Source organism: Acomys minous (genome assembly GCF_964271855.1).
Source record: "Acomys minous genome assembly, chromosome: 15".
Classification (NCBI taxonomy): domain Eukaryota; kingdom Metazoa; phylum Chordata; class Mammalia; order Rodentia; family Muridae; genus Acomys; species Acomys minous.
The window spans coordinates 76,696,815-76,757,762 of record NC_140497.1 but is presented as its reverse complement, the minus strand read 5'-3'; the positions used below and the strand labels follow the sequence as shown (position 1 = coordinate 76,757,762).

The window sequence follows — 60,948 nt, the reverse complement described above, 5'->3', positions numbered from 1 at the left end:
TCATGGGAGTGAGAATTCTCCTTGGATTACTACAATCAAGGCTCCATTGGTCGTCTTTCTTGGCTCTATTTTGTTTTCCCTGTCAAGTTTATGCCATGGAAATTATTTAAAGTTTGCCTGCATCTTCAAGGACTGAGAAAATCATTGAATCCCCTAGTCACCTACAGCTCTGACTTTCTGAACTCATGTTCCCTTATAACTTTTCTGATTATTGGGGAGCAGAAACAGAGTGGTCAGTTCCATACCCATTAATATTTAGTTTGCCGAGTTCTCCTTCATGTAGACATAAATTGTACCTGTCCCCGACTTAGACTAAGTCACATCCATATTATGAAGCCATGACAGATGTACCCACACATATATTTTGAGCCATTTCTTGTTTCTTGGTAACCTGATCATTGCTGTTAAAGCAATAAGAGGAGGAAAGTCACCAGCAAGTTTAAATGGACATTCGTATCTAAATTTTTCTTTTAATTAATTAAAAAAAGAGAGAGAACAAAGTACGAGCTCTGCATAGACCAAAGAAACACTAAAGGGCTGTATACAGATACATGTTTAAGTAGCTTGCCCTTGCTCCACTTCTCAACACCATAGGCTCAAGTCTCCTTTAACTTTGTAAGAGTTTACTACCCCCTGTGGATCCTGCAGAGCCAAAGTCTCTGCATGGTGATTAACAGATTCCGTGCAGTGCTGGGCCTGAATCCAATAATTCTCTTCTTGAAAATTGCTGAGCCTTCATGCATCGGCACAGCACAGAACAGAACCTGTCACTGGGGCTTGGTCCTTATTACAGCCCAAAGGCTTCAGGAGATTGCTTACATGGCTGGAGCATCTTCCTTGAGGATACTAATTAGTATTTCCCCAGGGCTTCGGATTTGTGGATACACAGGGCAGTCAGCAGCAGCTAACTGTGTGGGGAGTGTATCTAAGCAATTCCACCAAGTCAAATGACAACAGCTTGAAGCAGCATTAGCCCTGTTACATGAAGAGAAGTACTCTCCGCCCAGTGACACCGTGGACTGGCACCACTCAATAAATTAACCACAGCATCCTTGAAAGCTGAGCATCGGTTCTAAGCTGTTAATTTTAGCAAGGTGTTTTGACAGGGTGTTTTGAGAGCGTGAAAGAACACATTCAAAGTACACTTTCTTGAGCTAAATTATAAAGAGAAAATTCTTCCTAGTTACCATCCTGGAAATCCATTAAGTCCTACAATTATTAAATAAATCTTCTGACAGTGTCTTCTCGGCTCTCTCTCTCTTCCTCTCTCTCTCTCTTCCTCCCCCCCCTCTCTCTCTCCCTTTCTCTCCCTCTCTCTCTCTGCCACATGTATACAGGTGCCTTGGGAAGCCAGAAGAAGGTGTCAGATACCTTGGAGCTGAAGTTCCATGCATTTGTGAAGTGCCTGATGTGGGTTTTGGAGGCTGAACCCACATCTTCTGGAAGGGCGGTAAAAGTTCTCAGCCACAGAGCCATCTTTCCAGCCCAATGTACAAACTTTTTGATAGAAGAGAACAGAAGATCTCTAAAGCAACAAAGCGGAGAAACGGTACATGTCTATCAACCTACATTATTTTTTAATGAAGTAGAATTGGAATGCCAAACAAGAAACTATTGGACACGGAAGAAAAATAATCCGCTTAATTTTAAACATTCCTTCAGAGACCTCTTATTTAATAAAGAAAAGTTTAAACTAAAATGTATTCAAATTTAGACATTATGATTCACATTCCCCTTTGATTCTTGACTTCATGGGTGTTTGAAAGTTTTCAACACAACTGCTTACATTCCTGTAAGCTCTCAGAAATCGACTATCCCCACTAATAATTCATATGGGGCACTCTGTTTCTGGGACAAGTGAAAATTCTTGTACTTAATGCTGTTCCCTGGCCATATGCTTCATGCAATGAAGCACGTAGCAACCAAGCCAATGCAGCAACCCTGCACTTTTCTTTGTAACCTTTACATTTGCCACTGTACCTACATGGTCCACAGAAGTAGGCCGTGAGATCAGGAATCAGACTTTGCACTCTACCAGGCAAATTTATGCAGATAGATTTGCTGATGTCGCATTTTACAGGTGAGCAAGTTAGAATAATATGTGATTAAAAAAATCAATAAACGCCAAATATCAATTTAATTGACATCTTTATGTGACACCTATTACTTTCTTGCACGACCAGTTGCTTGTTTATTAGATGTCACCGGATGAGCTGAGGGTACAGGGCTAACATAAAAAACAAAAAACCACACAACTTATGTCTTACAACATTTTCCTCTTTACTTTTCAAAATATTTCATTTAGAAATTAAACAGTTTTCAAGAACACTATGAATTCATAAGTAGAAATAGTCCTTGTCCTTTTTTCAACTCTCATTTCCAGAAACTCCAAAATTTGTCTCTTATCAAAGATGAAATAGACTTGGCTCCACTTTGAACAGAAACTGTTGTTTTACAAAAAATAAACTTTTCAACTGTGAATTTTGCATATACTTAATTTTCAGCATTTGAAATGAACAGACGAAAATTTACCAGCAGATTTCTCCTCCACATGCAATGATTTTAACTGTTTCACCTCTTTCATACTTTTTGAATTTTTATTCCAATTATAAAGTCCTTATGCTTTAATTTACTCTCAATAACTTTTGAATTTTTGTTTGAAGTATGATTATGTCTTATGGTTTAGGTGACCATATGTTACTGTTTTCTAGGACACTCTCAAATTAAATCTAATGTCCAGGCATTTATCCAGCATAGCACTTCTTCCTTAATTGTACCTTTTTAAAGTATTGTCACTAGCAGATACATAAAATAAAGTAGGATGACTTTTAGAACCACCAGATTTTTATATTTCTTGCCATGATTTCACCTAGTTTGTGCAAGAAGCATTATGGTTAAATGTGGAAAGTAATCCATAGGAACCAGTCTCTTCCCCATATTTTCTACATACATTGTAACATATATCATCCTGAGGCCAAAGAGAGTTTGAGTTGAAATGCCAATGGCTAATTAACATCTCTGGTCTTGAGCAATAGTGGAGAAATAGTGTCACAACTGTTCACATTGGGTCCCATCCAAGTGTGGCAGATGCCATAGCCTAAAAGATGAAAGAAAGTCATCAGGTCACTAGTGGTTGAACTCAGAGCAAAGATGCAGGTAAGTTAGGTGTGAAACCAGCCTTTCTCGCTCACACTAACAGCATTTCAAGTGCATACTAGCCACATCTGACAAATGGCTACCGTATTAAACTGTGGGATCACATGATTTTCCTATAATTGCCAAATCTCTAGTGAGGGTATCTCATGCATTCCACCTAATATATAAAGTATTGATTGATGGAACTGAATGGAGATAGAGAAATGAAATAGTAGTGGGGTGATATAGTGTTCTGCTTTTAACTATTGAAAAATTATACAGGAAGACTATCAATAAAGGACAGACTTAAAAGTCTAGGATAGAAAGGAAAGGAGTTCATGAGACTCCATGCCTAGCTGAGGAGCTATGGCGCATTGATAGCTTCTAGATGAGGGAGAGGTTATTGGTTTTCAGAGTGTGGCCCCGTTCTCTGTTCATTGACTCCACACCCAGTACAATATGAGTAGGACAAACTGGACTCAATGGTTTAAGAGAGAAAGAAAGAAAGAAAGAAAAGAAATTGAGAGAGAGAGAGAGAGAGAGAGAGAGAGAGAGAGAGAGAAGACACAAAGTGGAGGAGGGGAGAAGGTGCAGTGTATCTGAGAGGAGCTATGGAGAAAAATGGAGGTCAATATAGTCAAAGTATATTTATGAAATTCTCAAATTAATTAAATATTTTACTGTGGCCCTGAGCAACACTATAAGTAGTATACAACAGACATTCATTGTCTCCAAATAGATTGTCTTCAACAACTTATTAGGAAGAAAACAAATAGGCCAACTGAAAAATGGGCAAACTAGTATTAATTAATAATTATCAATTTGTTTATTTCTATAAATAAATAAGACAAATGACAAAACATTATGAAGACAAATGTTCAACATCATTCATCATTCTAGAAATGCAAACGACAAACACAATGATATGTCCTTTCACATTTGTTGGAATACCTTTCATCAATATGACAAAAGGTAACAAGTGCTGATTAAGTGTGGACAAGAAGAAATTGTTATACATTGTTAATGGAATGTAAATTAATATAATCATTATGGAAAAAGTATGGAGGATCCTTAAACATTAAACTGATCTAGAAATCCCTTTCAGGTATCTTCAAAGGCTACAAAGTTAATGTATTGAGAAAACAAATGTACTTCTGTGTTTACTGTGTTATTCACAATAACCAAGACACAAATTCAAGTTAGGAGTCTATCAGCAAATGAACAGATAAAGAAAATGTATCACATAAATGCAGTAGAATGTTAATCATCCATTAGAAAGAACTATGCTACTTGGGACAACATGGGTCAACCTAAAAGATTTGTAAAATAAAATAAGATAGGCACGGCATGACATGATTCCACTTGTATGTGGAGTCTACAAAGGTTGAACTGATAAAGGCAGAGGCAAGAGTCTGGAGAAATTGGGAAGATGTGAGTTAAAGGATGTAAGCTTTAAACTACATAAGATCAACACATCTATTATATAGCATGCTGTCGGTCAATTTAATAATGTATTGTATACTTAAAGATAGTTAATGGTGTAGATTTCTACCTCTTCTCACCACAAAATTAAGTACATGAGACAATGAATTTTATTTAATCACTGAACATTTAATCACTGGCTAAGACAATGGCTGACATAATGAGATTATAATAAACACTGGCATTTTGCTTTGTTTTTGATTTTCAGCATAATCTGTAATCCATGGAGGTATTGAACTCATAGGCTTCCCGCCTCCACCTCCTGAGTACTTGCTTTTATCTTTAGCTAAAATACCTAATCTTTTGTCCAAGAGGTATGGCAGCATTATAACTACCTATTTTATAAAACATCCTGGTCAAAAGCAACCCTAGGAAGAAAGGGGTTATTTGGTTTGTCCTTCTAGGTCACAATCCATCATGGAAATAATTATGGCAGGAACTCAAGGCAGGAACCATGGGAGAAATGCTGCCTGCTGGTTTGCTCTTTAGCTCCCTTCCTCCCTCAAGCTTGGCCAGCTTTTTTACATAGGCCTGGGCCAACTAACTTCCTAGGAATTGTACCACCTACCGTAGACTGGGCCCTCCAACATCAAGTAGCAATCAAGACAATGTCTTGTGGACATGTCAATAGGCCAATTTGATCTAGGTAATTCCTTTAATTAGTATTTTCCTCTTAGATAATTTTAGGCTATGTCAGGATGACAAATTAAAGCTAATAAGTACACTACCTCAGATATTTAATCTTAGGAATACTAAATAATGCCAAAAAATAATACCTCTGAGATATTAGCAACATCTTTAGATCTTTTTCATGAATCCTGCCTCCTCAATATGTGAATCAGAGGACTGAACGCCAATCCTCCCTGTGCACTGAAGGTAAGTGCTCATCCACTTACCTACATTTCAAACCCTTCTAAACTTCTTGGGGGTAATAACAGCTTATAAGGGCTCTCTTGCAGTTTTTCACACTTACTATTTGATATCACAATTTACAATGTCTTGTTCTTCAATCTTGTAAAAATTAAAACAAAACAAAATCTTTCCCTTAATGTTTTACATGCCGCGAAGTCATCCATTTTCTAGAGCCTAACATGAGCTTCAGTTGGAATGTGTGTGTGTGTGTGTCCTCTGAGAAAAATCACATAATTGAATCCCATTCAATTTGGAATAAAATAATAGGTATTCTAATAAAGAAGAGAGTAACATTCAATGTAGAATGTAATAATACACTGAAAAGAAGTGATGAATGTCTGAAAAGGTGCCAAACCCAAAAATCTTGCCTTGAGTAAAGAAGTAGAGAATTTGTAAACACAGAAGTCGTCGACATTACTCCATACTGCTTTGTAAATTGTAAAACGCCTGTGATGAAGTTGTGCCAAAAGCAAGCATTTCAAAGTAACAGTTTACATTGTGTCTCTCCATGCATTCACTGTATTTACGGTATCATGCAAGTAAGTATCCCAGAAATACCAGTGGGCTACAGTTTCCCAGCTGTACATCTCTCCATGTGAACATAGCTTATATTTCCCAACTGTACATCTCTCTGTGGGGCCATAGCTTATATTTCTTTTCTGACAAATTATTTGAAGAAATCATCAGAGAAAGACGAATATTAAAGAGAGGTGAATGAGAGAACACCACTTATTTTCATGGAACTGAATATTTTCCTTTTCAGAAAAAAGAAAAACTAAGTTAGTTTCTATCTTCCATTAAGAAAGCAGTATTCGCCGGGCGTGGTGGCGCACGCCTTTAATCCCAGCACTCGGGAGGCAGAGGTAGGCGGATCGCTGTGAGTTCGAGGCCAGCCTGGTCTACAAAGTGAGTCCAGGACAGCCAAGGCTACACAGAGAGACCCTGTCTCGAAAAACCAAAAAAAAAAAAAGAAAGCAGTATTCTAAGCACTTGTTTAGAAATGTTTTGAGGAAATACTAGCATCAGGTTGGATTAATAAACAAATTCCAAATGATATATAGAGCTAGTAAAACATTTTTTGTGTCTTAATCTCAGGTTTTTAATGTTTCTTTGGGGAGGGAGACTGAGCCTCAGGTCTAGCTGCTAGCACCATTCTGAAGTGTAAATCTGACCAAGTCACCAGAACAGCTCTAAACCTCTCATCAGTCAAGTGTTGCTTGAGAATAATCATGCTCCCTATCCTAGCTTACTTCTATTGCTGTGAAAACCTGACCATAACTTATGGAGGAAAAGGCTTATGTGACTTATAAGTCCCAATCACAACATGTCACTGAAGGAAGTCATGGCACCAAGTTGAAGAGAAGCAGTGTCAGGAATCATGGAGGAACACTGCTCACCGTGGCTTATTCAGATCACTTTCCTACAGAACCTGGACCACCTGGCCAATGAGGGCACCATTGACAGTGGCCTGGATCTTCCATAACAATCATTAATTAAGAAAATGCCCCATAATTATGCCCATAGGAAAACTCCTCAATTGAGATTTCCTCCTTCCAGATATGTCTAGGTTTGTGTCAAGTTGATAAAAGCTAACCAGCCCTCCTCCACCAACATTTTTATAAAGCAATAAGGGATTTTGGCTTGAAATAGTTAAATGAAGAGTAAGAAATGTAGAGAGTAGAGTTAGAGATAACATATCACATTTCCAGAACTCAGAGAAAGGCCCCGGAGCCAGAGCAAAGCCTGACACTCAATAAACTTGGCAGGTTAGTTCAATAAATGACTATTGAGGTTTTTTTTTTAATGGCAGGGTGAAGTGGGGCACACCTATAATCCCAGCACTCGAGCAGCAGAGGCAGGTGGATCTCTATGAGTTTGAGGCCAGCCTGGTCTACAAAGTGAGTCCAGGACAGCCAAGGCTACACAGAGAAACCCTGTCTTGAAAAACCAAAACCAAACCAAAACAAAACAAGACAAAAAGATTTTTTAGAAGAAAACAAAACTATTTCTATGTTCTGGTGTCTGGTGACAGTGGGAAAATTACTTAAGTAATATAGAGTTAAAAGTCGGCTGTCATCCAAAAAGGAATTTGTTATGCTTGGCATTTAACTTAAATAGATACACAACTGTGCATTTTATTTTTTGTTAACTATGATTCATGTAACCAAGAGGCAAATTATGAAAAATTGAGACAGATAAAACAAGACCAGAGTTAACTTTCAGAAGGACTAGAATCAGTTACAAATGGGTATTTTGAAAACAAACAAACAAAGAATTCTGGTGTCCCTTGTTCTGAGAAAAGGATGAAAATACAAGGGGAGAAGGGAGCCAGGACAGGGGTTCAGAGAGAGCCAAATGGAAATTGTCTCAGTCAATTGAGCAGCAATCTATAATGGCTAGATAGAATATGCACAGAGCAAAGTACGCATCTGATGACAATTCAGTCACAGTCTCTCTAGAGGTGACCACCTGAGCAGACAACAGCAGTTGGATAGAAATGTAAAATGGTAGCAGATCCTGCCTGGGAGAGTCAGCTCTCTAGGAACTATTGATCAGACAGGAGCCAAGAGACTGAAGAAAGAGGATTCACAACAATTAGGCCACTGAATGAGTCCTAAGATAGCTACTCATGCTGGAAGAGCAGAGGCAAAATTTACTGCCCAATGAATTGGAGCTGACCAGTGTGCTACCTTTTCAGTGCAGGGCAGTGTCAACAAGAGAAACAAGAACCACAGGATGCTCGTAAGAATGCTGGGTCAGGCTGGGCGTGGTGGCGCACGTCTTTAATCCCAGCACTCGGGAGGCAGAGGCAGGTGGATCACTGTGAGTTCGAGGCCAGCCTGGTCCACAAAATGAGTCCAGGACAGCCAAGGCTACACAGAAAAACCCTATCTCAGAAAAAAAAAAAGAATGCTGGGTCATTGGTTATCACAGAGTCTCTTTCAAAAATTTTCAGAGATCAGAGTTTTAAACAGAAGGTTGGCTACTGTCATGAGTAAGATGAGACTGGAAGAGAGGAGTAATCCTAAATGTCCTCACAAAGATAGGAGGGGGAAAAACAAGAATGTTTTAATTCTAAGTTACAATTTTTTTGCTCAATATTATTCTAAGGAATGCATTTGTTCAAAGCTGCTAACACACATACCCAAAAGCATATACTAATCAATAGCATCAACTGACCCCACATGTCATAGGAATGCATTCTTATTCATCCAGTGAACATTTACTGGACATCTTCAGAGATGTACTTTACCCTGATGATGAAAAACATGAACTTGGGACTCCAGTAGCCTAGCTAGTGATGTGAGATCCACAGTTTGCCAACTGTATGATCCTGAACAAACCACATAACATCTCTGCACCACAGCCTTCTACTGGACAAAATGGTCATCAATCACAACACTTGCCTCAGAAGGTTACTGTAAGTCATATACATTGTATGACACTAGTACCAAGGATGCCAGGCACATAGTAAGCACTATCACACTGCTTATCACTATGGCTAAGTGTCTAACATATGTTTTCAAGAAATATCTGTTGAGTTCTTTTTGGGATAGATGTCACAGGCAGAATTGTCTAAAAACAAACACTGAGATATTGTTTGATGGATAACACATTTAGCATGCTCATCTTGCCTGTAGAGAAGATGAAGTGATATGACTAAGCAGGAAGTACAAGGTACAAACCATGCTTAACAAAGCTTTTAGCCAATTCCCGAGAATTTTCTCAACATGAGCAGAAATGGTTAAGCTTTTATCTCCAAGTACAGATAGACATTAAGTGAGTGTTGTGGTTTGAATGAGTATGTCCCCCAAAGGATATGTTTGAATACTTGGTCTCCATTTGATGGAACTGTTTGGGAAGGACTGGGGGTGCTGGCCTCAAATAGAGAATTCTTAGGTATCTAGGATTTTCCTGAAGATCATGAAGGAATGGGGAAAGTTTTGTTTCCAGACCACAGGCCCTTTGCTACTGTTTACCCTTCCTATGCAAAATATAAGTCACCTGTGAGAACTCCAGGCCCAGAACCAAGTAAGGTGACCTTTCTGTCCTTAAAACACACACAGTTGCTCAACATACATGTAAGTTACACACATGCTCTAGGTGGCACTTAGGCAGGCATCCCTGGAATACATTGGAGAGTAGAGAAATAGAGCCCAAGGCAAGCAAGCTAGCAAGCGACTTCTCTGTGCTCTTGACTGGGGATGTGATGTGACTAGCCATTTGCAGTTCCTTCTTTGATTTGCCCACTGTGATGGCTTGTAATCTAGAGCTGTAAGCTAACATAAGCCCCTTTCTGCTCCCCTAAGTTATAAAGATGGGCTGAGCAGAGGAGTGAACAAGGCTGTGTTTCCAACACTGTAAGTCACTAAATACCAGCTGAAGGAATACTACCAGCTAGAGTTAAGACCATTTATGTTTCTCTTTCTGATTTGTATTCGTGAGTATCAAAATGAAAATTATTTTAAACACAGTTGTAAATGTCCTTGATACTTTGTGTAACAGGCATTGCTCAAGATGAGAATGGCTTTCTTTGTCCTGTATTTTTTTTCCTGGCTTGTGAATATATGAGGTTATGAAACTACTAAATATGTGAACTTAAGAAATTATTTCATAAATCCAGGTCCAGAATTCCTTGCTCGTGACTTCTTTCCATATTTCATAGAGCTGTATTATAATTGCCAATTTTCTTTATTCAATTAGGCACCGTTTCTGCTGCCATTCATCCATGCTTTCCCATTCTGTCACTTTCTTGCCTCTTTGTTGAAAATAGCATGCATTTCATCTCATTATTTTAGACTCTTGAAAAAAATTTAAAAATACCCTTTTTAAAAGATAATGCTAGGCAAGAGGCCTGTGGGGTTAGAGGCCAGGAAATTTACTCAGGAATACAACTGTGGGAGCTGAGGCTGTAGAACATGAACCATATTTACACTAAAGTTCGCTCAGAGCATAACTACAAATCATAGCTCTTGAATTAAACAGGATGTCAAAATATTTAAGTTAGTGCTTTAAATATCTGGCAAAACAGTATGAGAATAATCTTTGTTTCACATGAACTCTTTCAGTTCTTAGTGTTTACTGCTCTCCTGCACTGAAATTGTACCATGAACCAGCTAGTGAGCTAGAGAACTTGAGCACATGCCTTTCAAGGGCAAGTCAGTGACTGCCTTGCCCTTGTGAATGCTGGCACATACTTCTGTAGTTTGTAAATAAGAGCAAAATGGCATCTGGAAGTCTATGCTTTCAGACATCACTTTTATAGTTTGTAAAATAGCAATTAGATCTTAAATTCTTGAATAACTCTTTGCATAATAAATAATATATAAACGCCGACTCTTATACATATGCTGTGCTACATAATTACAGGGCAATCAAAAGCATAGTGGTCGAAACAAAAAATAAAAAGAGAAAGTGACGATTTAGACCATGGAGATCTGTTATATAATGATGTGGTTGTTGGAATAAGAACGAGCCGCTTAGGCTGGTACACTTGAATGAATAATCATCAGGGAGTGGCATTGCTTGAGGAGGATTAGAAGGATTAGAAAGATTAGGAGTGTGACCTTGCTGGAATAGGTCTGACCTTGTTGGAGGAAGTGCGTCACTCTGGGTAGGCTTTGAGATTTAGAAAGCCCAAGCTAGGCACAGTTATCTCTATGGATCAGGATGTAGCTCTTAGCTCCTTCTCTAGCACCTTACCTGCCTAGCACCATGCTCCCTGCCATGAGCATAATGGGCTGTGTGTGAAGCTGCAAGCAAGCCCTCCCCTCCCCCTCCCCCCATTAAGCTTTTCTTTATAAGGATTACTGTGGTCATGGCATCTCTTCACAGCAATAGAACAATGACTAAAACAGATGTGATGCTTGAGCTGATGCTAAACATCAAACCCTCCCTTAGGTAGAGGAAAGGTGGAGGAAAGATGCAATCAGCTGGGTACCAGTATCTACAGAACTCCACAGAACAAAGCCTACTACTTACTTCTGAACACAGTGATGTGAAGACTTGAAACGTGACTACACTGCTAGAGCACCATACCAGAAAGGAAGAAAGCCTCCACATAGAGAATGTTTATGGCATTCAAAGAAGCTTAGTTTTGTGCATAGTTGAGCAAGGAGGAGCTTGGGAGAAGATTAAGCAGAAGAGATGCGTAAAGAGATGCTGTGGCACAGATTAAGAAGGTGTCAACTATAAGCTGAGGGGACTTCAGGAGGAGCCTATAATTGTGGTACACTTTGGAGATGGTGAAAGTTTTAAACCAGGGCAGACAAAAGGTTCACTGAAGGAGCCCATGTACTAGAAAATGTGGAACTTTTGAGAATGGAAATTCACCAGAGTGAGAGATTTATTGAATTTGAAGTATAGAAAAGAAGAAGAAGAAGAAGAAGAAGAAGAAGAAGAAGAAGAAGAAGAAGAAGAAGAAGAAGAAGAAGAAGAAGAAGAAAGAATGACTCCCAGCAGTCTGGTTGATTGATTGTAACCCAATTAATTCACCAAAAAGTAATGAGAAAGCAGGTTGACAAAACAATGAACTTGTTTTGATATATTGAATTTAAAAGGTAGCCATGCCCACGTGAATTAAACACTGGACACTTTGATATACAATTTTTGGTCTGTGGATAGATGATAATATTAGGTTTATGAGCATATGTATATCAGCTTAAAACCTTGGAACTGAAGAAAACCACTAAACATGGTATGGCATGAGCAGTGATACACACAGGTCAGGACCTAAAACATGGAAAGATGAAGAAACTCCCTGGAAGGAGACAGAAAGCTGAGAGGTCAGAAGGTAGTAGAGTTTTAGAATCCAGGGTAGGGAAGTTCCAAAGATGAGTGATTAAATCTGGATACAACAGAGATTAGAGAATACAAACACTGGAAAATACAGCTGGATGTGGGAATTGGGATGCCACTGATGACCTTTGTGAGAGAATTTTTAGAAGACTAGTTAAAGGCGAACTACAAAGTGCAATGCATTAAAAATGAACAATTAGAGGTGTAAAAACCACAAGATAGGAAGAACAGACTAGTCAGGGAAAGAGAGAGGAAAGACTGAATAGAAAAGAGAGTCCACAAGGAGTGGCAGTGGGTCAGGTTTGGAGACTACTTTGTTCTTAATTTTGGTTGACAGAAGCTTTTGGTTTTGGACTAATATTTTTGAAATAGCTAAGTGATATTAAACACGCATTGAGCACTATGTTATGTGTTCATATGCCTGCTTTTATTCAGTGTTTACAACAGTTTCATGAATGATTACTTTTGCAAAGGTGGACACTGAGGTTAGTAAAAGTTAAGAGAAACTGCTAATGGTCACAGTGTTAGCAAATGCTGCGAGGACATTTACAATGTCTTTACAAAGAGGACTGAAGACTGAATAGATGAGAGCACATGATGGTGAAGACCTGAGTGAGACAGGATAAGGCAAATTATGCAGGTGAGATGCATGACCTTAAAATATTCTCAATAGAATGTTAGAGCATCATCCCTAGTTTGGGTAAAATAAGAATGCTGCACTAAGAGGAATGTGATGACATCTACAGGAGATGTTAAATGAACAGAAAGATAGAGAACAGGACAGGCTCCATTGAAAGGAGAAGGTTGCCCTGCTAACCATTAGCCAAAATGGGTACATTTTACCACCAGGGCTGAGCATCATGAGTTCAAGATCTTTTCTATAATGAGCCTAAGGTCTCCTTTGCAACTAGTCAACTCCTGCCTGGTAGTGCAGAAACAGCTAGAGACAATGTGCTCACTAATAAACTTGGCAATGCTCCGTTAAAGCTTTGTTTGTAGACACTGAGAAATACAATTCCATAACATTTTTCTGTATCATGGTATAGTCTTATTTTGATTTTTTTTCAACCATTAAAATTATGTTAAAAGAAATGAGCTTCATTATACTACAATTTGCCAACATCTGGGTTGGTTTAGAAGTCGGGCTGCAATTTTTATTTACAGAAGAGTAGGACTTCACTTATTCCTGCAGTAGAAATATCATTGTGCTGTCTAGTTTTATGTTATTTTGACACAAGCTAGAGTCATCTAAGATGACGGAACCCCAATTGATAAAATTCCCCAATAAGATCAGGCTGTAGGAATTTTCTTATCGATTGACATGGGAGGGACCAGCCCATTATAGGTAGAGATACCCCTCAACTGATGCCCTTTGGGTCTTTACAGAAAGCCGAGTAAGCAAGCTATGAGGAACAAGCCAATAAGTGGCACTCTTCCATGGCCCATGCATTAGCTGCTGTCTCTAGGTTCCTGCCTGGCTTGAGTTCTTGTATTTACCATCCTCACTGATGTACTGTTACCTGAAAATGACAGCACAATAAACCTCCCCCCCCCAAATTTCTATTAGTCATGGTGCTTCATCACAGCAGTAAAACTCTAAGGCAATCATAGAAGAATAAAAATATTGATAAGCCAGATTCTGGCTATTACAAATAAACTTCTGTGAAGATAGTTGAGCAAATTACCCTTGTTGTATGGTGAAGCACCTTTTCAGCATATGCCCAGGAATGGTATAGCTGGGTCTTGGGGTAGAACTATTCCCAATAATCTGAGAAAGCCCTAAATTGATTTCTAAAGTAGTTGTACAAGTTTGCACTCCCACCAGTAATGGAGTAGTGTTCCCCTTTCTCCACATCCTTACTGGCATGTGCTGTCATTTGAGTTTTAAAATCTCGGTCAGAAGGAGAAATAGAATAGACAGCAGAAGTAGTTGAAGAGAGGGAACAAGGTAGGAGAAGAAACACAGAGAGAAATGAAGGTATAGATCAGACCTGGGGAAAGCAGAGACAGGAGGACAGAAAGCCTTCAGAGAGAAGAGAAACTGTGGAAGAAACATCTCCAAGACAAGCTGGAGACCTAGGACAGTATAGGCTTCTGAGAGTATGTGGGGGTAACTATAGCTGAGACTCCCAATAATAAGGGTCATGGGGACTGAAGAGGACACCCTCTATATAGAAAGGACTTCTAGTGGAGGGAGGGGAACATCAACCCAACCACAAAAACTTGGATTCAAAATTTGCCCTGCCTGTAAGATGTGCAGGGAAAACAGCAGAGCAGTGATTGAGGGAATGTCCAATAAATAAATGCTTGGCCCAACCTGAGACCCACCCCATGGGAAAAAGCCAACATCTGACACTAGTAACCCTTCTATGCTCACCGACAGGAGCTTAGCATAGCTGTCCTCTGAGAGGCTACACCCAGAAGCAGCAGATCCAAACAGATGAGGGGGCTCATTGCCACACAGCTGGGTGAAGTGTAGGGAATATTGTGGAAAAACAGGGGGATAGACAGGACATGTTTGGGGTATGAGCAATTAAGTAGAGATGTCCGGGGTCAGACATGGTGGTGAAGGCCTTTAATCTCAGCATTTGGGAAGCAAAGGCAAGCAGACTGCTGTAAGTTCAAGGTCAACCCAGTCTACAAAGTGAGTCTAGGATAGCCAAGGCTACACAGAGAAACTCTGTCTTGAAAAAAAACCAAACAAACAAAAAAATAAACAAAACCCCCCAAAACAACAACAAAAGTACAGATGTCCACAAAGACCAGATATACCTAAATCCTTGAGCTTCCATTAATTCCCTCCACTTTCAAGCCCCTCTTGCAAATATACTTTTTAAAATACTGAAACATATTTTTATCATAATTGTTATGATCTGTCTTAGTTAGGCTTTCTACTGCTGTGAAAAGAGACACCGTGACCACAGCAACTCTTACTGAAAAAAAAATTTAATTGGGGCTGGCTTACAGTTTCAGAAATTTAGTCCACTATTGTCATGGCCAGAAGCGTGATGGCGCACAGGCAGAGATGGTGCTGGTGAGGGAGCTGAAAGTTCCACATCTGGATCTGTAGGCAGTGGGAAGGAGACACTAGGCCTTGCTTGAGTGTCTGAAATCACAAAGCTTCCTCTCAGTGACACACTGCCTCCCAACAAGGCCACATCTCCCTAGGAACCTATGGGGGCCATTTTTATTAAAATCTCCACATGGCTATTGTTAACTAACTTGTCAAATAATTTTTGTTTTAAGGTTTGTTGTAGGACACCACCGTATACTGTCAATAAAGTACAAAATCACACACCATTGAGACAAAATACCTGACATGATTAGAGGAAGAAAGACATGTTTGGGTCCCTCATTTCTGAAGTTTTACCCCATGACCAATATGACTTGTTGCAGGGGGATCTGTGAAGTAGTAGAACAGCTTGGTGGAAAGGCTGAAGAAGGTTGCTCTCTTATTGGCAGCCCAGAGAAAGGCAGGAAGAGCAAACCAGAGAATAAATAGACTGGATCCAGGGACAAGACAGAATGTCCTTCAACTAGACCCTACACACTAATTTTTTATCAACTCCCTATAGCCCACAGACTACAAACACATCAAAAAAATAAAGTGGAGCACAACAGAGAAGGATACACAGCATTGACTTTTGTTTCCTACATATGCATAAATGTAGAGATATATGCACATATGTAAGTACACACACACAAACACGCATCCGCGCGCGCGCGCACACACACACACACACACACACACACAAGGGTGGGGGAATGGCCCCACCAGATGAGCCAGTAGGCAAGCCTATGGGATATTTTCTTAATTGACTGCTGTGGAAAGGTCCAGCCTATTGTGAGCTGTGCTATCTCTGGGCAGTTGGTGCTGGGTGGTATAAAAAGTGGTCCACGCCGGCCCTGGGAAACTGTGTTGATAGCCATGATTAGGGCTGCAACTGGAATCCATGTTGATGTCCATGATTCTTGCTTCTGCCTGTTGTTATGGGTTGTGGGCAAGGAAGCTTTTTGTTTTTGCAGTGGTATCGGTGACGACAGAATCATAATGGAGAATGACAGACATTGAAGGCATCTGTGGCAAACTCCTCTACCCCCCACATAAGAAACAGTCAAGACAGGAAGCTATTGAAGAGAGTCCCAAAAAATTATGATAAAGATACTAAACTGTAGGTCTTCACAATTGATGGCTTCTGCGCATGGGGGTGGAGGGCTAAGCTATCTTTAAGGAGCTAGCCACTAGGAGTTTGACCGTGCTCCAGTGAGTATATGAGCAACACAAATTAGACTTGGTGTATTTTTATTTCTTTTGGAGGGAAGGCACAAGAGTGGGAGGAAGGATCTGGGAGGAATAGAAAGCAAGTGTGATGGAGTACACTGCATGAAATAATTAATAAAAATATAATGTTGGGGTGGGGAGAAAGCTAACATGAGAAATCTAGTGTTGCTCCATGACTTCTGCCTGCTTCAGTTCCTGCCCCTGGGTTCCTGCCTTGGGTTCCTGTCTTGACTTCCCTCAGTGATGGAAATAAATCTTTTTGTCCCCAACTTACTTTTCATCACCGTGTTTATATCAAGCAATAGAAACTATAACTAAGACAATTTGTGTTTACCCTGAAGAAGTTTAGTGGAATAAGAATATTAGAGGTTAGCTTTGTATAGTCTTTGTTACTTGGACATATATCCAGATGAAAGGAGAGATTTGTAGGGTTTGGTATAGGAGAGGTGAGGGACAAGACAACAGAATCAAAGGAAAAAAGCAAGAGGAAAATATCTCCTCAAGTCACTTAGGATTAGTCTTAGCTCTTTGTTCCAATTTAATAAACATTACAATTTGCTATTAGTTTACCTTTATCAGTCACTCAGTTTTATGTGGTTTACTTACTTGAATCTCACAAGGATAAGGGTTATATCTGCATAGTTTAAAATTTTTATTCTAGAAGTTAGCCCAGTAACTATTAATTTAATTGACATTAATGTTCTGGCTAACTTTATATCAGCTTGACACAGGCTGGTGTCATTTGGAATTCACACCTGAGAAAAATGCCTTCATAAGACAGGTATTTAAATTTTGCCAGGTTCTCCTCTCTGAAATTAAACTTACATTCTTATATCAGTTATTTTTCTGCCACTGTAATAATGAACACCATGTACAGAAACGACTTAAGGTACAGTGTTTATTTCAGCTTTATGGTTCCATAGCACTGGTGTCTATAATGGCGGCTACCATGGCAGGGGACAGGTACATTTCCTTGGGGCTGGCCAATCACATTTCCTTGTCACAACAGGAGAGGGACGGAGGGAGGGAGGGAGAGGAGAGGAGAGGAGAGGAGAGGAGAGGAGAGGAGAGAGAGATAGAGAGAGACAGAGACAGAGACAGAGAGAGAGACAGAGAGAGAGACAGAGACAGACAGAGAGAGAGAGAGAGAGAGAGAGAGAGAGAGAGAGAGAGAGAGAGAGAGAGAGTCACACACAGGGTATAAACTCTCAAAGCCTATCTCCATTGACATACTTCCTCCAGCAAGACTCCATGCTCTAAAACTTCTAAAATCCCTCCAAACAGCACACCAACTGGAAACCAAATGCTCAACTATCTCAGCCTATGGGGGAAATTTCTTATTAAAGGTTTTCTAAGCTGAATGAACTTTGGTGAAAGGATGGCTTGAAGGGTAGCTTGCCCATGGTTTGAATTAACTGTGGTAATACCTTCAGAAAATTTCTAAGAATACAAGGGAATTTCAAGAAACTTTGTTACTAAATGCAACTGATTGTCTAGAATGAATCACACATATTCCAAAACATTCAACATGACAAAGGGACATGCTACCCCAGAAGCAACTAAAATTCTATAAAATATGCTATTTACACTTGGGGAAATATGCTTTTCAGAAACTTACAGAGATGAATCTAAGAGCTTTGGAAGACCAACAAAAACTGTGTGTCTAACAAGAATGATGACCTCTGGACCAGTTCCTTACTGTGTACCTGAGAGTGTACGGGCGACTGCACAATGATGAAGATGTCAAAGACCCACTCTGTTTTCAGCTAAACTTGATTTTTAAAAAACTTACAGTTGGGTGGGCTACTTATTAAATGGCTCTCTCTGACTTCCATGTTGTTAGTTATAGGTGACCCAGGGAGGCAGGTGACCAAGTCAGGAAGCCTTCATGGGGCTTGTAGCCAATCAGAGATGGTATATACTGAACAATTATTTTTTAAATGATGACTGTTAAGGATGGGACATTATACAGTTGCTAAGAAACCGTGCCATGGATAAAAGCCATGAAGAAGGAAAATGGACTCAAATTCAGTTGGAAAGGAAAAGGGGAGGAGGAGGAGTCCATATCAAAGCAGGTCATCATGTGACCCAAGGCAGTGGAGGACAGGAAGTGGCTTACAGCTGTTCTTCTGGAGACAGCTGACTCAGCGGTCAGCACTCTGGGAGAACTGCACTTTGCTCTTCCTAAGAGGCACTCCTAAAGGAAGACACAGTCTTCCACAGTCTCCACTCTATCTCCTACTTCAAATGACCAGGAATGAAGGAAAGAGGACTGGAGCGAGTAGGCAGAGTAAACACCTGAGTCAAGAGTAAAGCTCTTCCAGAGGTCCTGAGTTCAATTCCCAGCAACCACATGGTGGTTCATAACCATCTATAATGAGATCTGGTGCCCTCTTCTGGCTTGCAGGGATACATGCAAGCAAAACATTGTATACATAATAAATAAATAAATCTTAAAAAAAAAAAAAGACTAAATCTCACCTTCCATCCTCCCCCTTTCCCCTCTGCCAAGGAACGTATGCATATGTGACTAACAAAACATCCTCCAAGAGTCTGCCCCCCCCAAAATAGGCCTCTCCTTGTGCAGTCACAACCTGCCTTCCTTGTCTAATTCATATACTACATTCCTGCATAATTCCACTTCTTTAAGTAAACACCAAACTGATTGCTTCTTAAACATTATTTCACTTTCATTAAGTTAAAGAGAAGATGAAGTGTTACTTGACAACACTCTTAAATTCTTCATATTTTGAATAAAATATGTTCATCCCAAGATTACATCAACTTTACTCACGGTGGATGGAAGATTAACCAGAGGAACAGTTTGACCTACAGAAGACGATAAATCTAGTTAAAATCAAAGCTGAAACTAAAGTCCATATTGCTGTTCCAATGGCACTTCCGTTAACACAGATAATTTTATGTTATCTTTATATTGCCTCCCTTCGGAAAAATCACAAAATGGCTGAGTAAAGACCAACAACCAACAAGGAACTAAAAAGGATCTACTAGTATATGACAAGTTTAACTTTCTAACATACGGGGGCTTAGGTCTTCATGTTAAAAATAACAGTGTGGGTTAGTCAGATTTGCAGATATGGTGGGCACAACTCAGATACTAGGCAGTGCAGGGTTACTATAGGCCAGTGGCTCTCATCCATTGTGTCACGATCCTTTGGGAATCAGCCAACCCTTTCACAGGGGTGGCATGGCAGATATCCTGAATGTCAGACATTTACATTACAGTTCGTAATAGTATGAAAATTGCAACAAATAGTTTTATGGTCGGGGTTCACCACAAGAAGAACTGTATTAAAGAGCAGTAGCATCAGCAAGGTTGATAACCACTGCTATATTAGTTTAAGCATCCTTGTAATGGTGACTCTGTGACAGAGAACACTGTGGGGGCGTTTTCCAAGTTTATTTTGGCCTCCATTATCTGTGGCTTCTTTAGTTAGTGGGCATGTGTAAACAGCACATGCACACGAGAAAGCGGGAAGGGTCTTTCCTATCACATTGCTTTATCACATGTGATCTCCCAGGAGTTATGCACAGGCTTTTAGTACCAAAGTCATCAGAAAAAATTCTCTGTAGGGACACTTAATCCATGACAGGTAAATTCAACTGCCCATCAAAGGAAGGCAGCAAACACTGGCTCTCCCCTGGCAGCACTCTGCCAGCTGGGCAGCAACATGTCACAGGGGTCTTGCATTTCTCATTTCTTCTGTAAGAAATATTGTCAAATCTCTAGGTCCTCATCCAAGTATGAAGTTATAGGGTAACATGGCAGATTCACAAAAGTGATCCATTCCATCCACTGGAGAGAGGCTACTTCACTCAGTCGACAATGAACCACAGCTTGACTTTAAAATGGACCACTTTTTTCTCCTGTGCTCCCCCAACCCCTCTCTCTGAAGCATTTCAAACTTGGATGTTTTTTTGTTCTCCAAAAGATAGATAAATACGATGGGGGTGGGCAAGAGTGAGCATCTTCCACATTCTGCATTTCTCAGAGTGAGTATCCAATGCGACTTGCCTTGATAACTAAATTTATTATTAACTGTGTATTTCATGATGTTAGTGACAATATGTTAATGTGATTTTTCACGTCCTCCTGTGGCGAACAGATGGCTCCTTTTACTTTACTTTCCACATCAAGTGTGATTATTTCTTGGTGCCAAAAGCCACCTGCCGCTCTTCGGTCTCCAGTCTAATTTTTTATGTTGGTAAAACACAGCAGGACTTGTTATCTGTTGGATGGCATCTTAATAAAAGGAGACATGCCAACATATTGACATCATGTTCAAGGGGAAATTTCAGCCCCTTCAAACCCTTAACCCCTCTCCCCACCCCCTTCAAAAAATGAAGGATGAAAACAAACAAACAAACAAACAAACAAACACAATGCAAAGATCCCCCGAGTTTCAAGATGTGTGATTACAATTGTTGGGCCAAGAGCCAGGGCGCTGAATTGGGCTCCCTTTGTTCATAAACCCCAGCACCTCATTCGGGCCTCTGATCTTTCATCCTGTGTAATAATTAGCTGTAACATATTCCAAAGTCAAATGGAAGCAGGAATACATTAACATTGAGATCAGTGTCAGGGCAATTTTCACTGGGAAAATGACATAGAACACGCACATGCACGTAAGAAGATACACTCAAAAATTCCAAGATATTCAGAAAATTCCTCTTAGATCTGAGAATGTTAAACCCATATCTTTGCCTATCATGACTGCTTACCTAGAATGCCAGGGCTTCCGTATGTGAATTGAAGTGACTCCCATGGTCCACACTTAACAGAGGGAACAGTAATAACACACAGTAGCTTCCTTTAAATTTTCCATTCTTCATTAGAACAAAGAGGGAGCGTGTGTGAGGTGATTTGTGGTCCAAGAAGAGGTCTTCCGGGCGATTGGATGGCATGGCTCTCAACAGCTGGTCCAGCACATTTGGGAACAGCATGTGGAAAAATGCATCAGTGTTTTGAAGATTGCCAACTGTGATGATGCATCAGTTAAGACACAGTCTGAAATAGTCAGATGGTCTAGCCACAAACAATGTGAACAAATGCCCTTATCATCAGACCACACACTTAAATCAAGACTAAGAGGAATCCCAACTTTTAGTAAATTCTAACCTGTCACACTGAGTCCTACTTTTGTGAAAATAAGGAGTGGTATACATGGGTATCTGAATGGTGGCAAAGAGCCAAGCAGTTAAAACAGACAACTGTTTTTTTTTCCCTGAAATTCAAAAATTTATAAAAAGCAAAAAAAAAATGCCTACAACAAAAGGACAAGTATCTTAATAAAAATTATTTAAAGCTGATACTTTCATTGGGATGAAAAGCTGTAACTTGATTATTCTACACTGACTCTCTCAGTGACTTTGTGCCTTTCCTTTGTCCAAGCACAGGAAGCTGTGTGGAATGGATTTCCATGAACTGTGTTTTGCTGCTCCATCAGCTCTTTAGTTGCACAATACTTTTCCAGCTGCTATAGTATTAAGGTTAATTGTCCTTCAAAGGTCCATGGCTTAAAATGGAGCCTAAAACATGGTACTATGGGAAGATGTAGATCTTTAGGAGGTAGAGCCTGGTGGGAGGTGCTTAGGGCATTTCCTGACATAATGATGGGAGGTGTTACATTATTTGGCCAAGGAGGACAGTTCTGTCATTCACTCTCACAGTTGCTATCCAGAAATCCTATAAGAGCCAAAGCAATGGATGCACCCAACCATTCACTGGACTCTCTTAAAACTTAGCCTATATAATTTCTTTTTTGAAAGTCACTGGTCTCAGATATTTTGTTACAGTAATGGAATGGCACCACATCTTATTATGCACATTAGCAAGCATACAAAAAACTGAGAGAGCTTCATCACCACACTGCTGTACGCAGTACCATGTAGATCCAACAATCAACATTCTCTAATTATATTAATTTCTCTACATCTTTTCATCTAGTCATTATTCAATCTGCCTTAATATGTAGATTACAAAACTTCTAACCAGTTTCATCCAGAAACTAAAATCTGAATTGTCTTGATTCAAAAGGTGGAGATCATCAGCAGTGCATGATGAGAAAGGCAGGTGGACAGTGGGGGTGCCAACTATACATTGACGTTTGGCTTTTATGCTTGGCCACTACCCACTCCTACGATGTCTTCAGTAAGAGGCCAACCACACACGTTGCTCATCTTCTTTAGCAGAGCTTAGTATATGTCATCAACATCACCTACATCTATGCCATGATTTCCATGATGCTCAGTGCACAATTAAAAGTTCATATTGAGGTCCCCTGAAGACCATCTTCTTACAGATAGGTGTCACATTGGGCTCCATGGAGGAGGAAAGTCTAGTGAGTGCAAAAGCTACACTTGGCCTTGGATGACAGCATTCCAAAATAGAACTGTGGGTGTCAGGATGGCTGAGCCATTTAAAGCTGAGAGCAATGGGATTCGTTGAGGGTAAAGGGCTAGGTGCTTTTCCAGAGGCACCAGGTGCTGTGTTGGAACTGTCTCGTGTTGCTCTGAGCTACCAGCAATGCCGTCCACTCATCCTGGTATTCTCCACAATGATGACATGTTTTCCTTGACTAAATTAAAGTCCATATTTTCAGAGTAAACAACAGAAAACAAAAACAAGAAAAAGGATTAAAGGTACTTCAAATGATTTGCACTGTGTTTACTGGCTCCATGACCTTTCAAATTAGCAAATCTCCTAAACCATGGGAAAAATAGCTGTACAACGAGAGAAATTAGCTATGATAATAATAAAAAAAAAAGCTTGAGAGACAAGGGATAGAATAACTAAGAAAACAAAAAGTGCTTAATTGTGAACCCATGGTGCCTAATGAAATTGATGATCAAGGTAGACAGCCCATTGATAATGGGTAAGAATATTGGCTTGTTAGAATGATGGCCAGCTTACTGGCATGGAGCTGGGCATGTGAGAGTGCTAAATGTCTCCTTTACGTGTGGACTCATAAAGATCTAGTAATTGTACCTTGAGAAACAGAAAAGTGGAATAAGATTAGCTAAAAGACACTGGATTGTAAACTGATGCACACCTTTAATTATAACACTCAGGGAAGCAGAGGCAGGTGGATCTCTGTGAGTTAGAGGCCAGCCTGGACTACAAAGAGAAACCCTGGAGAGAGAGGGAGGGTGAGGGCTTCCAAATAAAAAAATCAAGACTACTCAAGGAAGAGAAGCAGAAAGACAGCAATGCAGATGATGTAGAAAGCAGATCGCCCCACATGGAGACAACTTAACACACCAGCTGAAGAGGGGCAGATAATTCATGAGACTGGCAGGCTGGGAGACCTTGGTGCTGAAATGGACTGTTGCTGAAGGACAGATGATCAGGGCTGCAATTATGGAGGACCATCACATCAGTGCTGAGTGGACCTTCATAAGGACATTTGGTCTGTTAAGATTGTGGGATTGATAATTGTTCCTATTGTAAAATTTAAACTGTGTACAATTTTTTTTTTAGCTTAAACAGAAAGGGGGACCAATGTAGAGGAATTTTAATTCAGAACATAGCTGTTCTGGCAGGAGATCACATCCAAAGTCCTTCTAGGTCTACGTGATCTGGATGGAATACAAGCATGCCTTCAATCCAGGAGACAGAGGCAAACAGAGTTCAAGGCCAGCCTCGTATAGAGCAAGTATAAGGTAAAGAAAAGCTTAGATCCAGGTGTTGTGATAGATGCCTTTAATCCCAAACAAAGGTAAAGTTAGTTTGTAGAAGGAAGCTCCCATGTTTGAAAGTGATGTCTAATTAAGTAGCAGAAAGGTGACAAATCAGAGAAGACTTGACAGAATAGGATACACCCAACTCTCAGGAGAAGAGAGAGGAAAGGGAGACTACTTAAGAGTCAGTTTTAAAGAGGAGGCAGTTTTACCAGGACAGTAATAGAGAGATGGGTTGCAGAGAGAGAACTCAGGTAAAGACGGAAAGGCCAGAAAATGAGAAGAAGCCAGAAGATTAGAGCAGATTGCTGAGTTAGTTTGAGGCCAAGCAGAGCAATTCTGGGCCGAGAGAAGCCAGATTAAATAAGTCAGCTGGGAGAAGAGTTTGAGCCAGAACATCTGAGTTGAACCAGCCGGCACAGAGCTCAGAAAGAACAAGGAAGGGCGAACTCATTAAGCAGTAAGTCTCAGAGGCCTAGGTTAGATTGTTTGGAGGCTAGAAGCTTCCAGGACTAGGGCCTAGGTTAGCAGATAGAGGCAGTGAGCCTCCCAGATAACAACTGAGCCAGGAGAATAAAATTACTTTTACACTCAATAGTAAAATTAGTAAACTAACTTTAAAAGTTATATTAGACTGATTTTATTCACATTAAGTTGGGCACATACAGTGTCAACTCTTGGCTTTTGTTTTGATTTATATGATCAGACAAACCTGGCCAGAAGCTGACTGATAAAAATGAGTGGTTTTTTTTTTAATCATTTTAAACTATGTTGGGAAGATGTTCTTAACTGAGAAACTCTTGCGTGAAGTTATTAATTATTCAGTGTAACACAGATAAGAATATAATGATGGGACATAAAGGTCTTCATGGCACCCAGACACCCAATCAAATGAGCGGCTTTTGTACAGAAGACCTACGTTAAGCGTGCCTGAGCTCCTCAGCAGGCTGCTGTCCCCCAGGCTCTGTCTCAGCCTGTCTGTGATAACCTAACGGAAGCGGGTATTTGTGAAGTGCACCTGCTCTACTTTCACCAACCTCTTCGTGTGGCCGCGGTGAAGCTACTTCTACATTTTTTTTTTTTTACAGAATAATTTTACTCTGCACAAAATTTAATTTACCTTCTTACACCTTTGTCCTTCGACTTGAAATGCAGTGCAGGCCCAACAGTAAAGTTACAATATTAAATTTATTTTTTTAATATTTTATTAATTTATTTGAGATGGCTCAGCCGTTAAAGGCTAGGCTCACAAACCTAAACAATATTAAATTTAAAAGGCTCATCTCAAATTAGGAACCCAAGGAGTTCCCCGGAGCTAATAGGTAAGTCAGACAATTTTCTGTGGCTCAGAGAAGCAAATCAGGAGTCTTCCTTGCAGAAGTTGCCAGGTACTACAAGTTGGGATTTCATTCACATTAATTTTTTTTCTGTCCCTCCCTCTGTCTTCTGTTGACAAGCTTAATCAAGGTAATTTACCAACAAATGTATATTTCTAAGGACTCCCAAAATGAATCTTCAAAACTGCCCTTTTAGGGATAACATGCAGCATTTTATAATGTATGCTAAACTATTATATAAAATACATACAAATAAATTACCTTGACTTTCTTATTATAAACCAAGCAAGAACCATACTTAGTGGTGTTTACTACTTCATTTAACAAATATTTTTGAGTTCCTGGGATTCTGGTCAAGCTGTAAATAAAAGATTAAATATAATAGCCCCAGTTCCATGCCCTTTATGAATTTACAATGTAGGGAGTAGGGAAGTTGGTGAGGAAAAAGAAATAATTAAAATAAATTGCTCTCTAAAATAGGGTAGGCACTGGAAGATATGCATTAAACACAAGTCAGTTTAATTATTATGGTTTTAACATAAAGGTTGTAGATAGGGCAATGTTTTATGTATCTCTGTATTATTGCCTACAATAAAACTAATGTAGAACAACCCTCAAAACATATTTGATAAATTATTGAATGAATGGATGAATTTAAAACTTTGTAATGTGGATATCAGTAAAGATTTTAAATTAGGAAGGAGTTGTGGCTGAGCCCTCGCTGTAATTTGATCACCTGACTCCTGGCAAGCTTTATAGTTTTTTGAGGGGTGGGGGTGGGGGGTCAGTCTTCTGCAAAGCACTCTTTGTCAGCTTTCACTAGGGAAACTAAGTCAATTGGTCAACTTTCTAAACTGAATTATGAGACTGACCTGATCATTTAATGACTACAGCTTACCATCAGAGACATCATATAAAGCATTTCCTTATCATCAGAAAACTCTGTAGTTAAGTTTACAGTAAAAGACTGGAGAGATGGCTCAGAGGTTAAGGGCACTGGCTGCTCTTCCAAAGGTCCTGAGTTCAATTCCCAGCAACCACATGATGGCTCACAACCATCTAAAATGAGATCTGGTGTCCTCTTCCGGCATGCAGGTGTACAAACAGGCAGAACCCTGTATATATAACAAATAAATAAATAAATAAATCTTTTTTTTTTAAAGTTTACAGCAAAGAGAAATTTCTTAAAATAGTCTGGGACGGAAGAACTAATAGGGATGAGAACGTTTGTTTCCATGTTTTTGGTGTGATCAGGAAGAATATATGTAAAGGACAAATGGATGAGATGAGTTTATATTATATATTATTTTGCACATAAAATGTTTTACTACTGTTAAACACATGAAGGGAATTCAAAGCATTTATACACTATGTCGCGTAAAAATGCAGATGAACTAGCAAGTGGATTGTGAACAAGAAAATCAGCACTATTCCTTATCCTTTCTGTTCCTCACCATCCAGACTGAATCTGAACGTTATCTTTCTTTGTCTGAATTTATGGTAACTCAAGTGGTTACTTAAATGAAAACGAAGATGCAGTTAAAACAGTGGAATAACAATATCATGGTATATTTTGTCACTGTCTATATATTTCTGTTTTCTTTCAGCTAATTCAGATATAATATATGCCCAATATAGAAATTGCTATCATTAATTTATTGGCTACTAAATAAATTTAACTGGTAATTAAATCTTTTTTCTTCTTTTATTACATTTTAATGTTTAATTTATTCATTTTACATACCAATTGTAGCCCTTCCCTCATCTCCTCAAGGTCCCACCTTCCTTCCCTGTCACCACCTTCACTTAGTCCTCAGAAAGGGGGAGCTCTTCTCCCCTATCATCTGACCCCAGCCTATAAAATCTCATCAGGACTGCCTGCATCCTCTTCCTCTGTGGGTTGGCATGGCTGCCTCGACAGGGGGACGTGATCAGTGAGTGGGTAACAGGGTCCATGTCCGAGGCAGGCTCTACTCCTCATATAATGGAGCTCACAGTGCAGCCTATCAATCACATCTGAGATCTGAGCAGGGGGTCTAGGTCCTCTCTGTACATGGCCCTTGGTTGACACATCAGTCTCTGTAGATCCCACTGGGCCTGGGTTTGTTGGCAATGTTGTACTCCTTGTAAAGCTCTTTTCCATCTCTCTGTCCCCCAATTCTTCCCTTAAGTCACCCTGTGTTCTGCCCCAGTGTTTGTCTGCGAGTCTCAGCATCTGCCTTGATCCTCTGCTGGGTGGAATCTTTCAGAGGACCTCTAAGGTAGCCTCCGATCTTGTTCCCTTTCCTCAAGCACTTCGGGTGTCTATTGTATTTGCCCTTCTGAATGAGCATTAAGCATCCTCCCTAGGGTCCTCCTTGTTATTTAGCTTCTTTAGGTCTGTTGATCATAGTCTACTTGTCTTGTATTATATGGTTAATATCTGCTTATAAGTGAGCATGTGTCTATCGTGCGTGATTTTCTGGGTCAGGGTTACCTCACTCAGGATGATCACATCTAGTTCCAGTCATTTTCCTGCAGATTTCAATATTTCCTTGTTTTTAATAGCTGAGTAGTATTCCATTGTGTAAATGTTACACATTTTTTTTTTATTCATTCTTCAGTTGAGACACATCTAGCTTGTTTCCAAAGTCTGTCTAATTTTTGTTTTTGTTTTTTGAGACAAGATTTCTGTGTGTAGAGTTGGCTGTCTGGACTCACTTTGTAGACCAACCTGGCCTCTGATTCACAGAGTTCTGCCTGCCTCTGCCTCCCAAGTGTTGGGATTAAAGGTGTGCGCCACTACCTCCCAGCTTTCTGTCTAATTTTTAACCAACAGCTTCACAGATAATAAAAACAAAAAAAATAAGTTTTCATTCAGTGGACTTTTACTTTGGCCAACCTGAAATAAAAGAGAAAAACTAAAAAGTGAACAAAAATATATTTAAAAAATTTATAAAAACTATGACAGTTGTAGAAAAAGTGTAGACGCCTGAGAATAAAAAGTGGTTCCTCAGAGGTGAGAACCAAGTGGTGTGGGCACTATTAGCTCAGTGCCTTGTTTTGAGCCACAGCATAGGGATCTGTCACCCAGGTGGCACCTAGCGGAAGAAAATGACAAGGACACAGAGCTGATCTTTCAGAGATACTAAGGAAGGTGCACAGTGCAGGGCACACAGAGGAAAGAGCTGTGCGGGGTGGGGGGGGGAGGATCTGGGACTCTTCAGAGAGCAACCAAAGTGTTCAACTGAGTGTCGGTCCATGCTCCTCTGTGAAGAAGTTGCTTAAGGCTGAGAAAAGATGCCCAGGAGAAGGTTAGTAAGAAGAAGATCTGATAGCAGTCCAAAACTGGGAACTAAGACTGTTCCCACCAGCCACAAAACATTTTCTTTGGACGGTGTATAGAGTACACACACACACACAAAATCTCTTTATACCAAGGAGAATGGTCATAGACTGAGAATGGCCCATATTTAAGCTGGAATGTAATTGACTTGACCTTGTGCAGCTCTAAGAAGGTAACTACAGCTGCTATGAGCCTGTGCGTGCTACAGCCCTGCCATGTCCAGAGATACTAGTTTTCAGTTATTTCCCCCTCACTCTTTGGCTCTTACAATCTTTCTGTTCCCTCTTCCATGATCTTTATTTTGAGCCTTTGGAGAGACAGGATATGTCACTTTTCCCCTGTTTAGATCAGTTTTGAATCTCTGTATTAACTACTATGCACTGCCAAATAAATAAATAAATAAATAAATAAATAAATAACTACTATGCACTGCCAAATAAATAAATAAATAAATAAATAACTACTATGCACTGCCAGGAAAAGTTCCTCTAATGAGGCATGAGACCTGCACTCATCTATGTATATATAGAGAGGAATTCAGAACGTCTCTTGACACTATGCTCATTTAGCAAAATGATACTAGCATGTCCTTTCTAGCTTCCTGCGCAGGTTTATAGTTACAGGCATGAGGTACATCCTGTGAGGTGGGCCTATTAAGCCCAATTTGAAAGTGCTTTTGGTTGCCTCCATAATGTATATGCCACTATTGCACCAATGCTCATATCTTTCCAGATGTGTCATTACTCTAGCTGGTAAAGCTCACAGCTTGGTTAAGACTATTGATAACTTTTCGCCCACAACAACCTGAATAGGGCCTTTCCATTCTATAAAAGATAACCAACATGGCGGAGACTTCCAGGACTGCTCCGCCTTTATTTCTCCCTATCCGGTGACCAAAGTGAGTGGCAGGGAGACAGATGTTCATGAGACCTCACTCGTAGCTGAGGAGATATTTTCAACTGACTATTGGGAGAGGAGGAATGATTTTCCTTTATGACTACGGCCTATGATAGGTTTCTCATAGGTCAGTGGATGACCCAATGTCCATAATCATATAGACAGGATTAATTGGGCTCAAAGGACTATAAAAAAGAAGACATGAAGTTGGGAGAGTGATGGTGTGCTTGGAGATGAGTTAGAATGGAGCAAGTAAAGGGTGACTATGATCTAAACACATTGTTTACACATATAAGGTTACAAAGAACTTTTTACATTAAAACTGCAAAGAAGCAACTGTTTCCAAGCGACTTACCTGCACCTCAGAACAGAGCTACCAAAGCCTGACAGGAAATCAAGTGCATCCAGAAGCCAGGTAAGCAAATCCACAGTGCCTGGCATTTAATTAAAAGTTATCAGACATGCAAAGAAGCATGGAGATGCAAGCCATAATAAGACAACCAATAAATCAAAATTGAATGGAACCTGACACGGGTTTTTTTTTTTTAGCAGAAAATGAAATTAAAAGTTATTCTAGCTATATCCTGTGAGTTAAACCAAAATTCAGTAGATATTTAAAAATCTCCAAATTGAACTTCTAGAAATGAAAACTACATGTGAATTAAAAAAAAAAAAAAAAACAACAGATGAATTAACTGCAGATCTAGTCACTGGAGGTTAGTAGACTTGAAGACACAAAAATTGTAAACTGTAAATTTAAACGCAGACAGAAAAGGTCATTATATGGAGTACAATGCTGGTGAATGTGCTAGACGGGTTCAATCTGTGAGGTTTGAGACCTTGAATGAACAAAGGAAAGAAAATATTTAAGAAATAATAATAGTCAGAACTTTCCAAACTTGATGGAAGCTGAAAAATCTACAGATAAGTAACACCATGAACATAAAGAAGGAAAACGAAAACAAAAACAAACCAACAAACCCACAATGTGCAACATGGTGTAATGATACCTGTAAAAAACAATAACAACAGTAGCATCGATTAAAAAAAAAACTTCTATAAGCAGTCAAGAGTAAAGCATGCAGCTACAAACAAGAATGAAACATACCAGAAATGGGAAGTGAAGCTGTTGGAGTAACTGCTCTATGATTCTTAAAAGGAAAGAGTAGGAAAGGAAATTACAATTCTATACCCAAAAAAGGATTAGCTTTCAATATTAAGACAAAATGCTTTTCAGATGTTCAAATGTTGAAGAATTCATTTCCCACTTATCTGCACAGTAAGTAATGTTAAGAATGTCGCACAGGTAGAATCGCACAGGTAGAAAGGGGGAGAAAACAGATGCAGATCCAAGAACACGCAAGAGAGAGTGAGGCATATACTGAATATTTTCATATAAATCCCTGGACATGGTGTGGCGCGGTGATGGGTGGGGCAGAGGTGATGAGCCAATAGGTTAGCTGAAGCTGTTAGGCTGGCAGCTGCGCCTGCGCACTCCATCATTCCTGACTGGCTGTTGTCCCGCCTCCTAACCGGCATCCTCAGCGAAACGGTCCCTGAGCTGCCGAGTCCACTGACCAGTTTCATGGCAGCCTCGAAGCAAACGGCTGTGGGGCCTTTGGTGGGAGCAGTGGTCCAGGGAACCAACTCCACTCGCTTTCTAGTTTTCAATGCCCAAACAGCAGCACTTGTTAGCCATCATCATGTGGAAGTGACGCAAGAGTATCCAAAAGAAGGATGGGTGGAGCAAAACCCCAAGGAAATCCTTCAGTCTGTCTATGAATGCATAACGAAAACTTGTGAGAAACTTGCTGGCGAGAACATTGATATTTCCAACATTAAAGCTATCGGCGTGAGCAACCAGCGGGAAACCACTGTTGTCTGGGACAAGTTCACGGGAGACCCTCTCTACAACGCTGTGGTGTGGCTTGATCTCAGAACCCAGTCTACTGTGGAGACTCTCAGTAAGAAAATCCCAGGAAATAGCAACTTTGTCAAGTCTAAGACAGGCCTTCCGCTTAGCACTTACTTCAGTGCAGTGAAACTCCGGTGGATGCTGGACAATCTAAGACATATTCAAAAGGCTGTTGAGGAAGACCGAGCCCTGTTTGGAACCCTTGACTCGTGGCTTATCTGGTGCATGACCGGAGGAGTCAATGGAGGCGTCCATTGTACCGATGTAACCAATGCAAGTAGAACGATGCTTTTCAACATCCACTCTTTGGAATGGGATAAAGAACTCTGTGACTTTTTTGAAATTCCAATGAACATTCTCCCAAAAGTATGCAGTTCTTCTGAGATCTATGGCCTGATGACAACAGGGACCCTGAAAGGCGTGCCAATATCTGGATGTTTGGGGGACCAATCTGCAGCGTTAGTAGGACAAATGTGCTTCGAGGAAGGTCAAGCTAAAAACACATATGGGACAGGATGCTTCTTAGTATGTAACACAGGCCATAAATGTGTGTTTTCTGAGCATGGCCTTCTGACCACAGTGGCTTACAAACTAGGTAAAAAGAAGCCGGTATTTTATGCATTAGAAGGTTCTGTTGCTATTGCTGGTGCTGTTATTCGCTGGCTAAGAGACAATTTTGAGATCATAACGGCCTCGAAGGAAATTGAAAACCTTGCAAGAGAGGTAGGCACTTCCTACGGCTGCTATTTCGTCCCAGCCTTTTCGGGGTTATATGCACCTTACTGGGAACCCAGTGCAAGAGGCATCATCTGTGGGCTCACTCAGTTCACCAATAAATGCCATATTGCCTTTGCTGCGTTAGAAGCTGTTTGCTTCCAAACCCGGGAGATTGTGGATGCCATGAACCGCGACTGTGGAATTCCACTCCGTCATTTGCAGGTAGACGGAGGAATGACCAGCAACAAAATTCTTATGCAACTCCAGGCAGATATTCTGCGCATCCCGGTAGTTAAGTCTGTTATGCCTGAAACAACTGCCCTGGGAGTTGCAATGGCAGCTGGGGCTGCAGAAGGGGTAGATGTTTGGAGTCTTGAACCCGAGAATATGGCTACCATTTTGATGGAACGGTATGAACCACAAATCCAAGCCACGGAGAGTGAAATTCGCTATGCAACATGGAAGAGAGCAGTCATGAAGTCAATGGGTTGGGTCACAGCCAAGGCTCCTGAAAATGGCAGCTACAGTCCTGTCTTCTCTTGTCTGCCCTTGGGCTTTTTTATAGTGAGTAGCATGACATTATTAATTGGAGCAAGATACATCTCATGTGTTGAAGAGTAATTTCAACCACAGAGTCTCAAGATGTGGGAGCTTTTAATGGAATGAATTCCACCTTTTGATGAGAAGTCACTATTATAGGTTTATTTTTACTTAGGAACCGCTTGCTACAGAACCCATGAGGCCTCTATAAATATCCCTTAAAATAAAGATTTTTGAATAAAGAGATCACACCAGAAAAACAATATGAAAAATCTCATCTGTTTTTAGCATCAGTAGTTAAGGTTATTATGATGGGAGAAGAGCACTTTAATTTTTTCTTTTTCTTTTTTTTTATTTTATTTGACATGCAACATTTACCTCTATCATGTAGAGAACCCATTTATAAATTCAAGCACATAGCAGCCAGTAGGTTATGACAGGAATGTCTTGACCACTACAGATGTAAATATTTTAGGTTAAATAGTCATGTGTATGGCAACATGTATACATATTATTTACCAAGAAAAAAAGTTTTATAAAATGGCAGTACTTACCTTAAGCACATGTGCCACCCCCAGCATAAAAAATTTTTTAAAGTAGAATATATAATTTATGTTGATAGAGAAATATAACTTCAATAGTATTCCTTGTTTCTTTCACTTTTTATTAACTATCTTTAAGCTAGAAAAATAAAAGTATTAAGATTACTGCAGTAAATATTTTAAAGAAGATTATTTACACAATATCATTTGGCATTTAAGAATAAAAGAAAAGCAAGGTTGTAAGAGAACAAATGGAAGCTGTGCATAGTGGTGCATGCCTTTAATCCCAGCACTCTGGGAGGCGGAGACAGGCAGATTGCTGTGAGTTCAAGGCCAGCCTGGTCTACAAAGTGAGTTTAGGACAGCCAGGACTATACAGAGGTACCCTGTCTCAAGAGAGAGAGAGAGAGAGAGAGAGAGAGAGAGAGAGAGAGAGAGAGAGAGAGAGAGAGAGAGTAAATGGAAGTGTATGTTTTAAGCTTCCTACAATATGTGATATGATTTTAATTTGTTTTGAAATGCATATAACAAATCTTAAAATATAAAGAAAACTTTATTTTCATTTAAATATCTAATTTGATCCTAAAGACAGTATAAAAAATAAAAAGGAATATATAATAGGAAAATATGTTAAAATACAATTATGCTGAAGAATACATATTAACTGTAAATCATCAGTTATTTCAAACCAAAAGCAATATTACCAAATTAAGGCAAGACCCACCTATGTATGTATGTTACCCAGAATGTGCTAGTCACATATGGAAACAAATGATAAAAGTGGAAGAATTGGAAAAGATATGCTGTGTTAAAATTAATTTAAAAATCTGAAATGTTTATTCCTGTGCTAAAAGGAAAATTCAGAACAAAGGATGTTAGCAGCGATAGATCAGTTTATAATGGTAAAGGTAAAAGGGTATATTCATCAAAGCTCATAATCCTAAATGTTTATGCACTTCATGATCAAGCTTCAAAAAGTATAAAGTGTAAGGGTGGTAGAAACGAAAGAAATAACAATACTAATTGCAGCAAGTGACTTCAACACCGTCTTCTCAGTATCCAATATAACAATAGGACATGCAGATGAGAATTTAGAAAGTGTAGAATATTTGAATAATGCCATAAACTTAACTTAATGTGCATTCATAGAAGATGCCACTTGGCAAAAGAATATGTGCTCTTTTCAAGTGTATGTGAGACATTTGCCACTGTAGAACATATTCAAATTAGAGCCTACTTAGTCTCCAACATGTAAGTTGACAAAAGGAAAATCTTTGGAAAATTCTCAAGTAATTCAAAACTATATGAAAAAAAAATTTAAAAGAGAAAGGGAATTTTTATTTGAATGAAAATTCATCATATCAAAATATGTGTGCTACTTTTGAAATTAAAATTTTATTGTCAAAAACTTGGAAATAAAAATTATTATGCAGCAAGTTTAATCAGACCCAAACTCTATGCACCTCAATGATCTTTTATACACCGAAGCTATGTGGTCTCATTCATGTAAATTTTTAGAAAATACAAGCTAGAGAGCAAAGAGGTGGCTCAGTACTTAAGAGTACCAGCTACTCTTCCAGGGGACCTGGTTTTGATTCCTAGATTGCCAGCACCCACATGGCAGCTCATAAGCATCTGTAACTCCGGTTTCAGAGGACCTGGTGCCTCTTCTGGCCTCCGTGAGGCATGAGGCACAGACATCCTTACAGGCAAAACACATTTTAAAAATACACAAAAAATATAAAAACTTTGAAGAGAAACCACAAACTCTTATGCAATAACAGAAAGTAAACCAGTGGCTTCTGTGGAACTGTGGGGAAAGGAAGTGAAGACATGATCATAAAAGGGTAGAAAGAAAACTGAAGGGTGACATACATGTTTATTATAAGGTCATAGGTGATAGTGGCTCAAAGAATCAAAGAGTTAATCCAGCACAGTTTATTTTAAAAAACATACTTCAAAAACTATTTTTGAAAAATATCTTCAAGCTCTGAGTAAACATAAGCAGAGCCTGCTCGGGGAAGCTAATCTTCGCTCTTCTCTCACATGCACACTGAGGGATCGTCACCAATCCCACAGCTGACTGGCATAGAGTATGCTCACACCTGTCTGCAGCAAGTCTCTTGGCTGTATTTGGGGTTTATTAGAGCAGCTTACAGTCCGTGGTCCAGCTAGTCCAACAATGGTTGTCTACCAATGGAATCCAAGGATCCAATAGTTGTTCCGTCCACAAGGCTGTATGTCTCAGCTGGTCTTCAGTGAAAGGATGGAGTTGCCAGTGAGAACAAGTGGGCAAACAGAGCAAGCTTCCTTCTCCCATGTCCTTCCTATAGTCAGCCAGCAGAAGGTGTGGCCCAGATTAAAGTGGATCTTCCCTCCTCAAAAGTTAAAAGTGGGTCTTCCCGCTTTAACTGAACTTAATTAAAAATAAATAAAAAGTCCCTCACAAGTGTACCCAGCTGCTTGGATTTGGGCTAATTTCAGATGTGGTCAAGTTGACAACCAAGAATAGCCATCACAGATGTTAAAAAAACAAAACAAAACAAAACAAAAAAAACCCACTAAGCTTAGCAGTGTCTCGGCCACACTCCTTCCACAAACACCCCTCTGTGGTTATTGGCTTTCCTCTTTTTTAAAGAAGCCTCTTTGCCTTTGTATATCTTGTTCCCTAATTCATCTTATGTGATACTGGTAAGCTGTGGCACTTCACTCTCAGGCTGTAAAGGAGCTTCTGTGTTTTCTATTAGCATATTGATGGAAGCCAAATGAGTGGTAACTGGGAGGAGAGAAAGTAAGGGATGAAGAGAGAGAGACAGAGACTCAGAGGCGAGAAACACGCGAGAGCAAAAAAGGTGAGGGCAAGATGCACCATTAAACCTAAAGACAAACGGTATTTTAATATCACACGGGAGAGTCATTAAACAGCTACGTAATGCCTGGCTTAGCTCTAGGAGCGTAAACTATGTACACTGGGCATAGAGACAAGTATACCCAACCCCCAGCTTGCCTCGGCTCAGAGTCCTGACTCACCATGCTCCTGTCTAATCCCTGAGCTTCTATTAACATATTGATGGAAGTACCTGTCCCGGGGAAGATGTTGTCCTTGAAGATGCCTCAGTGCCTGAGTCTAGCTGTTATATTCCGCAATCTCCATCTGGGTGGAACATTATGTATCCACTCTATGACTACTCGATATGAAAATGTTGCTTCCGTTCTTTTTCTAAGCATAGGAACTAATAAGAGCCTCTAAAGCAATCATGCAGCAAGTCCAGACACAACATCGTCTCAGTCAGCAGCCTACTTTAGCTTCCCACCGAAATGATGACTCTGTATTCCGATTGTCTCCATCAAAACTTAATACACTTAGTATTTAAATATTCTCTGTAGCTCCTACTGACAACCTTTATTGCTCAGTTTATTTGAGCTTTGAAGAAATTACGTGTGATCCTTGCCCTGTTTGTGTTTAGCATATATTACTGCTCATTAGCATGTCAACTCTCACCAAACACATTTATTTTAGCAAATAAAAAGGAACGAAGGCCTTGATAGACCCTTGGTGAGAAAGAAGTAGAGAGCAGTAAGACTGTGTTAATTATCTTGTTTTAAACCATCTGAAACTCAGCTCATTATAAACAATCCACAAATCTCTTACATTTAGTTATGAGAGTATGTTTTTCACATATCAAAAGAGCCAAGCTTAGAAATGTTTATAAAGGCAAAATTAGTAAGAAGACATGTCTCTGTTAGTAACTCAAATTACAAAAAAAAAAAAAAAAAAAAAAAAGCAAAATTCAGGACAAAAAAAAAAAGTCTAATGGCTGCAAATAAAGACAATTCTGCTTTGTCTCCATAGCTTTTCTTCAGAAACACAGAAGGTGGCGTACATAGCTGCCCCTCCGCGTTTCCACCTTAGTACTCCCTGGGCAGTGAGAACAGAGCACAGGGTGGATAGAAAACGCTGAAGGACGCAGTTGTTGCCAGTCACTCTTCTGTCTTGTCCTTACATTGTTGATAAGGTTTGTCTGACCTTGACCGTATTTCACTGAAGTAACTGATTGATCCTTGTTCCCCCCAATTCTGTTTCAGGTGGGTCACTGTTATCCACTACCACTAGTATCCTTCTATTAAGAACACTGAGCAAAATGAACAAGAAAATAAACTTCTTGACTTAAAACAACTATGGCTCTTGAATCAAGGAAAGAAAAAAAAAAAGCCTCATAGCACTTAGTAATCTCAGAAATAGTATTCTCAAAGAAAAGCCCAGGTGTCAAAAGTGGCTAGAATTGGGTAGGGCTGGAGAAATCTTCTAGCCCAACGTGATCTATTTAAAAAGTAAGTAAAAGATGAAATTACTATTTCACAAATATATTATTTCAAAAATATTTGTGCTGTGGTTTTGATGTTTCTACATTGCTTCAAACAACAATAGGACATGTCTTACAAGATGAAGTAAAGGCTACAACAGACACGTCTTTGAGCTTTCTTATGAAATTAGAATTTTGTCTTGGCAGATGAGCAGTTTCGGGGATGGATACAAACATACATGTATGCATGCATGCATACATACAGCTTTTATTGCAATTTATTCCAGGCACACCCTGGAAGATTCTGAGTGATCATAAAATCATTTATTCAATGACGATTTTCAATGTCTAAGAAAACAAATGCTTACAGATTCTTTGAGGAGTTGTTTCCTTAGTCACAAAACATCCTAAAATCCGGGAATGAAATTTTGGACACAAAAATTATTCTCTACGGAGATAGCTTGCTACTCATTTCCCTAAAACAGAGTCACCTAAAAAAAAAATCCTTTCATTTGGGGGGACAGAAAAAAATTGTCACCCAGATCCTTCAAATCCCCAGCCTCCTCTCTCCTGAGTCTGTGTGCAGCCCAACCCCCACTCCTGAGTCTGTGCAGCCCCAACCCCCCCTCCTGAGTCTGTGCAGCCCCAACCCCCCCTCCTGAGTCTGTGCAGCCCCAACCCCCCCCTCACCCTTCTTGCTCTTATTCCTGTTTCTTCTTGCTCCACTTCCTTCTCTTAACCTTCCTCTGTGTCTTTTCCCTGAAACAAAATCCACTGGGTCATATCATAACCACTCATATTCACAGACATCAAAAGGATGGCAGGCCGTTTAGCATCCTGCAGATGAACATGCACTAAAAAGTAACACTGGCAACTGGGCGCTTGCTGCCCACTGGGCACCAAGCAGCGATGTGCTAAAGCTCCAGCATGCTGCTCCATAGAGAAGAATGGCATTCATTACAGTTGTATCATAACCAAACCATGCACCAACTGTTTGCCTCTGTAAGTATTTGGACAGTCATTTATCTAACTTTCATTCATCCTGTCACAGCCTCTACCCTTCAATTCTAACCACTGTCATTTTTTTTTCTTGTCTGTGTGTGCTTTCTCCTCTTTTTTTTTTTTTCTTTTCTGTGTTTGAGTTTCACTTCTCACATCAGCCACAAGTACACTAGTAAAACTAATCAATGTTCGTCAATACAGAAACATGAAGAAAACATGTAATTGTTTTATAATTTTTTCCTGCAGCCTTTGATGATGTTTCTTGTATGCAATTGACAGCTATCACTGGAGAACAAGAGTATACACCCCTCATTTCCCAAGGACCTAAAAACATTCCTAATGAATTTCAACTAAAATTTACAAGAGACTCAAGGAAGTCTCCAACCTCTCTTTGAGAATTTCAATTTTTTTCTTTATTAATTTATTCTTGTTACATCTCAATGGTTATCCCATCCCTTGTATCCTCCCATTCTATCCTCCCTCCTCTTTTCCCCTTATTCCCCTCCCCTATGACTGTTCCTGAGGGGGATTTCCTCCCCCTGTATATGCTCATAGGGTATCAAGTCTCTTCTTGGTAACCTGCTGTCCTTCCTCTGAGTGCCACCAGGTCTCCCCCTCCAGGGGACATGGTCAAAGGTGAGGCACCAGAGTATGTGAGAAAGTAATATCCCACTCTCCACTCTACTGTGGAGAATGTTCTGTCCATTGTCTAGATCTGGGTAGGGGTTTAAGGTTTACCGCCTGTATTGTCCTTGGCTGGTGCCTTAGTTTGAGTGGGACCCCTGGGCCCAAATCTGCCTATCATAATGTTCTACTTGTAGGTTTCTAAGACCCGCTGGACCTTCTAAAGAAATGCTCAACCTCCTTAATCATCAGGGAAATGCAAATCGAAACAACTCTGAGATTCCATCTTACACCCATCAGAATGGCTAAGATAAAAAATTCAAGCGACACCACATGCTGGCGAGGATATGGGGAGAAAGGAACACTCCTTCATTGCTGGTGGGAATGCAAACTAGTACAGCCACTTTGGAAATCTATCTGGTGCTATCTCAGAAAAATGGGAATAGGGCTTCCTCAAGGCCCAGCTATTCCACTCCTTGGAATATACCCAGAAGATGCTCCAGCACACAACAAGAAAATTTGCTCAACCATGTTCATAGCAGCCTTATTCATAATAGCCAGAACACGAGAATTTCAATTTTTAAAAAAATACTTTATAATTCTTTAAGAGTTTCATATAGTTCATTTTTTATTGTATTTCTGTCTCTCCTCCAGCTCCTCTCATATATGCCCTCTGAAGGATCCTTGTCTACCTACCCAACTTTGAGTTCTCTTCTTTTTTTTTTTTTCTTTTTTTTTTTTTCCCTATCTGATTTAGGTTGTACAATACCAAAAACTCTTGGGAGTGGGAAATTCTCTAGGGTGCAATCAACCTAGGAGGAGCCCTGTCATTAAAGAAAGCTGATTCTCCCCCAAGTCCCTACAATTCTGCTAAATGGCTACAGTAGTTAAGAAACTTTTAATGACTTAAGAGCTATGCTGTCTTGCACCATCACCAGAGAAGTCTCTTCTTGCAGTAGATGGTGCTTAACACAAAGACCCTTCATTGGTCAATGTGCAGAGAATAAAATTTCAATCTTAAGAATACAAAAAAAAACCCACAAATTTCCTTGGTGTTCAGATGCAGAAAGATTGGGAAATAAAGTGGTCACTGTAGGTTCTCATCCAGTATTCAACGATGTCCTACGGAAACAGCAACTCACAATCTCCCGTTTCAAACTTCATTCATGTTCCTAGTGGAAGTAACCCATCACCTATGGACCAGATACGCTCTATAACTTGTTATGCTATCCATCTCTCTAGTTTATCCTCTGCATTACCAGCATGCCCAGCATCTCCACTATGAAATGTAAATGGCAGCTATGCATAGTGTGTCACACCAGAGAGTGCCTGGCCTGCTCATCTCCAGACGGAACCTTCTAGGTTTTACAGCCAATGGGAGCAGTTCAGAAAGGAGGCCTAGAATTCATTACTCCTTCCCACAATGCTTTCTAGTGCTCTAGAGTTTGCTTCTCATGAGGTCTTACTAGTTGCAGGTCCCATGAGAACAAAGCAACAAGCAGCAGATCACTGACACCCTCAGGGCCCACGGCACCACCTTATCTCAGTGGCACTACCCTGCGGGTTCTTCTTGGTTCTGAAAACGGACCCTTCTGCTTTTGAGAAAATAGGATGATAAGCCAACCAGAGTTGTGTCAAGGTCAGTTGTGGTCAGTCCTTCAAACCGGGTCTTCTGGATTCACTTCACCCGCCAATCTCCAAGCCCACCAGCCTCTTCCACATCTCACAGGGATTCCAGACAGCCAGAGTTAGAGCCCTGAAGTCTATTCTTGCTGTATTTTTTTCTGTAACACTGTAAAGAGAATAGCATCATTCCACCTTAGAAAGGCCATGCTGTCCTCCATATGTAGAGATGAGGAAATGGAACCCCCTGATATAGGTGTGTTCCTTTGATTCCAGCACTTGGGAGATAAAGAGTAAGAAGTCTAAGGTCATCCTTTCCTTCACAGACAGTTCCAGACCAGCTTAAGCTACATGAAGTCTGGCCTAAAAAAAAAAAATCCCCAAAAAAGGGTAAAAGAGATTCTTTGAGAGTTTAAAAGTCTGAGAAGATTGATATCATTGTTGCACTACAAATTTTCAAAGTTCTTCTAAATGCCATTATTTCTGTCAAATTATTTCTACAATATGAAGATGTGTTTTTAAAATCCTTACATTGTATTTAGCCATCAACAAATTGCATTCATACATTTGTTTATTTACCAGCAGTATTTTCAAATATGACTACATTCCTAGATCCAGCATAAAGCCACAGACAATAAAGACAGAGTAATTAGAATATGAAATTTTAAGATTTCAGTCTTTCAAAAGACAGTGGTAAGAAGTCAAAAAGTCAATGTTTTCAAATAAGATTATTTATAAGAAATTAATATCCCCAAAATACGAACAAATATTAGTCAGGAACAAAAACCAGAAAGGAATTTTTAAAGTATAGGATTTTAATAGACACTTCTCCAAAGAAGATATACAAATGGCAAATAACTACATGATAATTTTTCTCGTTCTCATAAGGGAAATACAAATGAAAAATGCCATTAAAATGTCGGTTTAAAAAAAAAACAAAATGGAAAATAAGTGTTAAGGAGGGTATGGGAATTTTTGGACCTTTGTGCAGTGGCTGATGGGAATGTAAAATGGTACATCTGTTATGGAAGAGAGAACAGCAAGTCCTCAAACTTAAATTTAGACTTGCCACATGAGCTAGCAATGCTACTGCTAGCTACGCTCCAAAACAAATAGGAAGCATGGGCTCAAACAGACAATGTGTATGCTAATGTTCACAGTAGCACAGCACACAGCAGCCAAAACTGGAAACAAGCCAAGATACAGGGATACACAGAACATGGCATGCACATGCAGCCTGAAAAAAACAGGTGGAATTCTGCTACAGCATGGATGATCTTCATGAACAGAATGCTAGTGAAATACGCCATCCACAACAGGACAGCCACTATGGGATTCCACTCATAGAGGTGCCTGGAAGGGGTCAAAATGATATAGACAGAGTGTAGAATATTAACGTCAAGGCTATGGAAGAGAAGCGATGGGAGTTAAGTTTACCATATAAACAGCTGTAGAGATGGATGGTAACGATGGTTGTGCAACAGCACAAAGGTGCAAAACGCCACTGAACTGTTACTATAAAAACGTCTTAGGCTGTACATGTTTGGTCACAACCAACCAGTTTGTCCTGTGGATATCTACCACCTTGACCCAGTACAACTCCACTTAATACTGCATCATAGAACACACTTCTCCTGTAGGATACAATTTGCAGAGGCTAAGAGAGAGGCAATTACTAAACGTTATTAACACTTCTCCAAATCCACACAGCTCACTTATCTTCTAACTGTTGTTGTTGTTGTTTTACTTTTTAAAAGGCTCCAATCGATAGGATGCAGAGGCATTTGGTCTTCAATGCAATTTAAGATGCTTTCTAAACTACACACTAGTACTTATATAAACTTAAAAACTTAAAAATCCCAGTGATCCATAGAGTTGTCTCATTCTTCCCATGAGATACATGGCATAAATAAGAATTGATGGATGATTATGAACAATTCAAATACAAAAAAGAAAGCTACTGAATGATACATGGCAAGTCTCTCTTTAGAAAGCCCCAAAACAGTCTTAATGTAGATGTTTATCTTTTTACCTCAATCATTCTGTCTTCTATTCCAAAAGAACAAATAATAACAATGAAAAATATGCATTTTATATGTTGAATACACCCTTGATAGCTAGTTTATTATCACAAAATGTGATGTATAATCTATAGAGAAATACTTCTAAGTTTCTGGTTTCTGTTCATAAACAACTAAAATCATATTCATTTTAATCTTTAGAATCTTCAAGAAGCTAAAAAATGATTTTTTCCAGCACCAAGATTTATGCCTTTCTCACTGGCCCTTTGTCATGTCTCCTTTAGAAAAATGGGCATGACCCCAAGTGTGGTTCTGAAATTACTGCTCTGTAGAGATACCCATCTGTTCCTTTCATTGTCTTCCTGGCCATATCTCACTGGGTTTGGGATTTCCAAACACATTTCTGTTACTGTCAATGCTGCAGAGCCAAGAGCTCCTTGGACAAACAAACTACATTAGAAGCTATTGCCTTATGTGCACTCAAAAGATTTGCCCTTGCCTGGATCCAGAACTTTTATTATAGAGAGACTGTGCAATGGTCAGCAGGAAGTAAAGTGTACCTGGTATTCACTTTGGTATCAAAACAGCCATTTTAAGGATGGATGTCAGGCATCAGAAAACAAAATTGATCAAATTTTAAAAGAACATGTCATTTAACCCCCAACTTCTTTTCTAATGTGGTGATACTTCAAAAATTGTTTCTTTTCACAAAGTTTTAAATAACATCAACCTCATGTATATTCTACTTGACATAAAAGGGTGGATACACAATATGTAAGATACAAGAAAAGGCATCATTCCCTTCATTATTTTCTAGGGTATAGTTAGAGGGGCAGTTTATAAAATAACAGCTTTCCTGTTGAGATGAAGTGTGTTTTTCCTAATAAACAAACACAGGCATGAGCTTTGTTGTTTTCACTCCCAAAAGGATTCTGGATCTAGTATATATGAAACCATAATGTCTGTAAGAGTGTGTATGTGTGTGTACATGTGAGTATATGTGGTGTGTGTGTGTGTTCATGTGAGTGTATGTGTGCATTTGAGTGTACATGTGTGTGAATGTATGTGCATGTGAGTATATGTGTGTGTGCATGTAAGTGTACATGTGTGTGAGAGTGTATGTGCATGTGAGTGTATGTGTGTGCATGTGAGTGTGTGTGTGTGCGTGTGAGTGTGTGTGTGTGTGTGTAGGTCACACTCCTGAAACCAAGCTTGAAAACTGCTGATCTAAGAAACCTTCTCTGTGATTGAGTCCAACCAGCCAAGACAGTGGACAGGGAATCACACTAGAACCAGGGGGAATTGAGAAGATTTCTAGTCTCTGATCTTTTCAACACTTGCATCTCTGAAATTGCTTGTTGTTGTTGTTGTTGTTGTTGTTGGAGACAGGATTTTTCTGGGCATCCTTGGCTATCCTAAACTCACTTTGTAGACTGGGGTGGCCTCAAACTCACATAGATCCAACTGCCTCTGCTTTCCAGAGTGCTTGGATTGCAGGTGTGCACCACAGCACCCGGCGGAATTGATCCAAGTAATGGCAGTATCCCTTTCTCTGCACGGTTTCCAGTAGTCAGTAGAAACCATCTTCCGAAATTGATACTGTGGTATAAATAATTCTGGAATCCTATTACACGGGAATGCAGTCTCCAGCTAAAACCTCCTTGCTGGGGTGGGTTTTATGTTACTTTGTTCAGGTTTTCCATAGGATTATTCTTCTTGGAGTGATTAATAATTAACATCTTGCGGCTAAAGAGAAGGTTCATCAGTTAAGAACGCTGGCTGCTCTCAGAGGTCCTAGGTTCGATTCCCAGGACTGACAGAGCAGTGTTCTGTACTGTCTGTAACTCCAGTCTGAGGGGATATGAGGCCATCTTCTGGTGTCCTCAGGTACCAGGAACGCACATGGTGTATAGACACACATGCAGATAAAATGCCAATAAATAAATAAATAAATACATACATATTTAAGATTAATACCTTAATTATATATTTCACTGCCTTTTTGCCTATAATACCAAAACTTTCTTTAAGGTTAGAGCTTTTTCTCTTATTTTTTTTCTTCTCCCTGAGCCCCCCAACTCTATTTTATCCCTTCTAGTTGAGTTTGGTAGAAGTCCTGGTGTTCAATTAAGAACAAAACAAAATATGACACATATTAAAATTTTTAAAAATCATTTTATCAGAAAGTATGCCCAGAATTTTAAAAATGGACCCAAATACATGTTTTTAAGTAAAAAAATTCAAAGTCTACTACCCTACTACCCTTACAGCCACAGTGCATCGTCACTGCCCTGCAGCGGCTCCCGGCCACTGGGCTCCCTATTGTGTAACAGACGTGCATATTTATCTGTCATAATGCTGGCAGTATTTTGACTCAAATGGGAAAATACTAAAATAAATCCAAATCAACATATCCAAAGGTATCAAGCTGTATCATTTAGTACTCAATTGCTTTGAAGATTTGCACCAGTCACTGAAGATCCTTTCTATTAGTTTTTCTTGATTGGCAGTTAATAGAACAATGAAGTTACTCAAATTATGGTCATTTGTGAACAGAAAGGAGAAACAGCAGCGTGAAGCCTGATAAGAAGTCAGCTGTGTCAGATTCTAGTCATTGATTTGTAACCTTCAGATCCATAACGTATAAATTTATGCTGCTCTCTTGTCTATAATATTTATAATAAACTGAACTAGCTAAGATAAAGGATTATTTAGACATTATTCTAATTTTTGCACTTATGTCTTAGGTTTGTTGTGGATTTATACTTTAGATTCTTTGTTTAAAAATTATATTGAACCTCGCCCCACCCCCGCCCCGGCAGTGGGCAAAGAGACACCTCATTGTTGGTGATGTTCTTATATCATGGGCAGAGCATGGCAGTCCTTTGTTCATCCTAGCTTGATGTCCAAAGATGTTTTATACCTAGGACTCATAAAAACCAAACCAAATCAAATCCGGGCAGCACAGGCCAGGAAGAGAAAGACAGACAGAGACCTGCGGACAACCATGCTATTCACACTTCTCAGTCTCAAGACTGTAGCCGCCACATTGCTGTGCTTCCTGTCAGTATTACGTGAGAAACACTGCTCACACAATTCACAATTCTCCGGTGCTGTTACAGATACAGTTGTTCGACTGTCCACTATTTCTCTGGTATTTTACCTTCACAGCATCCCAAATATGGCTCTGTCATCTTGCTAGATCTTTTCTGGAGTGTTTTCTCCCTCAGAGACAAGGATTTACAACTTGCGGTGAAAATTTAATCATGACACACCTATCTTTTTATTGTTTTCAAGATAACTCCAAAATGTCTGTCACAACTTTAGGGAAACAACACAGCCTGGGCCTTGCCACCAACAGCTGCCCTGTTGTCGCCTTAACATACATGGCTGTCCTTTCATTTATTGACCACAGAATTCATTTCCAGAATCTAGTTATGTATTTGAACCATGCCCTGCACATCTATACACACAAAGTAGTGGGTGATAAATTTACCTTAGTAGGTAAACAGGAGAAATAGATTGATGAAATGTAATATAACAGTATAACATCATAGAGGATGGAAATCTAGATATATTGTTCCTGAAACACCACACATAGGTCACTTGCCTCCAAGAATAAGGCACTAGAAAGCACCATTGGATAATATCTTGAAAAGTCAATACCACATTCTTTGGTTATAGGACACAGAGAGAGCAAGTCAGTACTGACAAGAAAGCTGCCTCACAAATAGCTAGCTTTTGTAGTACCAGAAAATTCCCTACTTGTGAACCCTGTAATTTACAATAATGATTGGCATGGCAAGATATGCCCATGGGTACAATAGCGAGTAGTCAGTAGGAGTCTTAATAAAAGTCAGCTCCGTAGGAGGAAAAACGTGCCTGGCTGTGCAAACTAACCAAGAACCCGTGGTTGGGGAGAGCTCATATGCCATGTGGGGTGATCCTACTATTAATAATGTTGCTAAATGGACCTAGTACCAAACTATCTTCTAAATATGTGCATTCATACCTATAGAATAGTTCAGCTCTCAAACCTTATCAAAGAAAATTCTTTGCACAATGGATAGTGGCAAATGCCGAAACTCACAACTGGTAAAAATGTGAAGACTAAGAGTCAGTGGAGGACTCAAGAGTAAATGTCATATCTATATCACACCCCTTCCCCCAAGGTGCAGAAACCATCTCAGAAGAGAGGGCAGAAAGACTGGGAGAACCAGAGGTCAGGAAGCAAGCACCACAGTGAAAAAGTCTCATGGTCAGGGCAGAATCACTGCACTGAGGAGCTCACAGCAGCCGAGGTTGTCTGCACCAGGCCTGTACATGGAAGGCCAGTGAACACTGCAGCACGGGGAACAGGCTCCTTAGCCTCACTCCTACCTGCAAAGCTCCTGCTGAGTAGGCTTCCTGTGGAAGAAGAGTCAGTTTTGTTTGATGCTGTGGCTGCTGATAGACAACCAAGCTCCGGCGGATGGCCTCACTCCGAGGAGTATTTGGGCAGCACGAATTTAACTCAGTTGGTGACAAGAGGAGACAGGGGCTGTGGAGAATGAAGAGTGGATCTGAGAGGAGTTCAGAGGTGGACGGGGTGAATGTAATCAAAATACATAGTATTTATTATGACATTCTCAAGGAATTAATGGAAATGTTCTGTTTTTTAATAGGGAGAACGCAGCAGTCAGAACTCTGTAGGCATCTCAGTTTAAAGCAGAAAAACTTCTCTTTTCACTGGATAAGAGGTAGCATTACAGGTTGAGCACTCAGCTTGAAACCATAGGTTGAAGTGCTGGGGCCCAGGTTCAGAATGCGACCTTACTTGGGCATAGAGTCTCTGCAAATAGTTAAGATAAGGTCACAGGCCAGTAGGACAGTCATTTGATTCCACGTAACTGGTGTCTGTACGGAATACCTTGTAAAGTTGGAAACAGACCAGAGTGACAAAGTGGCAAATGAAGAACAAAGAAGTTGAGAGCCGCCATCAGACACCAGATAGATTCTAGAAAGAAGTAAGGCAGGCTATACCTACAGCTCTAGTGGGCGTCGGAGAGAGAACAGGCAGACCCTTGATTTTATTCTCCCCGTAAACCCCTGTTTTGAGAAACCCAGTTTATTGGCGCAAACATTAATAAACTTAGCAGAAGTGTGGACAGGTAGGAAGAGGGTCTTACCGAGGTCAGCAAGTTTTCAGAAGAGGCCGACAAAGCTGAGGGTCTTGCTCGGCAGTGCTTGCTAAGATGTGGAGATCAGAGCGAGCTTGGAGAGGAGAGAGGCCTGATGACTGAAGTTTGCTGTGAGAGCAAAAGAAATGCACATCTGTTAGTGCTCCAGCAGAATTAAGTTAATTTATTTGAACATTATCGGAAACATAACTAAGGGAAACAAAGGCTTTGCAGTGCCCTGTATTTCTGTCTCCAGAACAGTCGATGCACACTCTGGACTTTTCTGCAGCCACCTGCACGTTCACAGACCCACACAAATACAATTAAAAACAAATGAAAACAAAATTCAGATGGTTAGGCACAAAGCAGTAGAATGTCCAAGTATTTCCCTAAATCATGTTTTTGACGATATCAGTTTATGGTTTCATTGTTTTTGTAACAAGGGAACAGCACGTTAGAGTGTCCTGCTGGCCGCTGGGAATCGGAGTTCTGCTTGGTTGTACTTGTTTTCCATCTCAAGAGTGTGGTGGGGGGATATTTGTTTTTACACTGCCAAATTTTAGAACTTGTACATAATTCCCACAATTCTTCACCAGTTTATTGGCCACAAGGCATCCATTTCTGAAATATTGATTTTCTTCCATCATTTAGGTTGGCTGAATTTTCTCAGTAAAAGTATCTTTCTCTTTATCAGTGCTGGCACCCTATTTTTTTTAAGTTTCTACATTCTTGGTCATACTTTCTCTACAGTGTTTAAACCTGAAACATAACTTAGCTGGAAATCTGATTCTTTGCTCATACTTTTTTTTTTCAAAATACTATAGATGTCACTATATTTGCTGTTACCCATTAAGAGGTATTGAATGAAGTCTTGTACCCATTACAATATTATTTTTCCCCTGGTTTTTAAAAAAACATCCAGGAAGTTATGATTTTTTAAATATTTTCTTAGTTTAATAAATTTATCAAAATGTAATTTGATATTAATCACTAAATCTCAGTTTGTCCTAAGGAACTATATGCCATTTTCATTTGAAAATTCAATTTTTAAAAGACAAAAAAAAGGTATTCACTTATTTTTACACTTATTCTCTTTTTGCTGTCCTTTTCTGGAGTTACAGCCATGCATGTGATTGTGCCCATGACGTTAGTTTATTTGTACTGATTCTAAGTTTTTGTAGTTCTAATATATTTACCCATGTTTAGTTCCATCTTTCATTATTTCATTAAGCTGTCCTTTATAATATTAATTCTTTTTGTTGGCTAATAATCTTTGTGCCATTGTGTCTCTTTTGAATATGCTCTTTCTGTTTGTACATATGAATATATAAAGCTATGAATACGTGTATATATTATAAGTAAATGTATGTGCATTTTTCAGTTTGAGAAATAGGACAATTTGTATCAGATAATTATTTGCCTTTTGGGTGACTATTTTTGTGATATATGCCTATCATTTATGAGCATTTGCTATTTGCAGACCCAGTTTCTGCTAATTATCTCATTTAATATGGATGCTTCATTTGCTTTGCATATGCTATTTTACTTTTTATTTGCATATTCTGTTCTGATTATTAGTTATCTTTGAAGGAGTGGGATGCACTACTTATGGGAGATTATAAAACCACTCGGTCAGAGTAAAGTTATGAAATAAGTGAAATTTAAATACACTTTGTGGGTTTTTTTCTTCAACACACTTCCAAAATCTGCTGTCAAGGCACTTCTGTGTTTTTTATGAACAATGTTTCATATAAAACTTTTAACTTATTGCGACCTGTAGCCTTGACTATTTTTTTTTAATCCCCAATGTATTCTATTTTACTTCCAGCTGTGAAAAATATACTGCTCTCTTCTCTTTCCTTTGTGCAAAGTTCATTTTTAGAATAGGGTTTGCAAAGTCAAACATATAAGCAACAGTAAAATCATATCATTACAGGTATAGCATATAATAAATGCAAATAAAACACTAATATGATGTCCAGAAATTTTGTTCTTGTTTTTATATAGTCAAAGAAATAGTTATATTTGATAAAATAAAGTTTAGGATATACTTATCTTGAAAAATAAAATGTTTAAAATTACATTTCCATTATATTGACTTTATGAATACAAGATGCATACATAAAATGCTAGTGGGAAGTGTGTGACATGTTACTGTGACTACCTCTGAGCCATATAATCTTAGATAACATTTCATTTTCTTCATTATGATTTCCTTGAATCTTCTAAACTGTTGCCATGAGATGTGAGTCTTAAAATATAGACAAGTAAAATTCTATAAACAGTGGTCTAAAAATAGCTCTTTATGATGAACATTTTTAGTTATTACTATGATGTTATTGTGGAAATTAGAAAAGGAAAGACAGAAATACATTCATTTCATTTTTTTAGGACAATGATGACACCTGAGCCTCATAAACATGCTCCTTCAACAATCACGTGATACATCATCAGGCTAGAAGAATGGTCAATCTAAACATAAAGAGCTGTGCCATGCCTGGTTATGAAAAAGAGTAGCAAAAACTAAATAAAATTATTAAGTAAATTTTATGTTTTAAGGCTACCACTTTTCTCCCACTGCACTTGACATTTTAGTGTGTTAAATAAAAATACTAAAATAAGCAATTTTACATTCAATACCTCCAACAACATATGCCAAAAATAGTAGCAAGCACTTTTGTAATGCAGTTTATACTCTATAATTTAGTCTTAACTTAAACAACTAGAATTTTTAAATACAATATGGTTTCCCATGGAGACAAAAGACCATTTAATAGAGAAATTATTTAGTGAATCCTCAGTTTAATAAAACTGTTACTGCATGCTTAGGTTATAAATGAAGAGTTGTAGAAACCCAATTTGAAATTTTTTTCTTTTATTTACTTACTATTGTGTATGTTCAAGAGAGAATGTGGGTGTGCATGTGCCAGCGTATGCAAGTAGAAACCGAGGACAAATTTAGAGGGCCTATTCTTCTTCCCACCATGGGATCTGGGGTTCAAACTCAAGTTGACAGGCTCAGAGCAAGCCCATTTCCCACTGAGCCCTCCTACTGGCCACAGTCTTATCAACACTCTAAACTCAACATAATAGGTAAAACTGTAAGACACAGAAGTCACCACCACAGTGAGAATTCTATTTGTTACTGTGCCTGGTATTAGGAAATTATTTTTAATTCCATAAAACCTCTGAAAAGGCATGAGTTAGCTTTCTGAAAGAAATTCTTCAAGCATCTAATTATATTATAAAAAATCTAAGATACATTTCTCTCATCGTCTTTAACTTATTGCAGAAAAATGACCTATACATACATACATACATATATATATATATATGTTTACAGACTTTCTCGTTGCCTGAGTTCTTCTTCAGGAAGAGCCCATACCCTAAGGCTCCCTGGTGCTTTCCTGGGGTTCTTGATCTCATTTACAAAGGTGAGGTCAGCTAAGAGGGCCTCAGCCCCCCCGAGCACTCAGGTCTGTGTCAGCTATCTCCAATGGCAGGGCTTATGACAGACGAGGAGCCAGGCTTCCAGCTGAATTTAGTTTAGTTATTTTTGTTTTAATGTATGTGTGAATCAATTAATCCTGTCATAGAAGGGCATCGTAAACTGTGTGCCAGAGTTAATGAGTCAAACATTATCACATCATTACACCAGCTGGCATAATGTAGCATGTGTTGTTTGTCATAATATACGCTGCCATGCTTAACAACCATTAATTGTTTACACGAGCAGTCATATTTTTCTTCAAAGAACCTTCAGCGACTGGTTAATATTTTGAAGGCTTTTTAAGTGAATAACTATTTCAAGGAAAAGATATACTTACCAAAATAGCCCACAATGTAAAAACCTATAACAGGGGGAAGACGTTTAGAAGGTAAGTGAATATATTCGGAACCTTTCAAAGAAAAACCCCCCATGCTGTGGAACCAACTGAACGGAGGCTCATCCAGCTACCATTAGAATCCTAACCACATGGAACAATTCCTTCTGAAGTAAAACTTGGTGCTGTTCCCTACCAGCATAGTTTTTGGAGGAACTCTGGGGCTAATCCCTGAATTTTCACCTGGACTTCCTGAGAGAAGATTCCCGTTATGGATTTGTGCAGTTCTAAAGCCGGGATGGAAAGCTCGGCGTTTGTGTTTCTCTTGGCTGAATAAAAGAAGCATGTGGCCATCACAGCCCAAAGACGTGGTTTACCGGCTTTCTATGAAACGGTCTCAGGATGCTTCTTCGCAATGGCATTGGCCATATGGCTTTCCCCAGCCAAACACGGCCACCACCATGAGTTAATGTGAATTCCAAGAGTCCGGACAGTAAATCATCGTGCCTGTTATCTACTCTACCTTTATCCATTTTGATTCATGCTTTATTTACTCGGCAAAGACTAACAATCTCGAAATCGACTAAAAGGAAACACAAATGTGATGAAAACATGAATGGGGGTTTTGCAAACAAGAAGGGGGAAGAAAACGTAAACTGAACACAGGTCGTGCATACAGGAAAGGAGTTACGCTGGATGCACAGGACGAAAAAGGCCCAAGTGCCCGAAAGCACGTTGCAAGTGTACACACTGCTGTAGGACTATAGTAGACCATTTCAGCTCTATTAATTAATTGCCTATGGTGATTAATTAAAGTGCAGGTTCTCAAAGACTCTGACTCACTCATTATCACTTAGCCTGCCTGTTATCCCCGGTCTCAGATAGTAAGGTCCTTCTCATGGATTTTTTTTCACCAAATGCTCACATTGGAAAGGTAACCCCATCTTTAAAAAGAACTCACATTTTTAATTAATTTGTCCGTAAACAACAAGTAGTTGACATGTACTTTGTTATTCTTTTGAGAAAGACAGTTTGTCATCTTCTACAAACAAGATACTTTGTCCTCAAAACTTGGGAAGGTTTATAGCATTTAAAGAGGGGAAAGAAGCTATCAAATTTGACCAAGTAGAAAGGCAGACTTATTTTGTGAAATAAAAATAAATAAAATGTAGCATTTTTTTTTCAGTTTTTTGAGACAGAGATTCTCTGTTCTCTGTGTAGTTTAACTATCCTGGAACTCACTTTGCAGACCAGACTGGCCTCAGAGTCAGAACTCAGAGATTCATCTGCCCCTCCCCCATCACCCCACCCCCACCCCCGCTGGATTGCTGGGATTAAAGGTGTGTGCCACACTGCCCAGCAAAGTTTGCGCTTTTTATCATTATCAATTGGTTGAAAGGTATTGATTGCCTTGCCACCTCCTATGAGATGTAGTACAGGACATATCCAGACTAGGGCATGTGCCAAAAGCGAGACCCCCCCTACTCACATAACTGGTCTCCTAGAACTTACACAAGTCAGACATTCCTTATAGATAAACAGAAAGACACACACAAAAGAAAGCTTAAAAGCAGAGGAGGACAAAAGGGAAAGGAGAAGGGAAAAGGGGAGGGATGAAGAGGATGAGGAGGAAAAGCAGATTGCTATTCAGACACATTTAATATGCAGCATTTAATTAATTCAAAAATGATTTTAATGACTTTGATAGCTTATTTTTCTATTTATATGCATAGAACTCTTAAAACTTGTCCTAATAATTCTTGTTGGCTACATTAAAAAAAAACAAAAACAAAATCTCATATATTCTAGGCTGACTTCAGCCTTACAGCTAAAGATGACCTTGAACTTCTGATCCTACCCAAGTCTCTCTCTCTCCTGCTGGTGTCACAGGCATGTGCCAGCACACCTGGTTTATGCAGTACAAAGAGCCAAGCCTAGGGCTTGATGCATGCTCAGAAGACTACACCAACTGAGCTGTGTCCCCAGTGCCCATGTAGCCCAATTTAAAAATGCTATATTCAAGTAAACACTATGATTTTCTTTACACACTGCCCATAATGAGTCCTACAAATGTTTATGAAATAGTCTTGATGAAATATTAGCAAATCATTACCTTCTCAAAAAAAAAAAAAAGTATACTGCTGACGTGAACCAGAAAAAAAAAAAAATGTTGTGAACACAGCTTTCAATACCTAATTTTACAATGATAAACTGATTCATGGAGTCTTAGACTATATTGTCACATCCTTTATGACACTCAAATTTAATTAGCATATTCAATTATGTCAGCTGAATGAATACCCAGTTTTATTAACAGTATATCCATTTACCCAATAACAAACATGTGGAAAGGAGTATTAAGATGAGAGCCTGCAGTGGGCAGAACATTGGAATCCAGTGTGTCTCCTCACCACACAACTGTGGCTACATCACCATAATTATCACTCGGCTTTCTTTCCATTCTTTGTGATGCTTATGACAACAATTCTGCACATATTATTAGAATGCCGTAAAATTTTAGCACTCCATTTAGAAGGCTGGTTCCCTCCCACGTGACAGTGTTAAAAGGCTCTCACTTGCCATACACGGAGATGGTCCGAATTCTCATTGTTGCTATGGGACGTTTTTAGATTCTAACACAGGGTCTGAGCTGTTGCTATTTCACTGTAAACTCATAGTCCTTCGGGCATGATCATTATCAATTGAGCCTCATTTGCATGAATGCAGGTGTGTATTTTTTTTATAAGTAATCTCTTTGTACTTTTATGGTTTTATTCTATTGTTTTCCAATAAAAGACATGTTTTAAGATTACAAACCGCCATGCTCACAAATTAAAAACCACTAGATTCATCAAAGTTTTCCTACAGAGAGAAAGGAAATGTCAGTGATACATATAGACAAGTAAGAAACAACAAGAGTATATTAAGAATATCTATAAGTAACTAAGAAAAATACAGGTATCCAGGTTAAAAAAAAGTTCAACCTTTTAATACTTCATAGAGTAGATACTGAGATGCCTAACAAACATAGAAAAATATTTGGCTTCATTTGTAATGGATGAAATGAAAGTTAAAACTTGATGTAGTACAACTGCTTAAACACACCAGAAAGATAGGAACATAAAAAGCTTAACACTTAAGACTGATGGGGATGCAAGCCATTCAACTCCTGTGAATGGCTATTGTAAATGTGATTTTGTGTCACTTAAAAAAAACTGTTTAACAATATCCATAATATCTAGCTGATTCATACTCACACAGCAATTTTATTCCTAGCTACATATTTGTTAGAAATTGGTTCATATGTATGTTTATAAAACTACACTGCAGAACTATCTTAGCAATATTATTTCGCAGTAGAGTTATTTTTATTATTTAAGACACCAGAAGTTGTCCAAACGTTCATCAGCAACAAAATAGATTTTAATTGTTATATATTCCCAAGGTAGAGTCTTAAGAAATTTCATTTTAACAAAATTAACTACAAGTAAATGCCACAGTAGTGTTTATTTTCTCCAACACAACTTTAATGAGGAAAATGGACAGAGAAGAGTACATATGACCACCACATTTATACAAAAGTATATGAAGGAATTTATGCTGCTCAAAGTTAGGATATTTTACTTGAGGTAACAGCGTACTAAGTCACATGGACACCAGGAAGGATATTCTCAGTGTGCACACACATTTCCTGATGGTCAGTTAGGAGTGTGTTTGATTTGTGAACGTTCTTAGCACTGTACCCTGTAATAATAATAACCTGCAATAAATTTTACTATATTAAAGTTCTGTAACCTCCCTGCTCAGAGCAGGCATAACCCAACATCAAACATGTACAGGGCAAATTTAGCACACACACACACACACACACACACACACACACACACACAAACACACACTTTACAGTACGGTGAGCTCTGCCAGCCTGGCAAAAGAGCACTTATTAAGGCTACAGATGAAAAGGTTAAAGGTGACACCAGGGTGTATTTCATGGTGCATTTTAAGATGTGTTTTTACCTATTCATTTAACACAATGACTTACCCCTCTCAATTTTATCCTCCTATATTATATGTCCATAATTTGCACTATATGGTACATAAAATTATGTATATTGATTTTAATAATGGTACTCTGGAATTTTATTTCTGGAAATAAAGAATACAATGTAAAAAAAGATGTGTTTTTACATGTGTGCATGTGCGTGCGTGCGTGTGTGTGTGTGTGTGTGTGTGTGTGTGTGTGCCATATGTGTATGGCTACCCATGCAGGCCAGAAGATGATGTTGAATCCTCTGGAATTGGGATTATAGGCAGTTGTGAGTTACCTAACATAGGTGATGGAAACTAAATTTGAGGAACACAGCTTTCAATGGTCCTGCAGTTGATTTAAAACTATGATGAAGCCATTCTAAAAGCATGATCTTGCATATTAATTTTGAGATGGGTCTTGCAATTTTTGTGAAAGTCCTTGCTACATCTTTTACCTTTTTAGGAATTTTGTAGAGTTATCTTGTTAGAACATTTATAAGAAAGAAGCTTATATTATATAAGGAGGTACTTTGGTTGGAAAATAAAACTGTGTCTCATATGCAAGGCCACTCAAATAAATGCACAAAGATAATTCATAAAAGAAATACATTTTTGGGATAAATACTGAAATGATTATTAGACTGGTCCTGGTAGCAGAGGCCTAGCATCCTAGCTATGAAGGAGGCTGAAGGAGCAGGGTTACAAGTTCAAGGCTTTTCTGGGCCACAGAGTAATTTCCAGGACAGCTTAGAAAACTCTGTAAAATTCTGACTCCCAAAAAAGTATCAGTCATGGTAGTGTTTGCCATTAATCCCCTCAATAGGGAAATGGAGGCAGCAGGATCAGTAGTTCAAGGATACATAGTGAGTTTGAGTCTGACCTAGATGACAAGAGACCCCACTTCTAAAAATGAGAGAGATTCAAAAATATGGGTAGAGACCATGGCAGAGAGAATGAGAACAAGTGGGAGAAAACTTGCCTAGTATGTGCAAGGCCCTAGGTTGTTTAGTCCTCAGTTCCACTACATATACATATATAATAAACATAACACATACATATACATCATATGCAAATCATATACATATACTTTCTATTCCACTTAGAGTCATCTCCTTATGTGTGTATAGTTATTAGAGATGATTGTGAAACAATACAAGAGAACAAGCAACACAATAATTGTTCCTGATGTACAGTCTTACAATACAATGCAGTGACTTCTCTTTGATTCATCTTAGTGGATCAGAAAAATTTGCAGCAAGCATCTCCTTGGGAATATTAATGGGTATGCATCAATTCAAAAGCAAGAGATTTACTCATTCATCCGTCCACTCAAACATATGTTCATCCATTCACTCTCCAACCATCTATTTACTCATTCTGTTAACACCACAAAATAAATCAAGCTTGGAGTCCACCATAAACTATGTCTAGCCTATCTACAAATAACTGCTAGATAAGATAGAAAAATGTGTCTTAAGAGACATATTAGTTGTTTGTGACATTCTAAAAGCATAGTGTCTGTTGAAATATGTAGATGTGTAAAGATATCAGAAAGGCATTTTTATTCTTATTCTCTTATTATTCAACATCTAACTCAAGTATCAACTGTTAGAGGAAAATTTCTCATCATCCTCCTTACTTAGTATCATACATAGTTTGGATTTTATATTTAAACACAGGATAATTGGGGGTTAGCAGATTTATGAAAAACATGCAAATCTGTATTGAAATTTAAAAGCTATATAAATTATATATTAAAAATTCTATAACCTTAGCTTACTGAGCCATTCATCAAATTCTTTAGCTTTGGCATATAGTGTACTAAGTACTTAGGAGTACACTTAAGCCCTTCTGATCTACCTGGGATTTCATTTCAGCTTAGTTCTGCACACCGAAGCAGCCCAGATTAAGCTACTTTATTTATATTGCTCTGTTTCTTCATTGTGATGATGAAATTATGGTACTCCTTTTTTTAAATATGATCATTGTGATGGTGAAATCGCAACATGTTTTACATGCTATATATCACTTTTATGCTATATTTACAGAAGGTATAGTCTAAATTTCTACATGGTTTATGTATATAATTTCAAAGATAGAGGCATAATGAGGAGTCCTGTAAAAGCAGATCTTTCCTCACTTCCTTCACAATGCATCATCTTAAATTTAGTTTGTTTTTAAAATACACATGTCTATTAAAAATTTAAAAAGAGGGAGAGTATCCAAATTAACAAAATCAGAAATGCAAAGGGGGACACAACACCAAACACTGAGGAAATCCAAAGAATCATTAGGTCTTACTTCAAAAGCCTGTGTTCCACAAAATTGGAAAATCTAGAAGAAATGGATGATTTTCTTGACAGACTTAACCGAAGTTAAGTCAAGATTAGATAAACAGTTCAAACAGTCCTATAACCCCTAAGGATATAGAAACAGTCATCAAAAGTCTCCCAACCAAAAACAGCCCATGGCCAGATGGTTTTAGCACAGAATTTTACCAGATGGTTCAACGAAGAGCTAATGTCAATACTCCTCAAACAATTCCACAATATAGAAACAGAAGTAACATTACCAAACTCATTCAATAAAGCCACGTTCACCCTGATACCCAAACCACACAAAGACTCAATGAATGACAAGAACTTCAGACCAATTTCACTCTTCAGACCAATTTCGCTCATGAACATTAATGAAAAAATTATCAATAAAATACTTGCAAACCTAATCCAAGGACACATCAGATATATCATCCATCATGATCAAGTAGGCTTCATCCCAGGGATAGTTCAACATATGAAACCCATGAATAAAATTCATCATATGAACACGCTGAAAGAAAAAAAAATCACATGATCATCTCGTTAGACACAGAAAAAGCTTTTGACAAAATCTAATACCGCTTCATGATAAAAAGTCTTGGAAAGACTAGGTATTCAGGGCCCATACCTAAATATAATAAAGGCTACATACAGCAAGTGAATAGCTAACATCAAACTAAGTGGAGAGAAACTCAAAGCAATTCCACTAAAATTGGGGAGAAGACAAGGCTAACCACCCTGTCCATATCTCTTCAATAGAGCACTTGTTCATCCATTCATTCTCCAGCCATCTATCCACTCATTCTGTTGACACCACAAAGTAAATCAAGCTTGGACTCCACCATAAAAAGTGTCTACCATATATGCAAATAAATACTAGATAACACAGAAACTAAAAGAGATCAAGGGGAAACAAATCAGAAAGGAAGAAGTCAAAGTGTTGCTATTCATAGACGGAATGATAGTATACATAAGTGACACCCAAAATTCCACAAGAGAACTCCTACAGCTGATGAACACCTTTAACTATGTGGCTCGATACAAGGTTTATTTTTAAAAATCGGTAGGTTATTCCTGTATACAAATGATAAACCAGCTGAAAAAGAAACTAGAGAAACTACACCCTTCACAATAGCTATAAATAATATAAAGTATCTTGGTATAACTCTAACCAAGCAAGGCAAAGACCTGTATGACAAGAGCTTCAAGTCTCTAAAGAAAGAAATTGAAGAAGATAGCAAAAGATGGAAAGATGTCCCATGCTCATGGATCTGTAGGATTAGCACAGTAAAAATGGTCATCTTACTAAAAGCAGTCTACAGATTCACTGCAATCCCCATCAAAATACCAACACAATTTTTTACAGACCTTGAAAGAATAATTCTAAACTTCATATAAAAAGACAAAAAATAAAAATAAAAACCTAGAATAGCTAAAAACAATCCTATACAAAAAAAAATTCTGAAGGTACTCCATCCCAGATTTCAGGCTATACTACAGAGTAATGATAATAAAAAACTTCATGGTACTCACATAGGATAGATTAGTGGATCAATGGAATTGAACTGAAGACTCAGAAATAAACCTATATACCCATGGACACTTGATTTTAGACAAAGAATCTAAAACCAAACAATGGAAAAGAGACAGAATCTTCAACAAATGGTGACAGTCTAGCTAGATGTCTACATGTAGAAAAATGCAAATAGATCCATATTTATAACCCTGCAAAAAACTCAAGCCCAACTGGATCAAAGACCTCAAGATAACACCAGATACACTAAATGTATTAGAAGAGAAAGTGGGGAGGAGCCTTGAACTCATTGGCACAGGAGACAACTTCCTGAGCCAAACACCAATAGGTCAGGCTCTAAGATTAACAACTAATAAATGGGACTTCTTGAAACTGAAAAGCTTCTGTAAGGCCAAGGACAGTCTACAGACTTGGCAAAGATCTTCACCAATCCTATGTCCAACAAAAGGCCAGTATCTAAATTATATAAAGAACTCAAAACATCAAGCACCAACAAACAAAATAACCCAATTTTTAAAATGGGGTACAGAACTAAACTGAGAATTCTCAACAGAGGAATCTCAAATAGCTGAGAAGCACTTTAAAAATGTTCAATATCCTTAGTCATCAGGGAAATACTAATCAAAAAGACTCTGAGATTCTAATTTATACCCATCAGAATGGCTAAGATGAAAAAAAAATCAATTGACAGCACATGCTGACCAGGATATGGAGAAAGGGGAACACTCCTCCATTGCTAATGGGAGTGCAAACTTGTACAACCACTTTGGAAATCAATCTGGCGCTGGGAAAAGTTCTACCTCAAGATCCAGTTATACCACTCCTGGGTATATGCCCAAAGATGCTCCACCATGCAACAAGGACACTTGCTCAACTATGTTCATAGCAACTTTATTTGTAATAGCTTGAAGATGGAAACAACCTAGA

General features: G+C 38.9%; 1 protein-coding gene and 1 long non-coding RNA gene across 2 annotated transcripts; one reads left to right on the top strand and one right to left on the bottom strand.

The window, feature by feature from the left end:
• Positions 1–2,433: 2,433 nt before the first annotated feature.
• Positions 2,434–36,905, bottom strand: LOC311584695. The gene is made up of 4 exons (XR_014774967.1): positions 36,664–36,905; positions 30,978–31,020; positions 21,353–21,547; positions 2,434–3,097 (listed from the first exon to the last, which is right to left on the bottom strand). It is a non-coding gene; the product is annotated as an uncharacterized lncRNA (long non-coding RNA).
• On the top strand, positions 31,380–33,291 carry GK2 (glycerol kinase 2). Its single transcript, XM_084758720.1, has one exon. It carries the CDS (start codon positions 31,455–31,457, stop codon positions 33,120–33,122), a length of 1,668 nt encoding a protein of 555 aa, XP_084614846.1. The 5' UTR covers positions 31,380–31,454; the 3' UTR covers positions 33,123–33,291.
• Positions 36,906–60,948: the final 24,043 nt, after the last annotated feature.

Excerpts from the sequence above, each read along its gene's own strand:
- GK2 (XM_084758720.1), top strand. The coding sequence starts at position 31,455 with ATGGCAGCCTCGAAGCAAACGGCTGTGGGGCCTTTGGTGGGAGCAGTG.